Source organism: Elgaria multicarinata, chromosome 3 (assembly GCF_023053635.1).
Source record: "Elgaria multicarinata webbii isolate HBS135686 ecotype San Diego chromosome 3, rElgMul1.1.pri, whole genome shotgun sequence".
Classification (NCBI taxonomy): Eukaryota; Metazoa; Chordata; class Lepidosauria; order Squamata; family Anguidae; genus Elgaria; species Elgaria multicarinata.
This window is the reverse complement of record NC_086173.1, coordinates 12,509,381-12,580,612: the sequence shown is the minus strand read 5'-3', so window position 1 is coordinate 12,580,612 and position 71,232 is coordinate 12,509,381. Positions and strand designations below refer to the sequence as shown.

Below are 71,232 nucleotides of genomic sequence, written 5' to 3'. Positions count from 1 at the left end.
CCATGCTCATGGAATTGGGGTGCCTCCTCAAAGTCCACCCTGACACTATACTGAACCTCTCAATGGCTGCACAGGATACAGTGCACCCCATACGGAGTGCCACAGGGAGTGCATATCACAGGGAGCATGTAATACTGATCAGTAATAGCAGGTCAGAATCCTCAGGTTGGACTGGTAGAATCAGGGATGCAGACTTTATATTGTGTTTGCCCAAGAAGGCTTCTTTTCCTACAGTGCCATACCACTTGGACTGCACTGAACATTTGTGTAGCAGACTTGCTATGGCATCATCCACCAACTCCTCCCTAGGATAAGCTAGGTGAACCTAAACACACCTGGCATCTTTTTTGGTACCACTGCCAAAGTTGACACTTTGAGGGAGATGGTGGGCAAGGTCTCAAAAGGACCAGAAATCCTCCCCTTTTCCAGTTGTTTAGACAATTTCCCCCCCACACCATGGCCTCCACGTCAATAACAGAACAGAGGTACTTAGCCATGTGGTGTCTGTGGGCCTTGGTATGGGAACTTAAAAACAAGCCCAAACCACAAATAAAAGTAATCAGCATTTTCTTTTTTGGATTTCTCCCCAACAGACAATGCAGAGGCTCCAGGTTAATTAGACTGGGGCTCTTTTGTCAGAAGCCATCCTCCACCTCCACCTCTTATAGAGTTGTGCTGTTCCCTGGTTCCCACTTTGTTAAATTTGCCCTTCGGGCATCTGCTGAATGGGTGAGCTCTACCAGAACTGGAAGATTTGTGTTGGTATCTTCAGAGATGGCAATATCCCCATTGAGCTAAATTATCAGCAGAGCAAGTAGGATTGAACCTTTGCCCCGCCTGCTCACACAATGGGGCCACAGTTGCTGAATGGACAAATAAGTGTCTACTGTTGGCCCAGTCGCCCTCTGCAGGCCTGACATGGTGGGCTTGCTGTTTATTCCACTGCAAAACCAGGTTAATGGCTGCCCTTGTTCCAAATGCCTCATCATAACGTAACCAAGTGAGTTCCATGGAAGTGATCTCAAGGTGGCTTAAAATAAGAAGGATATAAAACTAATACATCAACGGAACATAAAACACCAATCAGAGGGGTCAACACCTTGGTTAGATTCTTTAGAGTGCTGCTGGTTCTGACTAAAACCTAGAATGGATTCACAGCCCCAAGCTAAATCAGAGCCATCAGCCTCCCCTGGGACGGGTGGTAGTAGGCAGCAGAGGTGATAGAGCGCTTCACTGAGATAAGTGCACTCCAGTTGTTTGGTTTACCTCAGCCCAGCACTGTAAAGAGAAGCACTGGGCAAGGCAACAATCTGGGCCCCATATCCAACATCTGCATCAGGGGCAAAACCCAGAGGCCTTGGAGTAAGAAAGAGGATGGCCTGGCCTACTGGTTTTTTTTTAATTTTATTTAAAGAGCTGGCCCATAAAAAGAAAATACCAATATTAAATGTGGCTGGCATTAGCCACAGTGGGCACTCTGGGGCCCAAGGGCCCTTGTATTTGCCCTATCATGTCAGAGGCTTATGCTATGCCTGTCACTCCCCCCTCCTCCAGTGCAGGACCACATCTAGTTTCATCAGAGATGGCATATCTCTAGTGTAGACAGGAACAGCCATTTCCCAATATTCAGCATTCCTTAGAGATTTTCTTTACTTTAACAAAATTAATTGGTCCCTCAAAGAGTGAGTGCTGGCATTACTCATAAAGTGATACACTGATTTTTGAGCTAATGGATTCAAGTTCCCAGTTGTGAATTCTATGTCCCTGGCAGGCAAATATTTCCACTGGTGACTTAGTTATCTAGTTGCAGGAAAGTAAATGAAAAAATAAAGTTTTTCCTGCTCCCCTCTTTTGAATTTTATGGATGTTCATTGGTAAAACAAATAATGAGTAGGAAAAAAGTGGGGGAGTCACTATGAGCCTCTCACTACTGGCAAGAGAAGCCATTTCACACATAAATCCACCAAGAATGGGCCCAATTCACCCACTGATGTGCCTGTGTGCAATTTCCAATTAATTTTACTGGTTTGAACAAAGGAATGTTCATGCCAATTTGTCCCCTTTGTTGTAATGAATAGGAAACATTTTGTGCTGAGGAGCTCCAGATTGTCTTCCAGCAAGAATGCCAGCAAGAAAAGGGGGGCTCCTTACATGTTAGAACTGATAGTATTTGAAAGAGCTTGTTTCAAGAAATGTTATAATTAGTTGGATTTTGTTCCTAAAACAGTAAACACCTTCTCAAAGTGGCTTTGCCTCTGGTTTTCTAATTTTATTCATTGTTTAACAATGAACAATGAATTTACAGCTAGATGTTATTAGCCAGGATAAGAAAGGGTTGAATATGTCCCAGGGCTCCAAGCAAATATATCCACATCTTCATGTTGTTTTAGTAAACCTATCCATGCAATGTGACCAGAACAGGTTTGACTGAACATCCTGCAGTTTTACCACATCCAAGATGTAGAATCATAGAATAGTAGAGTTGCAAGGAGCCTATAAGGCCATCGAGTCCAACCCCCTGCTCAATGCAGGAATTCACCTCAAAGCATCCCTGACAGATGGCTGTCCAGCTGCCTCTTGAATGCCTCTAGTGTGGGAGAGTCCACAACCTCCCTAGGTAAATGGTTCCATTGTCGTGCTGTTCTAACAGTCAGGAATTTTTTCCTGATTTCCAGCCTGAATCTGGCTTCCTGTAACTTGAGCCCATTATTCCATGTCCTGCGCTCTGAGATTATCGAGAAGAGATCTTGGCCCTCCTCTGTGTGACCTTTCATGTCTTTGAAGAGTCATCTAAGTCAAAGTAGAGGCAAGCAGTTTATACTCAAATAGAGCACAGCGTGCTGCTGAGGGGCCGTACAGATCAGGGGTGCACAACCTCTTTGGCACCAAGTGCCACATATAATCCTGGCTTGGGAGCTATAACACACACACACACACACACACACACACACACACACACACACACACACACAGACACCCACTGCAAAAATTGTGATACAGATTGTCCTTTCCTTGTGGTAGTGGTGCCACAAAAAGAGCAATCTGTACAAAGATCTCTGAGGGAAGGAGTGAAGATTATTAAAAGTAGGGAAATTGGCAGAAGGAATTTGGGGAGGGGGTCAGGGGCACCTTTAGGGGACACAATAAAAGCCTTGGATGGCTTCATGTATGTCCTGGGTGGCAACCCTGGTATAGGTCAGATTACACCAAGCAGGATATAAAACTTCAAAAATTATATATGGAATATTTCATGGGCCCCAACAGTTGAAAATACTGTTATAAAACAGTAGTGTAGATCCTGCCATAGATTAACCTGGGACTCATATGAAGGAGATATACCACCTATCCAAACTGCTCCTCTGGAGAACATTGTGTAGATATAATGGGGGCAGTGAACTAGTCTCTCTTTGCTGCCTTTGCTACCACAGAAAATATGGGTAGGGGGCAAACTGCCTCAAGGCCGTACAATACTGAAGGCCCCCAATGTATCTGTTCATACTGCCTACAGTTATTGGACAATCCAGTCTTTCACCTTAGACCTTCAGGGCAGTGGTTTACAGTCTCAAAGAAGCATCTCCCCAAGATTTCCTGAAGATGAGCTGAAGTGTTTCCTAGGCTGAAGGCTGTAAATTGAGACAAGGCACAGTCCTGAATGGAAAGGAGGAGGAGTAGACCCCAACAGCTGCTGTAAAACTACATAGTAAAATATATAATACATTTATTATGTCAATATTCCACATATTTAAATATATATTGACTCACGATATGGCAGGGGGTGCTGCAGGAGGAATGCCCCAATATTATATTTTGCCCTGGGTCCCAGGTTCAAAACATCTGTGGCCCTGTTAAAAAGGGTGACGAATATAACTATTTGGGGACATATTTGTATTGTCCAGGAAGAACTTCAGCTCCCTGGTTAGTGAAGGAAGAAAACCTTTTAACAAAAAGAGGATGAACCCTCTTACACCTTATGGGCATGTAAAAATACTATCCCCAAGAGTAATAGAGTATGTCAATGTCAGCCACAGGCCTGGATCCTTTCAGTCACTAAAGATCTTTCAGTTTCCTTCTCTGATTGCACCCTTCAAGCAATTGTAAAAAACTGCTGAATAGTCTTTGAGTTTGGTCTGTCGTACAGGTTCACCAATAACCAGTTCCACATGTCGTTGGACAAGCTTGTCTTTCTCCAGGGGGACCTGCCATGATGCAAACAAAGCCACAGGGAACTTAGATAATTTAGAAAGCACTATTGGTTATAGAGGGCTAGCAGCGATTTTCCAGCTACAGAAATGGGGCAAGTTTGGTTCAGATGTGGGTAGGCTAATCTCCTGAAAGGAGCCACTTAGCCAATATAAAATATATTTTTTAAAAAATTCTCTTTCCCCAGTTTTGTATATGATTATCAGTTCAGCAGTTGTGTGCCCTGTGCATTCCATAATTGTTTGACTTTGTCAGCTGCTGCCTCCTATATTGGTTTTCTAGGTATCCTCCTTATGCCATTTGGACATGTCAGCAAATCTCTGAAATGTTGTGCATTTATGTGGACATAAATTATCTATAGAGAAGGTCTTAAGCAGCCTCTCTGTGTTTCCCATTACCTTTGCAATGTCCCTGATCATTGTCATGGGTCCTAGTTATGTGACTGTGAGTAAGAGTAGGAGTAAGAGTAAAAACAGTAATAGTAGTAGTATCTCATATTTTGCCATCAGTTTATATGATGCTTTAGAGAGTTACATGTTAAAGAGAGAGAGAGAGAGAGAGTTTCAAGGGGTGGACAATCTAAGGGCGTGTCTAGATCATGCCTTATCCCAGGGATCGCCCCAGGATCATCCCTGTGCATCCAAATGACACACAGGGGATCCCGGGAGTAGGCTGGGATGATCCCTACAATTTTTCTGGGATAATCCTTAGGTGTAGAAAGGGCCCAAGTATTCCATTGCTAAGAATTCCATCAGCCACACAAACTCTTCACCAGTGGCCATTAGGAGGAAAAGACATTTCTCTGATAGCCAAATGAAAACCAGAAATAGGAAGTTATTGGGGTTTTAAGTTCTCAAAATTCTCATAATTGGTTGCTGCCAGTCAGGTTTCATTTAAAAACAAACCATAATTAAACTCAGTCTTAGCTTTTGGATCAGTAACCTCTTATATCTGGTCCTGCTCTTGTAAAGCATTAGTTGGTGATGTCTTCTTGGAATGAGGAACAAATCATGGATTTCACTTGCTTAGTTTTTTCAGTATGGCAGTAAAGTCACTTCGGTCACTTCAACCCTCAACCCTCAGTGTGTGCGTGAGTATTACTACAGAGTGGCGCTCGCTCACAGGGACCATCGCAGCCGCCTAGCATAATTTGCCGTCAGCCTGGCGCAGGCTTCCAGCGGTGCACCCTCGTCTCCTCGAGACCCCCGTCTTCAAAAGACTCCAAGCGGTAAATATGGGCTGCAAGCTATCTAGCCTCCAGCAGAAACACGCGGTAGAATTAACCCGCATAGTCAATAAGACAGGGGGGCAAGCCACATTGTCCTCATTTCAGAAGCTGGTTGGTGAGATAAGAAAATTTTGTTTATGGTATCCTAAAGGCGGTTCGCTACTTTTAAGTGATTGGGAAAAAATAAGGGAGGTTTTACATCAAGAGCCCCGGGCCCCGGTTGAGATTTTACTTTCTTGGTACCAATGTAAAGTAGCCTTGGAAAAATTTCACCATCCGCCCTCAGCTGCCTTGCCTACTGGAAGTTTAAGCTTTAATCCACCACCCCAGTACCAGGCAATCCAAATCTGTAAACCAGCACCTCTTGAGGCTCCCGCCTCGGCGCTGGCAGCTGCTCCCAAGGAAAACGCACCTCAATATGTCTCACCCCGTCAAGTTTTAGAAGCTCAGTTAAAAAGTGGGCAGGGAGATGTTGTAGAATTGTCGGAGATGCTCTCCTTGTGCCCTGTCCAAAACACTGGACAAGTAGATGCCCAAGGCACTCGCATTGTAGAATATAAACCCTTATCCTATTCCGTCTTAACAGAATTGCAGAAAGGGATCAGGGACATGGGCCTCGGAAGTACTTACGTCAGGGGTATGTTAGAAGCTTTAATGTGCAACCACCTCCTTGTCCCGGAAGACTGGAAAACCACTGTGCAAATGCTTTTAAGCCTTGCGCAGTATGTAGTCTGGGACAGTGAGTTTCGCCAGGCATGCATCTCCAGTGCAGCCCAGTCAGGCGGTGCCTACATCCCTGAGCAACTCTATGGGGCTGGAGCTTTCTCTACGCCCCAAGCGCAGATAGTTCTTCCTGCAGTCACTCTGCAAATCTCCTCAGAGGCAGCGTTCAGAGCTTTCACCCGTGTCCCAGCCTCAGGACAACCTAGTCAAGGGTTCTCAACCATCCGGCAAAAAGCCAGTGAGCCCTTTATAGATTTTGTAAATAGGCTCCAAGAAGCCCTCCGTCACCAAATTGACAACCCTGTGGCTCAGGCAGAATTATTGTTAAAACTTGCTAAAGAAAATGCCACCTCTGAATGCCGCCGTGCCATCACGGGATTAGGCATAGACCCTGAACTAGCACAAATGATTAGAGCCTGCCAAGACGTGGGCACAGCTTCTCACCATGCAAGAATTTTAGCGACAGCCTTTGCAAAAGGAGCAAACCCTAACCCTAAAGGAACCTGCTATAATTGTGGGAGAACCGGACATTTTAGAAATGACTGCCGTAGCCCTGGCAGAGGTGCCGCCAGGGGAAGACCTCCAGGTCAATCTGGGTCTGCCTCCCGTCCAAAAACCAAGTGTCCTAAGTGCCAGAAGGGTTTTCATTGGGCCAGAGATTGCCGCTCGGAAAACTCCCAGGCGGGCCTGTCCCTGGCCCCAGTACAAACAGGGGCAACCCCCCTGCAGCCGCAAGAGGTGCAGGGATAGACCTTATCTTGCAGGAGGAGGTAGAATTTAAATTTCCTGGAGAAATAAAGATAGTTCCCTCTCAATTTTTTGGTCCCTTGCCTTCCGGATGTGTAGGCTTAGTTCTTCCCCGCGTAAGCAGTGGGAAGAAAGGGATTTTTATTGTTCCAGGAGTAATTGATTCTGATTACACTGGAACCATTTTTGTGCAGATTTGGACAAATTTGCCTCAAACTCTCCTGCTCCACGACAGCCCTGCTCAGCTCTTGCTAGTTCCCTGTAATGTTTCTGCAGGGGGGGCACCAGTGGAGCGTGGAGCGCAAAGTTTTGGCTCAACGGATCCTAACCAGGAGCCAGTACTTGCTGCTCTAACCACACCAATTACTTCTTGCCGGCTACAGCTACTTTTGGAAGGTAAGCCCTTTTTGGGGTTACTTGATACCGGAGCTGATGTTTCCGTAATAGGAAGGAGATTTTGGCCATCTGAGTGGCCTATAAATGATTGCCCTAGAGTCTGGGGAGTTGGGGGGGGGTCAATTAGCTAGTCAAAGTGAACAATTTTTGACTGTTACCTGCCCTCCATCAACCCTTTCAGTTAAAATCCGCCCTTATGTCCTCGATATCCACGTCAATCTCTGGGGTCGAGACCTCCTTGGCCAGTGCCACTCCTCCCTTGCCCTGGACATCTAAGCCCCCTGCACCCATCCCCCTTACCTGGCTAACTACAACGCCTGTATGGGTAGAGCAGTGGCCGCTCCCTAAAGAGAAGCTCACTGCTCTGCATGAATTAGTTCAAAATAACTAGCCGCCCAACCTGAATTTAATTTCCCAAAGATTTTCAAATTGATTTAAAAGACAGTTTTCCACCATTCCTCTAACAAAAGCTAGTTTAAAGTCTGCTTTTACAGTTTCTGCCCTGCCCCAGGGTATGTTAAATAGCCACTGTCTGTCAGTCTTTTGTTTCCCAAACACAAGCTTATGCAGATTTCTGAGCAAAGAGAAAGAAGCCTGTGCTTCAAACCCTTCGCATAAGATCTAGCCTAGAAGGAGCCCATAAGGCCATCGAGTCCAACCCCCTGCTCAATGCAAGAATCCAACCTAAAGCATCCCTGACAAATGCTTGTCCAGCTGCTCCTTAAATGCCTCCGGTTTAAGAGAACCCACTACCTCCCTAAATAATTTGTTTCCTCTCACTAAAATGCAGATGGAATGCCTTCTGCAGATGTCTGTAGCATTGCAAATATCAGTAGATGAGTTTGGGAGATCTTTTCTTTCACTTCCCCCAAGGCTTGTTTTTCTGTGTATTGACTCATCATCTCCCCCTACGAGACCTCATGTTCCACTCCATCATGTGCCCACCTTGTATGCAGATGGGGGAAGCATAACTCACTTTAATCCCATCACCCAGCAGTGACAAACTATTTTCCCGCTGCCAATGTATCTGTTTTCACAATGGAATCCTATGTTAGACTTCCAAAATGTGTGCTTTAGTATTACAAATTTACCTAGAGCTTATGTTACCTCAAAAGTTGCTGCAAATATAATGGCTTCTTTAACATAACAATAGGTCTCCCAAGACCCTTTCTTTGTCGCTCACATGCAGAGCCATTAAAGCCCCTGATTGAAAGTTTCACTCAGCTTTAACTAGCCCTTGGCAGCCTAGCTAAGAGCATGTGCAAAGTGAAAACTTAGCCCTGTTTTAAAAGAAAAAAGCACAAATTCCTATACATAATATTGTTTGTTATTGCTCTTCATCCAGCGATGAAGATTGTCCACACCTCTCTTGTAGTTTATTTCCAATATACAGGTTTTCAGAGTTCTCCCAGCCTGGCCTAGAGATGCAAGAAGCCCTCTCAGAAAAATAATAATAAAAGATGGAACCCAGATGAGCTGCAGTACAGAGTACCAGAACCCAGATGACATCAGTTGCAGCAGTCTTCCAGCATCAAAAAACCATCAGAGTCAGAAACAGCGGCCCCAGAGATTCCATATTGGCTATTTGCTTCAGCCAGTGAGAAGACCCACAATGGACTGTAAGCAGTGATCCAGATAACTTGGTTACCGTTGAACCCAGCAAAAAGACTTGCTTTGCTCTAAAAATTTCTGTCCTATCAAGAACTGATGTCTCCGCCAAATAAAAAAGAACTTTGTGTGAAATTGTTTTACTCATGTATGAAACACTTGCCTTGAAAAACCATACAGCCACTGACTACCTACTTCTTCAGCAACACCTAGGCTGCCAAATATAAAAAGCATGTGTTGCTTTAACCTGCCGGACAATTTCCACAAAGTACAAACTTAACATGGACTTACAAACAGTTGTAGCTTCCAAACAAGATGTGCCTCAACACTAGCGAGAAGTATTGTGATCATGCTTCCCTCTCAGCTGACTAAATTCTCTCTTGAAGTAAAGTATTGTATGTATTACATTGTACTACTCTTTCCTGAAGTATTATATGTAGCATATTGCATTGATCACTGTATTAATAGTCGCCTGTTGGTTTATTCAATGTATCCCAAATGTCTTATTCCGTGTATTCCTAATCTGGTGCAAATGTTTAGCCGCTGCTGGCGGAAAAACACCCCTCTGAGACCTTATCGTCCAGAGCACATACAGATGTTATACAAGCAGCTGTCCAATCATGTCCCGGGAGTTCATCAGAACAACACCAATTCGGCATAATAAATTAATAAAGAAAGGGGAGATGAAGTGTTACAGCACAGGCCTGGAGAGTTACGTTGACAGAAGACTGCCCGGGCGAAGCAGGGCTTTGCTGTTATCTTCCTCCCAGTTAATTGACCATTGTTCAAATCCTAGACATGTCCTACTAGACTTCCAGTGACTAACACGGAATCAACAACCAAGGCAGACTAACTCAGCAAACAGAGGGGATTAAAGATGTGGATTCAGGGTACAAGCAGGGTGATCAAAGGAGTTTCAGCTGAGAGGGAGGGGGGGAGGAAGGAGCAGGGAGGATTTGCTATAAAACTCTGTGTATGCTCAATAAAGTCACTTCGGTCACTTCAACCCTCAACCCTCAGTGTGTGCATGAGTATTACTACAAGGCAGGTTGTTGTTAAAGGCAGAGCAGATCAGTCTATGAAGGTTTGAAGCCAAACTTGTCAAAACTATTGGTATTCAGCAAATGTATTTCACTCTCTTCATCAATACGTACTTATTTATTTCCTTTCTGGGTGCCGCATCCACCAACGTTTAGAAGCTTCCTGGTTGTGTTCATCATGCTTTAGTTCCCCTGAAATCAACAGGACACATTTGCCATGATTTACCTAAGACAGATTTATTTATTATATTTCTCTATCAACCAATAACCAAACCTCTCTGATGGCTTCACAACAATTAAAGCCATAAAATATGACACAAAATACAATATATAAGTTAAAAACTGCAGTATAAAATAAAAATAATAGCAAAAGTCCAGTCTAGCAGCAGTGCAAAGCATTAGATTTAAAACAGAAACTGAAAAGCTAAAATGCTGGGGAAATAAAAAGGTCTTCACCTGGCACCGAATAGAGCACAATGCAGGTGCCAGGGAAGCCTCTCTAGGGCAGGATCTACACTACTGCTTATAATGGTTTATAATGGTTATGATAACTGTTCAGGCCCAGGACACATTACAAATACAGTTTTCATACCGTTTTAAAAGTGTAATATCCTGCTTGGTTTAGATCGGCCCTAGGAAGCTCAGTCCACAACAGAATAGATCCTCTTCTTAGTAGCCACCCACCTCACTTCCTTTAGCAGGGCTCCTGGAGAAGGACAATCTTAGGGTCCGGAAAGGTTTATATGGACTTCAGTGGAACTAAAGGGTGATCCTGTTATGGGACTGAATCAGCCTTGGTTGCCCTGATAGATGTCCTTTATCGAGAGAGGGACAGGGGAAGTGCAACCCTGTTAATTCTGCTTGATCTCTCATCGGCTTTTGATACCATTCACCATGGTATCCTCTTCCTGGATCAACTCCGTGGGATGGGCATCGAAAGCACTGTGCTACAGTGGTTTCAGTCCTACCTACGGGGTTGTTTTCAGAGAGTGACATTTGGTGACCATTCTTCGGCCTCTTGGCAATTGAGCTATGGGGTGCCTGTCTCCAATGTTATTTAACATCTATATGAAGCCGTTGGAATGGTCATTAGGGGATTTGGAGCTGAATGCCATCAATACGCTGGTGACATGCAGCTCTAACTCTCTGTGACAACTGAATCCGGCAAGGCTGTGCAGGTCCTGGTCTAGTGCCTAGACTCAGTAATGGGCTGGGTTAGGGCCAGTAAACTGAAGCTGAATCCTGGCAAAACGGAAGGCCTGTGGGTGAGTGCTTCCCATGTCCGGGAGATAGGCTCATTGCCTGTTCTGGATGGGGTTGCACTCCCTCTGGAAGATCAGTTTCATAGTTTGGGGGTACTCTTAGATCCATCACTGTCACTGGAGGCTCAAGTGGCCACAGTGGCTCAGAGTGCCTTTCACCAGCTTCAGCTGATTCTCCAGCTACAATGTCTTCTGGACAGGGATAGCTTGGCCATGGTGGTACAGGCATTGGTAACCTCAAGATTAGATTACTGCAATGCACTCTATGTGTGGCTGCCCTTAAATCTGCTCTGGAAGCTGGAAGCTGGAGCTAGTGAGAATGCTGCAGCTCGGCTGTTGTCCAGGGCTGCCCTTTTCCAGCATGTAACTCCTTTGCTGAGCGAACTGCACTGGCTGCCTATTCACTACTGGGCCAAGTTTAAGGTTCTTGTACTAGTGCACAAAGCCCTAAACAACTTGGAACCAGGATACCTGAGAGAGCTCCTTCTCCTCTATCAACCTGCCTGGTCACTGAGATCATCTGAGGGCATGATCCTGGTGGTTCCATAGACCTATTGATTCATTGGAGTCCACCAGGGGAAGAGCCTTCAGTGTGGTGGCCCCCCTCTTATGGAATTCCATTCCTCTGGAGGTCAGGCAAGTTCCAACTTTGTTTTCTTTTTGGCGCCTCCTGAAAACAGCATTGCTCCAGGAAGCCTTCCCTTAACAACCAGACACAGTTTATTTTGCACTTTGTTTCTCTTAAAAAATGTACTTTTAATGAGTTTTTATTCTGTTTTTATTCCATTTTATTCTGTCCACCGCTCTGGAGAAAGCCAGGGAATTCCAGAAAAACGTCTATTTCTGTTTTTTTGACTATTCTAAAGCCTTTGACTGTGTGGATCATAACAAACTGTGGCAAGTTCTTGGTGGTATAGGATACCAAGTCATCTTGTCTGCCTCCTGAGGAATCTGTATAACAAACAAGTAGCAATGTACGATTGGGAAAGGAGAACGGCAGGGTTGTATACTCTCACCTTACCTATTCAACTCGTATGCAGAACACATCATGCGACGTGCAGGGCTGGACGAATCCAAGGCTGGAGTTAAAATCGCAGGAAGAAACATTAACAATCTCAGATATGCAGATGACACCACATTGATGGCTGAAAGCGAGGAGGAGCTGAGGAGCCTTAAGACAAAGGTGAAAGAAGAAAGTGCAAAAGCTGGGTTGCAGTTAAACCTCAAAAAAAACCAAGATTATGGCAACCAGCTTGATTGATAACTGGCAAATAGAGGGAGAAAATGTGGAGGCAGTGACAGACTTTGTATTTCTGGGTGCAAAGATTAGAATCATAGAATCATAGAATAGCAGAGTTGGAAGGGGCCTACAAGGCCATCGAGTCCAACCCCCTGCTCAATGCAGGAATCCACCCTAAAGCATCCCTGACAGATGGTTGTCCAGCTGCCTCTTGAATGCCTCTAGTGTGGGAGCGCCCACAACCTCCCTAGGTCACTGGTTCCACAACGCTGACTGCAGCCAGGAAATCAGAAGACATTTACTTCTTGGGAGGAGAGCAATGACAAATCTTGATAAAATAGCTAAGAGCAGAGACACCACACTGACAACAAAGGCCCGCATAGTTAAAGCAATGGTATTCCCCGTAGTAACCTATGGCTGCGAGAGCTGGACCATAAGGAAAGCTGAGCGAAGGAAGATAGATGCTTTTGAACTGTGGTGTTGGAGGAAAATTCTGAGAGTGCCTTGGACTGCAAGAAGATCAAACCAGTCTATACTCCAGGAAATAAAGCCAGACTGCTCACTTGGGGGAATGGTATTAAACCCCCCACTGCTGCAGGTGACTAAAACCGCAGTGTTTTGGAAGGAGAAGGCACCAACTCAACACTGTGAAGACCAGGGGCCCAGTTTGGCTATCTGCATGGGCATAATCTATCCATCAATGCATGCCCAAACACTACCATCTCACCTACCTTTTGACATTCACTACTTTCTTTGGGTTGGATTCAGATTTACTTAAAGTAGACCCACTGAAACGTACGAGACCAAATTAGACATGACTAATTGAAATGGCGTTGATTTCAGTGGATCTACTCTAACTATGACTAATTTTACCCTTTCAAAACAGTACATGCACCAAAACTCAGTTAACCCCTAAAGACCCAACTTTCAAAATCTAAAAATAATTTTCAGCTCAGCCCTAACTAAAACCCTTTTGCAAGGGTTCATGGGGAATTTCACATATTGTGAATCCTCCACTGGTTATGGGATCCTCCATGGATTAGATTCGTGATTGTAATGCTGTTCATTGGCATTACATTCACTCTGGGGTCTCACACAAGCTTTGCGTTCATGTCATAGTTTCAGCTCAATAGCTCCAACCTTCTCAGGTCCCTACTGAACAAACATTGATTTCACAGTTCATCAGTCTGTTCTACCTTGGGCCTGCCTGTCATTCTCTAGAGAGACCAACAATGATGAAGCCAAATATTTAGAAACCATAAAAGAGTTGAGCTGCAATATTTACAAGCCAGACCAGATTGTAATGTATTGGTACACATATTTCAGATACAGGGATGTAGCTGTCTCCTTCACCGCTCATTTTTAGATGGGTAGCAAAGACTTTTACAGAAGGCTGGGTATAGATATTGTAAATAAAGTAATATTACATTTTTATTTTAGTTGACTGTACACTAAAGGGGGTTTCATTCAAGAGGCAGCTGGACAACCATCTGTCAGGGATTCCTGCATTGAGCAGGGGGTTGGACTCAATGACCTTATAGGCCCCTTCCAACTCTACTATTCTAGGATTCCTGAAGGAAGCCACTTTGAATCTATTCTTTCCCCAACCCAAGTATATCTTCATAGAATTTTACTAAAGTATGAAACTGTGTGATGCCTTGGTAGATAGGAACATTATTTTTTTTATTGTGCCAAAGTTTTGATTCTAAAACAGCAAACAAATTCTGAGCATTTATCGTCTTTTGGCTCTTGGACCATTCTTGGTTTGCCCAGGTGAGTGTTGCAACTATACTGATCATACTAACCAGTTTTCTCAGTGCTCCCTAACCAAAGCTGGGAGACCATCCAGTCCTTTTTAAAGGTGCCATTACATAGAGAGGTCTATTTGTCAGGCATAAAAAGAGCTTTCCTCGGTGTATTCCCCAAACTTTGGGATGTGTTCCCTCAAGAACTATGTTTACCCTCCTCTCTTGGCCTTTATGAAGGTATGAAGATGCATCTTTAAAATTTAATCTTTTGAAATGTGTAGTTTTAATTATTTTACTGTTCTTAATATTTTGCCTTAATGGTGTGTGTGTTTTAAAATTGTTGTATGGCTTTTTAGCAGATATCTATATGGTATATATGGTACATATACCATATATATATGGTATATAAATGTTAATAATAAATAAATTCTCCCCCCACCAAAAAAATATTCCTTCTTATTTGTCAAGTAATATTCATCAGGGGTTGATCAAAATTATATTCTGTCTGTACCCTCCTTCAAGGTGACAAGAAATCCCACTGCACCACATAAAGACAAAATGTTTAATTGCGGCATAAGCTTCAGTGAAGTTTATTTGGTCACTTGAACCGGTTTCTCTAGCCCACTGATGAACTGGCTTCTCCTGCCCACTGAATTTATATTACAATAAGTTTGCAAGTCTTTTGGGTGTCACAGAAGACTCTGTGCTGTTCTTATTACACCAGGCTCAAAAAATCTGTCACTTCTAGAAGACAACCTAGATTTCTGTCACACCTTAAAGACTAATGTATTGATCATGACATGAGCATTTATAGGTTGAACTCAAACGGTTGTATTCAGTGCTGTCCGTCCATTCATAGGCCATGGCTAGACCAGGCCTATATCCCGGGATTGTCCCAGGATCATCCCTGTGCATCCAAATGACACACAGGGGATCCCGGGAGCAGGCAGGGACGACCCCTCCATTTGCCTAGGATAATCCTTAGGTCTAGCTAAGGTCATAGAAGGCTCCTTGATCCAGCAGAAGTTTCTGTGAAGAGAAGTGGGGAAGGATTTTGACTAATTCCCCTTTCCTCTTGCAGACCCCTGTTCCCCAACGATCTGCTCTGGAAGGTTGGGGTTCTCTCCAGATCAGTGAGGGAGGTAGTGCAGTGGGACTCCAAAGGGAAAGAGAGAATTGCCCCCCCCCAAAATAATCTCCTCTTCCCCCTTCCATTCACAGAAGCTTTCACTGGATCAAAGAGCCTTCCATGAATAGAAGGACAGCATTTGAAACAACCCAGAATCTATTTCATCAGAAGTATGTAGTGCAGGAATGGCCAGCCTTTCAAAATTGGGGGAGGGGGCATGCCTTTAAATGTTGCCTAGATGAGTAAAGTATAACCACTAACCGTTTAGCCCACAGAATTGGAACATGGCAAACACAACTTGCTAAAAATCAAACTGTTAAAAGTATTGGAGTTGTAATGTTGAAAGTAGGCCATCTCTGATGTGTTGGATTAGAAATTTGGTGGACATATGTAGTGGCCATGTCTCCACAAAATAAACGTTGGAATAGAATAGTAACGTGACAGTATGGAGTTTTTGGGGTGGGAAGCTATTCCTTTGTAAACCATTCAGAGAGCCTCAGCTATGGGGCAGTATAGCAATGAATAATAATAATAATAATAATAATAATAATAATAATAATAATAATAATAATAATATCATCTTCATTTTGCTTCCAGACAGAGAGCTCCTAGCATAATCAATCAAAAGGCATTGTGCAGCTATTCTGTCTTTCTCTCCCTATCTGATTTTCTGTGTGAAGGAGGGGGCAGGAAAGTTCAATGCAATTGATCCAGCTTGAATCTGGATCCAACCCTAGAGGATTCGAGTTAAACTAGGAAAGGGCCATAGCTTTAGAAAACTTGCTTCCATAATTCCCACGCAGGAAGCAAAACCACTTTCTTTACAGCAAGGCATCCTCCTTCCTACTCCAGCACAAGAATGCTCTATATCCTGCTTCCTGGGGTGAGCAGCTATTGGAGTGTCTGGAGTTGAAGGAAAGGTGGGGACGCCTCCTCAGACCAAACATCCACAGAATTTTGAGGGAAGACCTCAAAAAATGTAGCATTGTGGTTGTCGCTGGGTTCTGTCGGCCCTGAAATTCAAATTGAACTTGGGGGTTCCTCCTCGAGTGAAACATCTGAGGAATTTTGAGGAAAGCCAGGATTTGCCAAGACAGGCATTCACATGCCCTAATTTTTCCCACTCTCCCCATGCCTGATAATCATAATACAGCTTCCCCAACCTGGTGCCCTCCGTGTTGGAGAAGCTGTGTTGGGTTGCAATTCCCGTCTTCTCCAGCCCACCCATGCTGGCTGGGAATAATGGGAGTTGCAATCCAACACGGCTGGTGGGCACCACGTTGGGGACACTCTGCCATAGAAGCTTATTCCTTTGTTGTTGGTCATGGTGGTGATGATGATGATGACGATGACGACTCATTTATAAAGCCCATTCTTATTTGTTATTGTTATGTTATTCATTATTGTTATCATCCATGTACCCAGCACTTTACAGAGTAACATGACCAAATAGATGCCTACCCTGAGAAAATTGCAACCTAGATTTCAAGATGGGAGCATGAAAAGAGGGAAGACCTTTAAAACAACAACAACAACAACAGAGTAATTATTGGGAGGCGGTCTTTACTTTTGCTCTGTGTGTGATATGTGGATGAATTAGCTGTTCTGTGACATGGAGCCTTGAACTGAATATTTCAGGAGACAACTTTGAGGCCTGATTTGCACATGCAGCAGAGTGAGGTGGTAGAGTCCTGATTAGACCGCACTACTTCAATCTGCAGTTAGGAACTCCCATTTTAATGCAATTTTCTTTTTAAACTTCCAGGGAGGAGAAACCTAGCCCTTCCCCAGCCTGGGGCCCTCCATATGAGTTGGACTATATCTCCTATCATCCTCAGCCTGCAGGGCTAATGGGAATGACAGGTTTTGTAGTCCAACACAACTTAAAGGCACCAAGTTGGTGAAGACTGGACTAGAACCTTCCTTCCTGACAAACTCATCTTTTATTTGGACTGGAGGGAAAATCTCTCAAAATGTGGGGAAGCATTCAAAAATGGCATACATAAGCGGCATAGTCACTCCACTACCTCAAGACTCTACCACTGAATTGTGTTTCATAAGTAGGCGAGAGCTAAAATTCTGCACCAACATCTTAATATTTATTTCCTTTCTTCATCTGCAGAAAAAATACTGACTTTATCATGGAGGGAAACAACGACACCGTGGTGACTGAGTTCATCTTGCTTGGACTGTCTCATCATCCCAGGGCCCAGGCAATGTTGTTTGGGGTGTTCCTAGTGGTCTACCTTGTAACACTCTTAGGTAATGGCCTTATGGTTGTTTTGATCTTTGTAAGCCCCCTCCTGCACAATCCCATGTATTTCTTTCTCAGCAACCTTTCCTTCTTGGACATATTCTATACCACCTCCAGCGTCCCCCAGATGCTGGTTAACTGCTTCTCCCACCAACCTACCATTTCCTTTGAGGGGTGCATAGCTCAAATGTACGTTGGCCTTTTCCTTGGCATAGCAGAGTGTTTCTTGCTAGCTGTTATGGCCTACGACCGCTTGGCTGCTGTCTGCAGCCCCTTGCATTACACCCTCATCATGAGCAAAAGACTCTGCATTCAGTTGGCAACCATATCTTGGGCTGCCGCCTTGCTGTTGACCTTGATCGCAGTTGTGCTGCAGCCAACCCGCTTTTGTGGCCACAACGTCATCAACCATTTCTCTTGCGAGCTGCAGGCTTTTCTGAAAATAGCCTGTTCGGATACCAGCCTTAATGACCTCTTGATCATGACCAACAGCATTTTTGTCCTCATCATACCTTTCTGCTTCATCCTAGTGACTTACGGGCGCATCAGCCTGGCTGTGATGCGCATCCAGTCAGCCAAGGGGAGGAGCAAGGCCTTTTCGACTTGTGGCTCCCACATAGTTGTGGTCACAGTCTTCTATGGCTCAGCCATGTCTATGTATTTGCACCCGCAGGGCAAAATTTCCTCAGACCGTGGCAAAATGATCTCTCTGTTCTATGGGGCAGTGACCCCTATGCTCAACCCCCTGATTTACAGCCTGAGAAATAAGGATGTGAAGGGAGCCTTTTGGAGACTTCTCGGGAAGAAAGTATCTGAGTGAAAAGCTTATCTTTGTCTGTCTTGTTAATCTATGTGTGTGCCATTATTATTTAACATTAGTTCAGTGCCAACCATGCAAAAGCTTCTGAGCAAGGAGCATAGGACCCTCCCTCCCCTGTGTTGAATTTATAGGGGTTGGATCCAAATTTAGTCTTAGAGTAGACCCACTGAAATCAATGAGACTTAAGTTAGACTAACTTAAGCCCCATGGACTTCAGCAGGTCTATTCTAAGGCCGTAGCTAGACCTACCTTTTATCACGCGATGGAGGAGGGAAGATCTCGCATTGTGTTTAACGCGAGATCCCTCCTCCGTTTACACATGACACGCAATGACTTCAGGAGGAGAGGCGTCACGCCTGCCATTTTTTTAATTTATGCTCATGCGCAAAAGGTAAGTGGTTTTTAAAATTAAATTAATTTTCCCGCTTTTCCCCACCCTGCGCCCCGTGCGCGGCTCCCGGCTCCACACGAGGAATCGCACGGAGCCAGGTCAACCCACGGCAACGGGCCACACATTCTGCGGTCTCCGTGGAAAAACCGGGCTCAAAGTGTAGGGCTCTATCCCAGGGCAAGGGAGGGATGTTCCCTCCCTGATCCCGGGATCTCCTGTGCATCGTGGACAGGAGCACAGGGACGATCCCTGATTCGCCCTGGGATAAAGCCCTGTCTAGCTAAGGCCTATGTATGACTAAATCTGGACCCATCCCATGATGATTTCACATTTCCATTAATGCCTTCATATCCAATGGACAGCAGTGGAAACCCAGTGCATGAAACATGCACCAGGGAAACCCAGGTACTGATCTCTATTCAGCTATGAAGCTCGCTGGACTGTTTTGATCATTTACTTTCAATAAGGGCCAATCTACACACTGTGTTATGCACTATAAAAATTTTAAGAAACCATATTAGCCACATTAATTAACACTGGCCCTGAAATGATTGTATCTAAACTCCTGCTTGCACAAATTGTATCCAATATTCTGTTTAGAATGTGTCCATTGAGTTTTGTTCTGCATTGTCTTAGCCAAGCCCATTATATTCTAGCACATTGTAAAATATTACATAGAAGAAGTGTCTAATAAAAATGAAATAATAATTTTGGGGGTGAATCCAGGGGGCTGACATTCTGACAACTCACTGTGGCCCAGTACAATCTTCAACCTAGATCAGAGGTGCATCAAGTAGTTTATCATGTTCTCTAACAGCAAGTTCTGGGGGTTCATTCCTTTTGAAATGCTCTCTTCTTCCTCTGAGGAACTCTCTACTGTTTCCTGATTAAACTCTTTGTTCTATCTCTGATCTCTTATAAACAGGCAGACGCCATTTTGTCTTTGTAACAACAACCTCTTTACTCAGCCTTTCAGTACTTTCTTTTAGGTCCGTGCTCCACTTTGCTTTGCTATGGAGAAGTGATAGCAGAGCGGCCTGATTTGCCTCCGACGAATCGGGTCGAATCGGAGACAAATCGGGTTGGGGGGCTGCGGATCGAGGCGAAGCGGTTCGCCTCAATCTGGAGCTCCAGATGCAGGTAAGTGGGGGGAGGGGGACTCACCTGGCACTGGCACCACCGCCGCAGTCCGTGCGGTGACGGTGATGGAGCCAGGTAAGGGGGCAGGGGGAGGGGAGCTTACCTGCCTCCATCGCGGGCTTAAACTGAGGCCTGGCCCTCAGTTGAAGCCTGCGACGGAGGCAGGTAAGGGGGTGAGGGGGAGTTTTGCTTTCCTGGCTCTGCCGCCGCCGCAGTCCGTTCAGTGATGGCAGCAGAGCCAGGTAAGAGGGGAGGGAGGCTTACCTGCCTCCATCGCGGTCTGTTGTGGGCTTCAACTGTGGCCTTGGCTTGGAGCTGGAAGAGGCCGCAGTCTTCTCTTCCAGCTTCAACCAGGGCCTCAATTGAAGCCTGCGACTGACACAGGTAAGGGGGCGGGGGGGTTAGCTTACCTGGCAGTGGCGGCAGCACTGCCGTCCATGCGGCGACGGCGGTGGAGCCGGATCTCACTCTGCTCCATGGAGTGAGGGACGGGCGGATTAGCCTGAACCAGTTTGGGCCTGATCCAGAAGTTCCGGATCGGGCCACGAAGTGGTTGGGGCGGGGTCCATGCACAGCCCTACTTTCTTTACCACACTTTGTAGTGCTCTTTATTGCCTCCTCTGGTAGGCTGAGAAAATGCAACCTTGACTATTTCTATATATTACACTCTTTGAATGACTTTGATACATGATTTTTTCCTTAATGCACAAAATGCCTTATGAATTAGGGGCACAGCCTATCATTGATAGATCAGTCTGCTGAAACAGCTTTGTAAGCTGCACCAGGTGTTTTTTTGGGGGTGGGTGGGAGGGAAGGTATAAAATATTTATTTATTTATTTATCTATTTACAGAAATTTCAATCTTGCTTTTCAGTCCTCAAAAAAGGCATCCAAGATGGTTTCCAGATTACATATCTAATATATAAAAATGAGATTAAAACAAATGCAATACATTCATTAAAGAATTGGAACAGCAGCAAGAGACGGGCATAAAAAGACTGGGTCGGTTTAAAAATACACCACTACAGCAGGAAGGTTAAGCTGAATGAGGCACAGCAGAGTAAAACTCAAGAGAAAATGCATTAAAAATAAGTTTTAATTGATCTGGTGGTGAGGGCACATTTCTGTCATACAGGTTCACCAGTAACCAGTTCCATGCATCCTTGGACTTGCTTGTCTTTCTCCAGGAGGACCTGCCATGATGCAATAAAGCCACAGGGAACTGAGATAATGTAGAAACCACTATTGGTTATAGAGGACTAGCAAAGATTTTCCAGCTACAGAAATGGGGCGGGGTATTTCAGTTTGGCTCAGATGTGGGTAGGCTAATCTCCTGAAAGGAGCCACTTAGCCATATTTCTTTAGGATTCGTGTTGAAACTCCATTTTCTTTTTTGTTCAGATTTCCTCTGAGCCACTATTTTACCGCATTAGTACATTTGCTGAGAGATTCATTCATTGGATGATCTGACAGAGTTAAAATGTAGGGTTCTTTCCACCATAGCCCTGTAAGACGCCAGAGGAAAGAATGTTTGAATCTTCTACTGGACTTATTATCTACTTTGGGCTCTTGAACGTTCCTCAGTTGGCTCAGGTGCGTATTATTACAGGTTATGAAAGCCAGGACATAGTTGAATGCAAGAGATCACAATGGATTTGATAAACTGAAGGAATCCTCCCTTTGCCATCTGGACATGTCAGGAAATCTCTGAAACATTGTGCATTTGTGTAGACATGAATTATCTATACAGAAGGTCTTAAGCAGCCTCTCCGTGTTTTGCATTACCTTTGCAATGTCCCAGATCATTGTCATGGGTCCTGCTTATGTGCCTAGGAGTAGGAATAATAGTAGTAGCAGTAATAGTAGTAGTATCCCCATATTTTGCCATCAGTGTGTATGATACTGCAGTGGTTCCCAATTGGTGGTCCGCGGACCCCAGGGGGTCCACATAACCCACCTAGGGGGTCCATGGCACCATTCACATATTAGCTCTGCAAGGTCCACATTTTAATAAAAGAAAATATGCCGTCTCCCGCGCTCCTTTTGCTTCGACAGTGACGTCATGCGCGAAAGCACTTGCGTGATTTAGCGACTAGCTTCAGAGATTACTTCCCTGCACCTAAGCCTGAAAACTCAAGGAGAAGGAATCCTTTTGAATGTGGTGATGTACAACTAACAACTCCATCTGCGGAAGAGCAAGATGCACTTCTTGACAGTGACTTGTGATGGTTCATTGAAATCATTTTTCAAAGAATATAGACTGGACCAATTCTGGGTGAAGGTTTTTCCTGATTATAAGAAGTTAGGTGAAAAAGCTTTGAAACGTCTAGTTCCCTTTTGTTCCACATATCTTTGTGAACAAACATTTTCAACATTTTTTTATATGAAGAACAAGCATAGAAATCGGTTCGATGTTGATCCAGATTTGAGATTAAAAGTAGGAAATATTGAACCGGACATGGAAGGGATTGTTTGGGACAAAAAGAGGCATGATTTCTCCCATCACATTCAGGTTTAGTAGCTGCTAGACATGTCATAATTTGTTCAATTGTAAACTAGACGTTAGTAAAATTAAATTTGTCTTTATATTCCTAACTAAATCATTGTCATTTTTGCGTGGAAATATCACAAATTTTATGGTCCGTTTTTTAGTATACCTAAAATCCTTTGTTTATTAGGGGCTGCCCCTTATTTTCTCCAAAAAATTGCTTCGCACAGGTAACTACCATAGAGATAAGAAAATGTTCAAAAGTAGGGGGTCCATGGCTTGGCATTTGAAAAGCAAGGGGTCCGCAGTGCTTTGCTAATTGGGAACCACTGTGATACTGGCTTTCAGCAAATGCGTTTCACTCTCTCCATCAATACATATTTATTTATTTCCTCTCTGAGTGCGCCATCCACCAATGTTTAGAAGCTTCCTGGTTGTGTTCATCATGCTTTAGTTCCACTGAAATCAACGGGACACGTTTGTCATGATTGACTTAAGACAGATTTATTTATTACATTTCTCGATCACCCAATAGCTAAACCTCTCTGATGGGTTCACAACAATTAAGGCAATAAAATACAACACAATAAAATGCAATATAAAAGTTTAAAAACTGCAGTTTAAAATAAAAATAATAGCAAAAAGTTCAGTCTGGCAGCAGTGCAAAGATTTAAAAAACAGTACTAGATTTAAAACAGAAACTGAAAAGCTAAAATGCTGGGGAAATAAAAAGGTCTTCACCTGGCACTGAATAGAGCACAATGCAAGTACCAGGGAAGCCTCTCTAGGAAGCTCAGTCCACAACTAGGGTGTCACAACAGAACAGATCATCATCATAGTAGCCACCCACCTCATTTCCTTTGGTGGGGCTCCTGGAGCAGGGCTGGCGAAGACGATCTTAGAGACAGGACAGGTGTACAGGATATCAGTGGGACTAAAGGGTGATTTAAGAACATAAGAAGAGCATCTAGTCCAACATTCTATTCACACAGTGGTCAACCAGCTGCCAACCAGAGACCCACAAGCAGGATTCAGGTGCAACAGCACACTCCCACCCATGTTCCCCAGCAACTGATGTGCATAGCCTTACTGCCTCTGCTACTGGTGGTAGCACATAGCTATCAGGACTAGTAGCTATTGATAGCCTTCTCTCCCAGTCCAGGAATTTATCTAACCCCCTTTTAAAGCCATTCAGATTGGTGGCCATCACTACACCTTGTAATAGCGAATTCTATAGTTTAACTGTGGTGCAATCCTATGAATGTTTAGACAGAAAGAAGTCCTACTACTCCCACCATGTGCCAGCAATCCATGCTGGCTGGGAGATATTGGGAGCTGTAGGACTATTTTCTGTCTAAACACGCATAGGATTGCACCCTTAGCCTGGATGTAGCCCACTGAGAATATCCAAGATGTGTACAAGATGTGCCGTCCCCTGCAAATAATGAAAAGTTTCTTTTCTATTTGTTTCACAGGAGGAAAAAACCAGAAATATCATAATGGGAGATAAAAATAGGACCTTAGTGACCGAGTTCATTTTGCTTGGGATTTCCAATTACCCCCGGGCTCAGATGGTGATGAGTGTGATTCTCTTGGTATTTTACCTTATAACACTTCTTGGTAACAGCTTCATGATTATCTTGATCCTTGTAAGCCCCCTCCTGCACACTCCTATGTATTTCTTTCTCAGCAACCTTTCCTTCTTGGACATGTTCTATACCACCTCCAGTGTCCCCCAGATTCTGGTCAACTGCTTCTCCCACCAACCCACCATTTCCTACCTACGGTGTATGATTCAGATGTATGTCAGCCTCTTCCTTGGTATAGCGGAGTGTTTCTTGCTGGCTGTCATGGCCTACGACCGCTTTGTTGCCATCTGCAGGCCCTTGCACTACACCCTCGTCATGAGCAAGAGACTCTGCATCCAATTGGCAGCCATGTCTTGGGCCGGTGCCATGGTGATGACCCTGATCCCTTTTCTGGTGCAGCCGAGAGAATTTTGCGGCCACAATGTCATCAACCATTTCACTTGCGAGCTGCAGGCATTCCTCAAGTTGGCCTGCTCAGGCACACACCTCATTGAGACTGTGATCATGGCTGACAGCTTTGTTGTCCTCGTTGCCCCTTTCTTCTTTATCCTAGGGACATACGGGCGCATCAGCTCGGCCGTGCTGCGCATCCATTCAGCCAAGGGAAGAGGCAAAGCTTTTTCCACATGTGGTTCCCACCTGGTAGTGGTCAGTGTTTTCTATGGCTCAGCCCTGTCCATGTACCTTCGGCCACAAGGCAAATCCTCCTCCAACCATGACAAAATCATCTCCCTATTTTATGGGGTGGTTACCCCAATGCTCAACCCTTTGATATACAGTCTTAGAAATAAAGATGTGAAAGGAGCCTTTCAGAGATTTCTTGGGAAGAAAATGTCTGAATGAAAACCATGTCACCTGGGAGCTGTCTATACATGGGAAAAGCCCCACGGTAGCTACAAATCTGTGCTGTGTAAAATAAATGATGTGTCCACAGTTTCTCAGCCACCATGGGTCTTTCCTGCGAAGTGGTGCATTGGAAAATTCAGGCACTTACCCTGACTTTTTCATTGGCAGCAAGGTCAGTACAGCTCTTCCGTCATCTGACATCATTCCAGGGTCCAATTCGGGGGTGGCCCTGGTGGAAGGTGTCCGGCAATTGGTCACCTTCCACCAGAAAGAGAGGGGGCTCCAGTACCTGGATGGCTGCCAGAAACCCTGTGCTCCCTCCTCAGTGTTGGGATTACCCCCCCTTGCCATGGGTGACTAAAACCGCAGTGTTTTGGAAGGAGGAGGCGCCAACTAAGCACTGTGAAGACCAGGTCCCCAGTTTGTCTACCTGCCTGGGCATCATCTATACATGCATGCCCAAACACTACCATCTCACTTTCCTTTTAACATTCACTACCTTCTTGGGGTTGGATCCAGATTTACTTAGAGTAGACCCACTGAAACATATGAGACCAAATTAGACATGACTAATTGAAGTACCGTTGATTTCAGTCTGAATCCAGTTCCTTGGGTACAGAAATATATTTTGACAAGAGAAAAAGAAAAAGTAGCTCAATAGATCTTTCTAGGAGGGAATTTAGAGTTTGGGATCTACCCAACCAATCTGGCATCCAACCAACCAATCGGGCATTCAAGAAAAAAGAAACATTGCTTCTCCCTGTGATCCATATAGTATGCAGGACTCAGGCCAATTAGGAAAATAAACATGATAGCCAATATCTTGAATTGGTCTGAAAGCAGCCAGTGTGGATGTACCATAATGAGCATGATGCGGTCTTTGAGACACCTTCTCATTCAGAAACAAGCTTCAGAATTCTTCATCAGATGGGGCTTCTGAACTAATTTCCAGAATATTGTGCATGGCATCAACGTATGTGAACATAAAACTATTAGGAGGTTGCTAGCCTCCTTACTCTTGAATGCATTTTATTTAATTTTGTTTAAAATTATTTTTAAGTCACCCCTTAAGGTGCTGTACAAGACAACACCAAACTATGCAGAACAAATACAATAGAAAATTATTGATTAATTTTCTGCTCAATAAATAAATACTCAATAAAATGCTATTAAAAGAGATACCACTATGTGATCACTAAGGAATTGTCATTCATTACCTTAGGTCCCTCCACACAATCAGTTTTCCTATCTAGAAATACACATTTTCTCCCCTCACGTGTGCACAATCCATACCTTTTCCATTAGGTTGCACTTCCTGAAACAATGAAATCACTTTTTTTAAACACCTCAGCTTAGAAAATCTTGTATAAATAAATAGTATGTTTATTGCTTGCTGCATTGAATATGACATTATAAGTATGACTTGTGAGTATAATTTTAATGATGTATCATGAGCAGAACATCTGCTAACCATAACCTGCCAGTTAGCATAACACATTCCTCTTCCCAAAGAAGGGTCTGCCCCACTCTCGCCCCCACCCCCCAGAAGATGAGTTTTAAAGGTCTTATGGTTCTTCTTGGAAAAAGAGAAAAAATGGACAGGTAAGCAAGAAATGAAACAATTCACGATGATCACAGGTATTCACTAATTACAAAGTTTATTTCCACTTCACCCATACATGCTAACCCCAGGATATTAACAAAAATCTCTTTTTGCGATTTTCATTGGAACCCCTCTTTAGCAACATCCACAACAAAGCAATGTTTACTCCTTCATAATATGCACATCAATTTTGTGAAGATAACAATATCTTGTCACTATTCACAAAACACAATAAAATTCCCTCAACCTAGGCAGCCCATACGCACCTAACCCAGCATCTGGACTTAGCTAATGTCTAAGATGATGAGTTGCAGTCATTTAGGTAGGACAAAGATATGTGAATTCCACTCAGTACCACTCAGTTATGGGGCAAGGGAAGATAGGGAGAAGAAGGGGAAAGAGGAGAGGGAAAGAGGCCAAAGGTACGGGTGAAACAATTAGAGCTAGGTTGTTACTGTAGGCATTTGCCAAGGCCCATGCCCCAGCAGGGTCACTGCTGGACACCTGGAGGGAGAGAGGTGGTGAGTAGTGACTGGTTGCCACTGCTCAATTTCTCACCTCCACCTTTCCCCGCTGTTGTCCAGAGGAGCAGAGGGGGGAAGGAAAGTAAGCAGCTGACAGTAGTAAGGAGAAGGAGGAGCCACTACCTGCTTAGTCTCTCAGACTGTGGAAAGTGAGGGCCACTGCGGGAGGAGATCCACTGTGGGCATCACTGCAGTATGGCTTCTCCAAAACATGGGCTACCACTGTGTACATTGGCCCTGTGAGGCTGGGCCTTCCAGGGACACCCGCTTGTGGGTCACACAGCTGTGCCACCAGCCCCCTGTGTTGGAGTGTTGGAGTCTAAAGCAGCCTTTCTCAACCTGGGGCGCTCCAGATGTGTTGGACTGCATCTCCCAGAATGCTCCAGCCAGCTGCTGGGGCATTCTGGGAGTTGTAGTCCAACACATCTGGAGCGCCTCAGGTTGAGAAAGGCTGGTCTAAAGGGTCCATCCTGAAGGAGCGAGCGCCTTCTGGGGAAATCAGGGGAGACGTCTGTTGTACTGTGCCTCAGAAAAGCTTTCATCACCACGCCCAGCTCACATGAGTGTGGGGAAGTGATTGCGCGGGAGGCGAACAGGACCCATGGCGCCTTGCTATTGGCCTCATGATGGTGGTGCCACTGAGTTGGGAGGGGCAAGCACCACTATTTAAAGCTTTGCCTCCCTCCCTCCCAGTAGACAGTGTGGGTTCGCTGGTTGCCGTTAGGAGGGCCAAGTAGGAACTTTTTACTCTCAAATCCTTTAATTTTGGAGTTTTTTCACCTACTTCACACTGTAAGACAGTGAGGGTGTATTAATAGGTTAATTTGGTTCCATTTGGTCACATTTGAAGGGGCAGGCATGCGGGCATCGGGAGCAAGAATAAGGTTGGTGTGCATTCATAAAGCACCGTTGAGGTGATTGGTAACACCTGAGGCCCACACCTGGGAGTCCTGTGGCACCAGGTGATGGGATAAGGTTTACCACTTAGGCTAACCTTACTCACTCAGAGTTTTGTAACCTGAGGGGGAGTGACATCGGAAGGCCTACCTTCCCCAAAAGGGGAATCCTGACAGGTGGCGGTAAACATGTGTCACTTGTCAGGATACGAATGGATCTCCCAAACCCAATTATGGCCAAGTCGTTAGCCAAGATAGGATGCCTGCCTAGGCCTCCATCTTTCCTCGCTGAAACCTCATAAATAAATGTGGTCCTATTTAACTCCAATCTTGTTGTCTTGTCTCGTTATTTCGCCTTCCTCTCGCAATAGATTTTATTATTATTTTTCTCATAAGAATCTATGTGTCTGGACAGCAGCAAGAGATGGGCATAAAAAGACTGGATCAATTTGAAAATACACCACTACAGCAGGTAGGTTAAGCTGAACAAGGCACAGCAGAATAAACGTTTTTGCCACTCTCCTAAAGCTCAAGAGAAAATGCATTAAAAATAAGTTTAAATTGATCTGGTGGTGAGGGGACATTTTTAACCAGTGGAGATGTGAGTTAAAGGCACTATTGTTTTGGACTCTGATATGTTGTTGTAATATGGAATGAATAAAAAAAAATGAAAGATGGTCTTTCCTACCAACAGTGAGTGTTAGCTCTTGCTTATTAATTTATTTTTCACTTCCTTCACTATCAAAAAAAAGTCCTCTATAAGCAGGTATTGGCAACTTGTAAATATATTTCACTGTAATCTGTCCAATGGTTTAAAGGCATATGATTAATCAATTGCCAGTGTAATCTTGTACATGTCTACTCAGAAGTGGGTCCAATTGAGTTCAGTGGAGCTTACACTTAAGTAAGCGTGCATAGAATTGCATTCTAAAATACCAGAGTATTTGTTTAGGGTCCAGAGTAGAAGAACTCATAGAGTTTAATTAATGACCAGTTATTATTAGTTCTTTTATAGTGAAACAGCAGCTCACATTCCTGAGGGAAATACCAACTGATAACGTTAATGGTATGTAAGCCAAGAGGGAATGAGACTGTTTTATTAAGACACCTTGTTATGAAATATTGATATATGCACAATCATAGCATAGACAGAAATGGCAGACTGTAATAGGAAGTAGAAAAAGAGCCTTCTTTGGAAATATATCAGATGAAGCACCAATTTCCCCTCAGTTTCTCAATTCTCTGAGTTTTCTGAGAGATCACTTGCTTCAAAATGTCTACAGGATCTAAATAAGAGTTGGTGTCTCTCATCCCTTTTGAAGTTAATTCACTCTGATACACCTGTTTTTCAGGTGAGTGCTGTTGTTTTTAACTCTTCTTTAGTAAGAGTTTGTGTAAGACATTTAGAAAGAATTTGTAGAATTAAGCATTCAGGGACAAAACAGACATTACTTTAAATCTGTGACTGGCAGTGAAGTATTTTGTTCATTTTTATATAAGCAGAGGGAGCTCAAACCAGATCTTAAAAGCCCCCCCTACCACCCATGCTAGAGTCCGGGTCTGAATCATGGGCCCTCACCTACTCTAGAGTAAAAATGAAAATGAAGACGTAACTGCTAGACATAAATTTAAAGCTATCTTGGTTTTGGCCCTCATTCAATGGCATCTCATGGATATTTTAGTCAACGACTAATCCATGTCTCTCCAGAATAGGTTTTAGCAGAGTGTGAATGATTTTGAGGCAGGGGAATCTCAGCCAAATATTCCTATTTTGAATTTGCTTTTGAAAATCATAAATATTTTTTTAAATGAGAACTTTGAAGTGAACATGTTGTAAACCGACCAGAGAGCTTCAGCTATTCAGCAGTATAGAAATGAAATAATTATTATTATTAGCAACAACAACAACAACAACATTTCATTGAAGTTCAAGGCCTGATATTGCATTTTACATTCTGAATGCAATGGTAGTGTGTGAGAGATAGAGGGTAAGAATCATTTTTTTCTGGAAAAAAACCTAAATTTCTGTCTAAGGCTATAGTTTTTGAATATCAAAGTGTAACCCTCTTTTATTTTAAGAAAATTGAGTATTCCCGAGAAGCCCCATGCAGCAGGGTGAAGTGACTTGTTCCAGGTGGCACCATGAGGGAGGGACAGTTATGAACTGTCTCGTCTATATTGTACCTGCTATAAACCCTTATTCTTGATTAGAAATGCCCTGCATATTAATGAATTTTGGGTGTGATCCTTCAGTGAAATAAATGGAAAAGTTGCAACCAATGGAAAGGTGTGTGGTACTCTGCAGTTAAATTCCTGTATTTCACGTTTGACTGTGAAAATCAGCACCTGAAGTTGTCATTTTTAAAAGTTCACTAGATTTCACAAAATTATGCCCAAAAAAATCATATTGGCATGATGAATGTTTGGTTACTTGTTGTTCCTTAAGGGACTTCAGGCCTTTCCATGGCTTTCTCCAGAATGTGACCCTGAATAATCCAGCCTGATGTCCTGCTAATGCAAATTGTGTCTGGATTTCTATGTGGAATTAATCCATTGAGTTTTGTTCTAGGACCCAGAGCTGAAGTGCCTGAAAGTCAGGGAAGGATTCCTGTTTAGTGGTAGAACACATGTTTGCATGCAGAAGGTCTCAGCTTTCAATCCCCAGCTTTTCCAGTGAGAAGATAGAGAGAAATGCTGCTGCCCAACTGAGCAGATAACACAGGACTAGATGAAACATTGGTTGCACTCAGTATAAGGTGGCTTCTTAGGTTCATGAGGTGCATGGATCCCATAAAGTATGCTTTGTCAATAGAGACTGTGCAGTCTTGACCTGCAGAGTGAGTAGCACTTTGCACATACACCATTCTTCTAAACAATTTCATTTTAATTGCTGACCACCACCAGTGTCCCAAGAAATCTCCAAAAGGCTCCTTTCATATCTTTATTTCTAACAGCACTTGATTCATTATCTGGAATAATGTTCTACCATTGGTTTGTGATCTGAGTCCCTTTACTCTATTGAAATGTCTTAGAATAGCTCCAACAACTCTCACCTTCGTTCCTCGCAGACAAGAAGGCTATGACAGAGGAAAATAAGACAATGGTAACGGAATTTATTTTGGTAGGACTCTCGGACCATCCCAGGGCTCAGATTGTGCTCTTCTGCCTTCTTCTGGTTGTCTACTTGACCACTCTATCTGGCAATGGTTTTATGATTTTAGTCATAGTTGCTGACTCTCACCTCCACACCCCTATGTATTTCTTCCTCAGCAACCTCTCCTTGATAGACATTTTCTACACTACTACCAGTGTACCAGAAGTCCTGGCTAACTGCATAACTCACAGAACGTCTATTTCTGTCATGAACTGTTTGGTTCAGATGAATTGTGGCCTCTTTCTTGGAATGACTGAGTGTCTCCTTCTAGCTGTCATGGCATATGACTGTTTTGCTGCTGTGTGCCACCCCCTTCATTACACTTTAATGATGAACAACAGGCTCTGCGTCATTTTGGTGGCCTCATCTTGGATTACAGCTTTCCTGCTGACTGTAGTTCCTATATTTTTCATGCCAGTGGAATTCTGTGGTCCTAACATCATTAATCATTTTACGTGTGAGGCTCAGGCTGTCTATAAATTGGCCTGTTTGAACGCCCGCATCAATGAGATTTTCTCAATTGCTCGAGGCATTCCCATCCTGGTTGTGCCCTTCATCTTCATCATGGTGACATACATCCGTATTGGCCTGGCAGTGCTGAAGATCTGCTCAGCACAGGGGCAGAGCAAAGCATTCTCCACTTGTGGTTCTCACCTGATTGTGGTCAGTATATTCTATGGTTCAGCCATGTCCATTTACCTTCGGCCTCAGGGCAAATCTTCCTCTGACCAGGGCCGGATCTACACTAATCTTATAACGTTGCTAGTGTCCCTTTCTAACGTGGTTCTCTGTATCGGTTCTCTGTAGCTGTAACGTTACTGCAGGGCACATTGTTAAATCCTTTCATTGCTGGGTTTGCTCCGCCCACTGCCTGCCTCATTCCTAGCCAGCAGAGCAGGGCAAGTCATAAGCACACACAAACTCACTCCCTCCCAAAACATCTCAACACAAGTCCCAGGGAATTGCCTGAATGCACAGGAGCCAGCCACTTTGCTAAAGCTAAGCAGGGTCGGGTCTTGTCAGGGTTTGGATAGGAGACCAAATTGAAAAGTTTTAGCAGCAGCCGCATTTAAACCCCGCTGGTCATGAGTTTTGGACTTTGGACCCTTGTTAATTTTCCTACAGGGAGCTACAGCTCCTTTGCAAAGAGGGGGGAAATGTTTCTTAAAAAATCATTAAAAAATCAACCGATGACCCAATTTGATTCAAATTTTAAGGGAGGATGCATGGGAGTACTTCACAATAAAAGCAGATTCTAAGGTGGAAAACTTCTGAGTCCTTTGCATACAATTGTCAGTGATTACACAGTATAAGGCTGGTGTGATTTATCTGCTGTAGCAGATAAGATGCAGAGCAATAGTCATAAGCACACACAAACTCCCTCCCTCCCAAAACATCTTAACACAAGTCCCAGGGAACTGCATGAATGCACAGGAGCGAGCCACTTTATTGAAGCTAAGCAGGGTGGGGTCTGGTCAGGGTTTGGATGGGAGACCAAATTGAAAAGTTTTAGCAGCAGCTGCATTTAAGCCCCGCTGGTCATGAGTTTTGGACTTTGGACCCTTGTTAATTTTCCTGCAGGGAGCTACAGCTCCTTTGCAAAGAGGGGGGAAATGTTTTTTAAAAAAATCAACCGATGACCCAATTTAATTCAAATTTTAAGGCAGGATGCATGGGAGTACTTCACAATAAAAGCAGATTCTAAGGTGGAAAACTTCTGAGTCCTTTGCATACAATTGTCAGTGATTGCACAGTATAAGGCTGGTGTGATTTATCTGCTGTAGCAGATGAGATAGCAAACGGGGCGAAGGAAGGAGAACAGGAAGTGGGCGGAGCAAACTCAGCAGCTCTGGGTTGCGAAAGGAGAATTACCGGTATTATTATTATTTATTTATTTATTTATTTATATAGCGCCATCAATGTACATGGTGCTGTACAGAGTAAAACAATAAAATAGCAAAACCCTGCCGCATAGGCTTACATTCTAATAAAATCATAATAAAACAATAAGAAGGGGAAGAGAATGCACCAAACAAGCACAGGGTAGAGTAAAACTAACAGTATAAAAGTCAGAACAAAATCAAGTTTTAAAAGCTTTAGGAAGGCACATGAATCTGTAGCCATGCTGGAACTAAGAAACAGAAACTGTAAGTACGACTCATTTACAACGTTGGAGACCCAGGGTCACGTGACGCTATGCGTCACAGTAACCCATTCAAAGCGTTAGAATAACACCAGTGTAGATTCCCACCAGGACAAGCTGATTTCCCTATTCTATGGGGTGGTAACTCCTATGCTCAACCCCATGATCTACAGTTTGAGAAATAAGGACGTAAAGGGAGCTGTGTACAGAGTGATCAGGAAGAAAGCCCCTGAATGAAATAATTTTTTTGCGGGACGGTGTAAAAGCCGGAACGGAACGGAACAGGCCGGAACGGCCCCATTATATTAAAAAACCATACCAAAAACAGTGTCATGTGTTACCAACACTTGGGAACAATATTTTAGGACTAAAACCATGCCAATATTATATCGCTATTAACCCCAGAACTCCCAAGACAACGTCCGGAACAGAATGGGATGGCCAAAACGGCCACTACTGAACGAGCGATATCAACCAAACTCACCAGTCATGCATAACTCCATGGCAGGGATGCAATAAGCCACAAAACGTGCAAAGAAACTGCGTTCCAATAACCGTTCCGCGCACAGGGCATATTGCGCTAAACGGGCAGGGACAGCAGCTTCCAAGTGAAGTATGTTAATCAAACTCATCAGACACACATTACTAGGTGAGCCTGATGTAATAAGCTCCAAAAATTGCCCCAAAACCACGTTCAGATACCCGTTCCGGGCAAAAACGCGTATTGCGCAAAATGGGCCGTAACGGCAGCTTCCCAATGAGGTAAGTCAACCAAACTCATCAGACGCACATAACTAGGTGGGGCAAATATAGAAAGCTCCAAAAGTTGCCCCGAAACCACGTTCAGACACCCGTTCCGGGCAAAAACGTGTATTGCGCAAAATGGGCCGTAACGGCAGCTTCCCAATGAGGTAAGTGAACCAAACTCACCAGATACACATGACAAGGTGAGACAAATATAGAAAGCTCCAAAAGTTGCCCCGAAACCACGTTCCGATACCTGTTCCGGGCAAAAACGTGTATTGCGCAAAAGGGCCGTAACGGCAGCTTCCCAATGAGAAAAGTCAACCAAACTCACCGGATGCATATGACAAAGTGGGACAAATATAAAGCTTCAAAAGTTGCCCCGAAACCAAATTCAGATATCCGTTCCGGGCAAAAATGCGTATTGCGCAAAACGGGCCGTAACGGCAACTTCCCAATGAGGAAAGTCAACCAAACTCACCAGATGCACATGACAAGGTGGGACAAATATAGAAAGCTCCAAAAGTTGCCCCAAAACCGCGTTCAGGTACCCGTTCCGGGCAAAAACGGGTATTGTGCAAAACAAGCCGTAACGGCAGCTTCCCAATGAGGAAAGTCAACCAAACTCACCAGATGCACATGACAAGGTGGGACAAATATAGAAAGCTCCAAAAGTTGCCCCGAAACCATGTTCAGGTACCCGCTCCAGGCAAAAACGTGTATTGCGCAAAACGGGCCGTAACGGCAGCTTCCCAATGAGAAAAGTGAACCAAACTAACCAGATGCACATGACAAAGTGGGACAAATATAGAAAGCTCCAAAAGTTGCCCTGAAACCACGTTCAGATACCTGTTCCGGGCAAAAGTCCATATTGCGCAAAACGATATGTAACGGCAGCTTCCCAATGAGGTAAGTCAACCAAACTCACCAGACACACATGACTAGGTGGGACACATATAAAAAGCTCCAAATGGTGCCCCGAAACCACGTTCCAATACCCGTTCCGGGCAAAAACCCATATTGCTCAAAACGGGCCATAACGGCAGCTTCCCCATGAGGTAAGTCAACCAAACTTTTTGTATGTCTCTTTGCACATGTGCTATGCAGTGGCTCACCTGTCCCTTTCCCAGCAGACATGGTGCCTGTATGGCAGTGGATTGCAAATGAACTTCTCAAGCACAAATCATTTCTTCCACAGCCAAGTTTAATGCAGAGACAGCAGCAGAGAATAAAGAAGCAAATAAATCAGAGAGAAATTAAGCAATTCAATAATCCTGTTTCTAGAAAATCACCAAAAGGAGCATTCTCTACAATCCAGTTCTTGTCTTCAGCAATACAACAGTATTACATTTCATCTTGGTCTTTGTGCTTAATGGGTGATCAGTCCAAGAAACCCAAGGAGGACACCATGGTTCTGTGCGAGGAAGCATGTCAGGACTGGTACCATCTCTCTTGCCTTGAGATAAATCAAGCTTCTCGTGGTATATTCAAATGTCCAAAGTGTTGTGAGAAATGAATAATCTACACTGTAGGCAAAAAATTATGTTAACAGGTGCTATATGTTAGCATTTACATTTACACATACACACACACACGCACACACACACACACACACACACACACATTCTGATACCCGGAACGGGTATTAGAATGTGGTTTTGGGGCAACTTTTGCAGCTTTTTATATGTGTCCCACCTAGTAATGTGCGTCTGGTGAGTTTGGTTGACTTATCTCATTGGTAAGTTATCATCAAGGCCCATTTTGCGCAATACGCGTTTTTGCCCAGAACGGGTACCTGAACGTGGTTTCAGGGCAACTTTTGGAGCTTTCTATATTTGTCCCACCTAGTTATGTGCATCTGGAGAGTTTGGTTGACTCACCTCATTGGGAAGTTGTCGTTACGGCCCTTTAGCGCAATACGTGTTTTTGCCCGGAACGGGTACCTGAACGTGTTTTCGGGGCAACGTTTGGAGCTTTCTATATTTGCCCCCACCTTGTTATGTGCGTCTGATGAGTTTGGTTGACTTACCTCATTGGGAAGCTGCCGTTACGGCCATTTTGCGCAATACACGTAGTTTGGGGCCAATTTTGGCACTTTCTATATTTGTCCTACATAGTTATGTGCATCTGGTGAGTTTGGTTCACTTATCTCATTGGGAAGCTGCCGTTATGGCCCATTTTTGGCAATACACGTTTTTGCCCGGAACGGGTGTCTGAACGTGGTTTCGGGGCAACTTTTGGAGCTTTCTATATTTGCCCCACCTAGTTATGTGCGTCTGATGAGTATCCCTCTCTCTACACGTTGGAGACAAGCTGAAGACACAAGGGTGTCAACAATAATGAAAGAGAATAATTATTCCTGCAAGACTTACTGGAAATTTTCTTAATATCATTTAATAAGGTTAACATGGTACCTTCCTATATCAGGACTTTAAATCTTTTAATTTATTAGAAATTTCCTGACTATTAAGCATGTTTTAAGTATGACTGTTTTCTGGATATTTTGGTATTGTTGTTGTTATTACATGTTGAACTGAATGGCTTAATATATGTCCAGCTCATGATTGCTGATTTTGATTTTCTAATGATTCTGTTCTGTCTAGAGCTGCCATTTTATGTGGGGCTGCTCATAAACATTAAAATCTGAAATTGCATTTTTTCCCCATTTCTAATAATGTTGAAATTATATGAAATAAAATTAGTCTCAAAAATCACTCAATATTCCTTATAGGAAAAGCTCAGCCAACCCAATTAAGCTGTGGGCTGTAGAGGCATGAAAGACGGGGTCAGTGCATGTTGTGGCCAAAACTTTGCCCCTGCTACACAATTAGGAATTTCATTAATTAGATGCCTCAAAAAAAAAAAAAAAAACCTCGATGAAAATATGGACTTCCAAAAGCCAATACTACTCAACTCGGCCTCTTAATACAAAAATAATAAAAATTTGAAATATCTTTGAGCCTTCCCAGGTGGGGGACAAAAGTACCAAGTAATTAGTAATTCATGATTAGCTTATTATTACTCTCAACTTAGAAGAAATGAATTCCAGTTAAAAGGTGGCAGTTTTTGAACTTGAGATGTCAAGAGGTCAGTGTTATAGAAGTACCCAGTCAATACCCAATTACCAACTGTCTCTGCAGAGGCCAACAGAGAGGGAGGAAGCAGCAGCCAGGCACCTCTCCACCGTGCCTGGATCCAGCTCCAGCTCAGAGCCCCCTCCCTCCTGCTACCAACTGTCTCTGCAGAGGCCACCAGTGAGGGAGGAAGCAGCAGCCAGGCACCGCTCCACCGTGCCTGGGTCCAGCTCCAGCTGAGAGCCCCCTCCCTCCTGCTACCAACTGTCTCTGCAGAGGCCACCAGTGAGGGAGGAAGCAGCAGCCAGGCACCTCTCCACCGTGCCTGGGTCCAGCTCCAGCTGAGAGCCCCCTCCCTCCTGCTACCAACTGTCTCTGCAGAGGCCACCAGTGAGGGAGGAAGCAGCAGCCAGGCACCGCTCCACCATGCCTGGGTCCAGCTCCAGCTGAGAGCCCCCTCCCTCCTGCTACCAACTGTCTCCGGAGAGGCCACCAGTGAGGGAGGAAGCAGCAGCCAGGCACCTCTCCACCGTGCCTGGGTCCAGCTCCAGCTGAGAACCCCCTCCCTCCTGCTACCAACTGTAACTGCTGAACTTTCCAACTAAGATTGTAGTGCCTGAGTTTGCTTTCCTTTTCCCCCTCCTCCTCCTCCTTCCCAATCCCCTTTCCTTTTGTGTCATGTCTTTTAGATTGTAAGCCTGTGGGCAGGGACTGTCAAGAAATACTTTTGTAAGCCGCCATGAGAGCCTTTTTTGGCTGAATGGCGGCATAAAAATCCTTAAATAAATAAATAAATAAATAAAAACCCATATTAGGTTCACAGTGACCTAACACTCCCAGAATCATAAATACCTAGGATAATAAAGCACTTAGATTGTTCATAAAATCAAGAAAGCAACCAGATAAGGTAACAAGAAGGAAATTTTCAAATTGTAAATACAAGCGTACATGTTTTGGAGAACAAACAGACAGGATTAGAGAAATAATTCTTATGTCACAAACATGCCTGAATGTGATGGGATTCTGGAAAGTTTTTATATGTATGTTATTGTAAACATCAATGTTATCAAGAGGTTTGGGTTTTAGTAAGATTGTTTAGAAACGGTTTAGGAATATATATGTATCCTTACAAATGTATCTTAAAGGTGCAATCCTAGGCAGGTTTAGACAGAAAAAAGGCCTACAATTCCCAGCTTGTCCCAGCCAGGAAACTTGAAGAACAGAAATAAAAATAACCTAGACAGGTTTAAGGACATGTGTGTCCTATATCTGGAGTTTAGAAGTTAGTCTTTTGCTCAGAAGGTATTTTGTTGTGTGAGGGATTTGAGGATGTTGAGTTAAACACGTAGCTTAGGGTTGCCACAAAATGTGGCCATTTTTAAAAAAGCCAAAAGCCTGCTGGGTAGTGGTTTGGAAAGGGGAATGGAGTAGGGTGACCATATTTGTGAAACCAAAAAAGAGGACACCCGGGGTGGGGGCAAGAAAGTGTGCTTTCCAGGGCTTCCAGAAAGCTTGTCATTCCACCGCCATGCTAAAGGTGGCTGTCATGGTGAAGGGGAATGGTGCACTTTCCAGAGGCCCCAGAAAGCATGCTTTCGACTCCTCTGCTCCAATTAGGGCCTTAAAGGGGGAGTGGAAAGTGTGTCATTCCCACCTTACATCCCCCACTGCTCCAATTGGAGACTTTTCTATAATGTCTGGGAATGACATGTTTTCCCCTTTAAGACCCTGGTTGGAGCAGTGAGGGCTAATGACGTGCCTCTGGAAAGCACAGCATTCCCCCCGCCATGCTAATGCCAGCCTTAAAGGGGAAAGTGTGTCATTCCCAGACATTATAGAAAATTACAGAAGATCCCCCCTGACACCCAGGATAGAACGGAAAACTGGACAAATCCGGGGAAATCATGACAGTTGGTCACCCTAGAATGGAGGGCTTCAGACAAACACACAAAAACTCACATACAGCTTCCCTCCTTGCCAAACATATTGCATTTCAGCTTTTATTAGAAGTTCTGTGTCTGTTCTGTTGAATCAGAGCCAAAGAGTTTTCCTGAAGGAGTATTTTATTTGGCTTGAAGAGGTGCTTCCACTAAAGGTGTGATTACTTATTTACTCATAAATGTTCTTTATCATCTTTCCGCCATGCAGTCAAGGCATCATTGAGTCAATGTATAGCAAGTAACATCAAAAACAGTTTCAAATAATCAAAAGTCAACACATCCAGATATACAACAGCAGATTGACCCTTTAAAATCAATTTTATTTATTTATTTATTTATTTATTTATTTATTTATTTATTTATTTGTCATCAAAGAGGTGCTCCTCGTCAGTCGAAAGGCAGATCAGGGAATAGGGATTCAGGTTGTGATGGATGGGATTACACTCCCCCTGAAGACTCACGTTCGTAGCTTGTGTGTACTCCTGGATTCAGCCCTGAGCCTGGATGCCCAGGTTTTGGCAGTGGCCAGGAATGCATTTACACAGTTAAAACTAGTGCGCCAACTGTGCCCATTCCTTGAGATGTCAGACTTTGCCACGGTGACACATGCCTTAGTTACATCCCATTTGGATTACTGTAACACTCTATCTGGGGCTGTCTTTGAAGACTGTTCGGAAACTTCAAAGAGCTGCAGCCAGATGACTGGAGCTGGTTACAGAGAGCATATAACTCCCCTGTTAAAACAGCTTCACTGGCTTCCAGTCTGTTTCCGAGCACAATTCAAAGTGCTGGTTATCACCTATAAAGCCTTCTATGGCTCAGGTCCAGGTTATCTGAAAGAATGAATTCTCCCATATCAGCCGGCCGTGCTCTGAGATCTTCTGGGGAGGCCTTTCTCTCAATCCTACCAACATCCCAGGCACACCTGATTGATACATGGGAGAGGGCCTTCTCGGTGACTACTCCAAGGCTTTAGAACTCCCTTTCCAGGGAGGCTAGGGAGGCTCCCCCTGTGCTACAGTTTCAGAGGCAACAACAACAACAACTTTTTTTATCCCAGCTTTCTGTATAATTAAAAACAAATATGATACATTAGATCGGATCCAGCATTGTAGTTCTGCATCCTCTTTTCCCCCTTCTAAGAGGCATCCTGCTGCCTGTGTGTGTGGTGTGTGTGTGTGTGTGTGTGTGTGTGTGTGTGTGTGAGAGAGAGAGAGAGAGAGAGAGAGAGAGAGAGAGAGAGAGAGAGAGAGAGTTTGCATTTGTATTAAAAATGATATTCTTTTTTTAAAAAAGACTGGGGACATCATGATTAGCTGATGAAACATTGCAGCCATATTCATTTCATATATGCGATGAATTCCAAAACATTAAATGTTTGGTTCCATTGTTCAGTTGAAGGAGTATGGTGAGCACTCCCTATAACCATGGAAAAATATAATCCCCAAAGGGTTTCCAATGCCACAGTCAAAAGCTCATGTTTTTCTGAAATGAGACCCTTCTCCCCAATACCTTCTTCAATGCTCCCTTGACCTCCTTGTTTCTGAGGCTGTAGATCATAGGATATAGCATGGGGGTAACATTAGTATAGATCAGGGAGACCACCTTGTCTTGCTCTAGAGAATAGCTGGCCTTTGGCCGGATGTAGATGAAAATGGCACAGCCATAGTGGAGAACAGCCACAACCAGATGAGCAGCGCAAGTGGAGAAGGCCTTTTTCCGGCCTTGGGAACATTTGATCCTCAGGATTGAGTTGGCAATGAACACATAGGAAGTCAGGATTAACAGGAAGGGGACCAGAAGAGCCAGCAAACATGCAACAAAAACCAAAACTTCATCTGTGTGGGTGTCACTACATGCCAGGAACAACACCGGTGGGATGTCACAGAAGAAGTGGTTGATTTCATGGGAGCCACAGAAGGGCAGCCTAAATATCAGTGCAGTGAGTCCCAGTGAGAGCACAAAGCCACTGGCACAAACCACCACAAGTAGTTGAAGGCATAGTCCTCGGCTCATGATAAGGGTGTAGCGCAATGGGTTGCATATAGCCACATATCTGTCATAGGCCATCACAGCCAGCAAGAAGCACTCAGAGGTTCCCAAGGCAATGAAGAAATACATCTGCACTGCACACTCAGGCAGTGAGACCTTCCGGCTCTTGGCCAAGAAGTTGGTCAACATCTTGGGCACAATTACCAGTGTATAGCAGATCTCAATGGAGGAGAGGTTGCGCAAGAAGAAATACATTGGCGTGTGGAGGATGGGATCAGCCAAAGTCATCACCACGATAGTCAGGTGACCTGACAGTGTGACCAAATGCATGGCCAGAAACACCCCAAAGAGAAGGATCTCGTACTTTGGCAGATTAGAAAAGCCAAGCATGATGAACTCTCCCGTGGTATTGCTGTAATGCCCGTTCAGCTCCATCGGAATCCTGAAATTATAAGAGACATAGAAAAATCTTATACCCCATAACACAAGTTTACTTCCTCCATACTTACGACACCCAACCATTTGGTATGAGGCACAGAAATAAAACAATACAAGTACTTGTTGCTTATATCTGGGAAGATAAACTGGAAAGCTATCACATAATCCCTGATGAAATACCAGGAACCAGAACAGGACTTTTGGAGATTAGGATGAGCCCTTAGCTTTGCTCTTTGCCCATTCCAATGGGGAGCAGAATTCAAATAACTGGTGGTGGCTAATAACCAAATTATATAAAGCCTGGCATTAAAATAGCCTTCCCCAACATGGTGCCCTCCATATGTTTTGGACCCAACCCCCCACCAGGCTTTGCCAGTATGACCAGTGATCAGCAATGTTGGGAGTTGCTGCATTAAAAGTATCTCAGATATTAGAACTGGGAGAAACCACAGCAGTTCAGTAGCAAGAAATGTTGTGGTTAGGAAGCCTAAGGAGACAAGAGCCATGGTTAGACCAGGCCTTTATCCCGGGATCATCCCAGGATCATCCCTGTACATCTAAATGACACACAGGGGATACCAGGAGCAGGCAGGGATGACCCCTACATTTGCCAGGGATAATTCTTAGGTCTAGCTAAGGCCAAGGAAGCATTACAAAACATTCAGAAGTGAAATACAAAAACTATATTGTATGCTGATACTATTAATGCACTACTTTTTAGAAAGCCAAGTGGTAGAATCTTACCTGTATACTTTTCCTCATATTTTTACCAGGTGTGTGTGGATTTCGCTAAATCCATTCCATCTGAGTTTCACAGATGGTCTGCCATCTTTCCTGCCATTATCTGCTCATTGACACCATTGGATTTTCTGAAATTAGAATTTTGCTGTACTTGTGCTAACTCTCATTTGCGCTAATTCACCTTGGCACTAATGGAAAGACCTGTGTCCAAACCTTCATTCAACTGTGAAGTACACTAGGGGGCCAGTCACAATCTCTCACCCTAACCTCCTTGGTTTATTCCATGGATAGCATGGTACAGATCCATGTTGGGCACCCTGGTTTCCTCTGAAGAAGGGCCTGGTTGAATCAATAATACATTCAGCTGCTCGCAGCACAATTTGAATTCATTCCAGTAGGAGGGGTCTAGAGCATAGGTAGGCAACGTGGTGCCCTCCAGATGTTTTGGACTGCTACTCCCATCATCCTGAACCAAACATGGAATACGGATTTTGTGCTTTAAAACATTTGGAAAGCATCAGTCATATGGTGTCATTTTGCCCCACTGTTGTTCATAGAGATTGGGAAGTTGCAGAACTCCAGTACAACATTCCATTGATACGAAAATGCCAACTAATTGAGATTCCTCTCCACCCTAATTCTAAATCAGTTACTGGTCTGCATTTGTAACATACAACATGGAGACTGGAAGAGGGCTGTCGAAGAAATCCACAATGGAGCCAAATGAATTCGGATTTCTCTGAACCCAACCTGCAGATTCTGCAGTGGACCAACTCTTATTCCACGGACTTGCAGACTGGTTTTTTGCTTCTTTTTTTACTCTTGGGTAGGATGTGTGCGCATTTGTACTTGCACTCATGCTCATTTGTGCTAATGTATACTTGCAGATGTAGAACAATATTCTCATGGATCCCTAAAAAATATTTGATTCCGTCAATGCGCATACAATGGAACAAAAGACACCTGGCAATTCACGAAACACAGACGGAATGGGTTTAACAAAATCTGTACATCTACAGCTGGAAGGCTCTAGTGCAATGGAAGACCAGAAGCTTTGCATGCAAAAAGCCTCAGATTCAAACCTGGGATCTGCATTTAGGATGGGAAAAACTCCTGGCTGAAAACCTGGAGATCCACTGCCTATCAGTATTGACAATACTGACCTAGATGGACCAATGATTTGACTTGATATTAGGCAGCCTTCTGGGTTCCTAAACTGCAATCCTGTCTGCTGTTTGGCAGCAGCCCCACAGAACATTAAGTTCTGGCCTTATCTATGCCAAAATCTGATATCCCCCCAACCCACCTGCTCCAGAACTGAAAAATTATCAATTTAAAATGCAATTATCAAATGCTGATGTTCATTTGTAGAATTTTAGAATTTTTAATCTGGTTTATGAAACAAGGGATTTTGTCATTCAACGTGTCAGGAGTGGTAGTGCTGAGGACTAAGAAAATTACTTTGAATACCAATCATGACAAGGCTGAGTTTTCATCATTTCTCGTTCGGAAGAAAAACATGAAAGCCCAAGAGCTAGATGTCAAAGGTTCAGAGATAAGAAACAGTCAGGGTTTCCATTCTCCTCACAGAATACCCTCCCCTGTATTTCTCAATTCCTATAATCCTGCCTCTAAGGGACATATCATCATCAACAACAACAGACTATATGGACAGACACAAAAATAATTCACCAACGGCTCTCAAATTCAACCTCATCAAACAAGCTACACCATACTATACATACTCACCAGAAACAATCTTGGAAAATGCAGGTCATAAAATATACTGGGACAGAACAATCCATACAGACAAGACAAAACCTTGCAAGTGACCAGACATAACAGTTATAGGGGGGGAAAAACCATACCTCATTGACATAGCAATACCTATTGACAAAAATGTTGTAGAAAAGGAAGAGGAAAAGAGAAAAGGATACACCACAGGCCATGGAAGTTAAAGAGCTATGGCAACAGCAAAAGGTCACAATTATTCCGTTAGTCACATCAGTCACTGGCATCACATCAAAAAAAACTATATGGAAAACATTCAGAAACTGGGCCTACCAAAATATATCAATACCAACATCCAGAAAGCAGTAATACTTAAAACATAGTCAATTGTCAGGAAATTCCTGAACCAGTAAAAGTCAGCATGACCTGACAAAGCCTGTCATATCTGTCTAGAAAAACCACCTCGAGCAAGAAAAGTGATAATGATGATGATGACAATGATGATGACCATGATAATAATAATAATAATAATAATAATAATAATAATAATAATAATAATAATAATGAGGAGGAGGAGGAGGAGGAGGAGAGGAGACTGTTTCGGAACCTTAATAATCAGAATGGTTTGAAACTGGTTTTAGTGTACAATGTAGACATCTTTGAAGGGATGCCTTGATCAGAGTTCCTATTTTCCATATCTTTTTGTTTTATTTTTGTTCTGAACTTAAGGCTGCAATTCTAAACACATTTCTGTGTAAACGTGTATAGGATTGCACTGTTGCTCTCTCACTGCATTTCTTACCTAAAATGATCTCATGAGGTCAGTGCAGAAATGTGATCTGAACCAGAATGTTCCTGATTTTAATAGGTCAACCTACAGCCACTCAGCTACACCACCTCTCTGGCCCACCATCTACAACTAGTTATGGATTGCATCTACTGTGCCCCGAACATCCAACATTGGGGGAAATTACCAGTGCAGAACCACACTAAAGGTTTACATTTTGTTCTCTAAAGATATATTCTGTGGGGCTGGGGTTGGAATTTAAATTAACTCTTTAGAGTATATTATACAAATAAAAATATGACAAGCTGATATTTTTTACACAATTGGTTCACCTTTGCATGACTTGAATAAATCAAACCTATACTTCATTTTTATACAGAAGAGGCAAATAAGCAATATAAGTTGCAGGTTGTTAAATCTGAATTCAATATTGGGGGGGATTCTAATTAAGCAGTGAAACACGGTCCCAATAAATGTGATATGTTCATCGCTAAGAGTGACTCAAATACATTTTGCACAGGGCAGAAGAGCTCTGGTTATACCTATTTGTCTTTAGAGCTACACAACAATTGAACTTCTATTCCAAGTGGATGAAATGAACCATATCTTACCTCTGTGTTGTTTGGATGAAGAGTGGATATCAGCTCCTGTACAATATTTGCACACAAAATTTGGACACCATGCTGAAACTAATGCCACATCCACATCACGGCAGACCTGCATGGCCGAGTAGCATGCCAGGCGAAAGTAAAGGGTCTTCCCCCATGCAAGCAGAGATGGCTCATTGGAACCAACCTGGTTTGAAATCGCCACATTTTATGGGTTTTTCTCCCTTGTTCATTTCAATCAGAAGTAACATCCTATGGTATACTAATACAGTTCCAATCTAATGGGTGAATGCCTTATGTATCAAGAGGCACTTTCCCTCAAGGGAAAGGAGATAGTGACAAGTTTGAAATTCATCACAGCTGAAGAGGGTAATAACGGGTGGTGTCAAGAAAGTGTAGCATAGACTTAATGGCCCTAATGATATCCCGACCACCTTATTTAGATGGCCATGTGTCTTATTTTACTCACTTCAAAATGTGGTAAGCCAGCCCTATTGCATTTAGCAGTCCGCCTGCTTATTCTGTTGAGTGGGGCTTCAGCCCCACAGTCTGGTCGTAAGAGCACCACTGGGAATAATTAAAACTTTCCTCAATAATAACCCCTACATGTATATGCAAGGTGCCCAGGCTTATGAACTGGCCATGAAATAAGCCCACTCACCACCCTTTCGGCAACATCCCTTCTTTTTGCTGCATTAATGCAAAGAGATTTGCATTGAGAATAGCTCTTGTTAAGGGGGAAAGATGGAATAGCTGCACAATGTCTTTTAATTCGTGGTGCCATCTGGAAGCACCCTAAGATCTCCCACAGATGAATGTAGATGTCCTCCCTTCCCTGGCCATGGTGCCTCCCAATGAAGCCCATGATTCATGCTCAGCCATGCTTTTACTTACATCTGGAAATGCACCAGGTCAGAAACACCAGCAAATCTGCATTTCTCAAGTCTACTATAATGGCTGCCTAGTGACTGCTTAAGGTCACGTGAATAGCGGCAGCACCAGCAGGTTGGCACTGAGTAAGGTTGGCACTGTAAGGTTGGCCCTTTAATGACTATGGGCTTGTCTACACCAGCCCTATATCCTGGGATAATCCCAGGATCATTCCTGTGCATCCAAATGCCACACAGGGGATCCCAGGAGCAGGCAGGGACAATCCCTCCATGTTCCTGGGATAACCCTTAGGTGTAGAAAGGGCCTATGACACCTCAGATCCTGCTTGCAGGGATTAAAACAATATTGAAAAGATGCAGAAGTACCTTTGGCAACTATGCTCCCGAAGTCTAATATTGCCTGGTATTGCATTTTGAAGTGGGACGTCCATGGCATTGCCAGGCGATTTTTAAACCCAAATAAAATGCAGCTCTTTGTTGATCCCTTCTTCAAGTATAAGAAGTTCACATCTTCCCTAAAGTTGTGCTTTGATAACAAGAAAAAGCATTTTCCTGATCTTCTACCAGCCCCCCCCCCACATAGTGCTTCTGTTCCATTTGTTATAAACCACCCAGAGCGCTAATAATAATAATAATAATAATAATAATAATAATAATAGCAATACTGAGTGCTGCGTGAACTGTGGGTGTACAAGTCTGTGGGTAGTAATTAGAGAGCACCTGTTGACATTATTCTTAGGAACAAGCAAAGGAGATAATGGATGCCCCATCTATTGAGCAGTTGGGCTAGTTTAGAGACCCCTTCAAGGTATTCAGGGGGGTGTCGACGCCGCTGGAACCTCAAGCTCAAATACTGATGCCAAGAAGGGAACACAGGGTTCCTGGGTGACCAACCAGGGGCTGGAGCCACCCTGCCTTCTTCCTGGTGGAAGGCAAACCATCACAGATCACCTTCCACCAGGCACCGCCCGGCCACTGCAACTCCAGAAGGAGGCAAGAGGCTGTCTTGAGGTTTTCTTGCACATCCTCACCTCACTCTGGAGAAAAAGTCAGGGTCAGTTCCTGACTGTTTTTCTCCACAGCTTCAGCAGAAAGCCCCAGGCTGGATGCGCGATTGCAGCGGCATCGTATAATCAACACCATGCCATCATGTACCCACCTCAGGGGTTTGTTTGTTTTTGAGCTTTTAGACATCCCCCAAGGAAAAGCTTACTTTTCTCTCTTTGGAGGCAACATCTCAAAAATTGGTTCTCCAAGCTTACAGCAAAAGCCAGCTCTGGATGGTACTGACTGGTTTGCAACCATGACATCATCATTCACCTACCACCACCACCACCCCCGTCCCCAGATCAGTATTTAAATTAGTTTTTAATTCCTCCCTTTTTAAAAAAAAAGGGGGGGGAAATTGAATTTATAAATTAATATATGCATGTGTAGCATTTTTTAAAAGCTTAGGTTAGGCAGTCTATTTGCAGCATTGGGGCTAGTGAGGTAGACAGAGAGGACCCAGCATTTTTTGTTCCTTGGGGGGAGATTATGATCAGCATATAGTGAACCTACAATCTTAGCTCCTCCCCTCTGTCAGTTTAAACAAATTGCAGAGAACAAAACCATGTCTATCCTAGAGTATGATACAGAATCATTAGGGGGGGGGGGATGCACATTGTTGCTACTTGATGTAATGTACCTGCAGTGTTTCCCAAAACCTCCCACCTTATTGGAAGACAATGAAGAGCTCTGCCATGTAAACCACAAAGCTTTATTCAGGCAATAAACATCTCTTCCCACCTGAAGAGAGTCTAACCTCTAGGATCTTTCCCCTAGGTAAAACTGTGCAAACTAAGCAAGGCAATTGTCCTTTCAGGAAAAAGGGAAAGCCTTTTCACAGAATGCTTTAACTTGAAGGAGGCTGGTTTTGAAGAAGCCTTTGGTGAGAAGTTAGCCGGGCCGAACTTCTCTCACCTTTCTTTAGCTCTGCCCCTTTGAGTCTGCAGCAGACTCTAGGATCACCTAGCCCCCAAGTGCCCTCCCCCTCAGAAGAATACTGATTTCCCACAGACTTGTGTATTGTTAATGTTTTCAGTGATAAGGTCTGGCAAAGGTTCATTCCCAACTGGCGAAGAGCCCGTGAGAGTCACCTCCCCTACTTTCCTTGTGAGCTAGTACGTTTCCGGTGCTGTCTCTTCTGCTCAGAATCTGATTCCAACTGATCACCTGAAACTCCTTTCCCCAATCTAAGAGGAACAGGCCTAGTCACAGTATCTCTGTCATGCAAAGTGTAAACCTGGGAAGAACCTGGGCTCACAATGAACCCACTGACATCTCTTCCAATATTGGCTACTTTCAGATGTCATCATATCATAGGGCCTTGCTAGACCAGGTGTTAGCGCGGTGTGAGGCCCGGTTTCCCTCCAGATGACGCACAGGGGAATCTGGGGTCAGGCCGCGCTGAAGCCTGCCTTAAGCCGGCATAAGTGAATTCGCTTATGGCCTGGCTTTTCCGCAGCTCCGGCCTCAGGCCGGACGTCTAGCAGGGTCCGTGGCTTTTTGTAGCTTACTCACGAGTAGCCGGGAAAAGCCACGGACTGGGCACAGCACTCATACGAGCGCTGTGCCCATCGGGCTGGGGGGGGAGAGAGGGGCAGGGGGAAGGCCGGACCCACCAGGAGGGGGGGGGGAAGCCGGACATCGGCGATGGCAAGGGGGGGGAAGATGGGGATCGGCGATGGCAAGGGGGGGAAAGACGGGGATCGGGCCTGGCAAGGGGGGGGAAGAAGATCGGGGACGGGATCGGGGATGGCGGATGGGGGGAGGACGAGCGAGCAGGCAGGGGGGAATCAGGGGCAGGGAGAGCGGGGGGGCTTTATTTTTGTAAAAAAAACACTTACCTTCTCCGGTGGGGCTCCTGCGCACATGGCTCCTTTAACAAAAAAAAATGGCCGACGCTACGGGGCTTCCCGTTGCCCCGTCACGTCGTGAGTGTAAAAGCCGGCGACGGCGCGCGCTACGTCTAGCGCGCCGTTGCCCCTCCTCCCTGCCGGCTTATCCGGCAGGTCTAGCAAGGCCCTCAGTTTAATAAGCTGAGATACAAATGAGCCTGTTGCCCAGGCATACAGCCCCTTCCTTCCTCCCTTCTTGGCAAGCTGCAATAAGCCAGGAAGTCTTCAATTAACCATAGTTTCCTGTCTCACCAAAATCAGAAAACTATGGTTACCACCATCAGAAGAAACCTGGATCTTAAACCAACATAAAGCCATGGTTTAAGATCCTGGTTTCTTCCAAATCTGGTAAGCACAATTTCCCAGTTTGGGTGAAATGGAAAACTATAGTTGATCGGAGACACCCAGCATTAATTGTGGAACTTCAAGAAAGTAGGAAGGAGAGCTGCATGCATCCATGGGTGCAAGGTTCATTCATACTTGTAAACCGCCCAGAGAGCTTCGGCTGGGGGGGGCGGTATATAAATGTAATAAAATAAAAAAATAAAAAAATAAATACTTTGATTTATTAAGCTGAAATGTGATCAACTGAACGTGGCCACAGTGGGTTGTATCCAATGTTAGTCCTATGTAGAGTCAACACATTAAAATGAATAAGACTTAAATTAAACTAACATTGGCTTCAATCTGTTAGATACAGCCCTATATCTGTCTTTACATAACACAACACTTTCCTATATCTCTCATGCACCCCATTGTATGTAGCTTTTCAGCTTAGGGGTTTGTAAAGGATTTAGCTCCTAAGTGATATTCAAAGTTTGTGTTCTTAAGTTCCACTTCAATCTACAGAACTTTCCTCCAAGCAATGTGTTTAAAATTGGGGTGTCAATATAACAATAATCTCACCAAATTGGTAATCTACATAGATGTAAGTAACCCTTATGGAAATGAGGGTTCAGAAAAGCAAGAAAATTAAGGGTACTCAAATTGTTGAAACTTCTTTATTTTAAATATATATATATCAAATACCTAATATGTTGTTGGGAGAGATGAGTAATAAGTAAACATTCAATTAATCTCACCTCTCTCGTGAAAATCCTGTTTTCCTTTTATTTCAAAGTATACCCATGTTATAACAATTTCAAAAATTTCCTACAGTATTGTAAATCAATTAGAATGCCATCCTATGCATTTTTAGACAGAAAATGGTTCTACAACTTGCTGGCTGAGGAATGCTGAGAGCTGAAGGATGTTTTTCTTTCTGAAAGGTGCATAGGATTACACCTTTAAACAATAAAAGCCTGATTAAACAAAAAGGGTTTTAGCCTGGCCCCAAGACTCAGCAAAGAGCACAGGTGTGAAGGAACAAAGAGCAAAGTATGAGGGCCACCACAGGAAAGGCTCTTTCCACAGTCATCTCCTGTCCAGCCTGTATTGGTTGGAGATAACTAGAGAAGTGTCTCAGGGGTTAATGATTGTAATAGACAATCAGGTTTATGTGGGAGCAGGAGGTCCTTTAGGTACATGTGCTGTTTCTAAGACTTTGTTCAAATAAGCAAAGATCCAATGCACAACAACGAGCCTTATTTCCATAGTGTTAACATGTGTTTGAAGGAACATGTGGTGATATTCCATGGTTGTTCTTGATTCTGCTTCCTGGAGAACAAGTCATGTCCTCTGCAGTTACTACAAGTACCACAAATTTAACCATGATCCTTCACAATGACCCTGTTTCCATGACATGATTCCCAAGAGTTGTTTACCATGGGTTAGTTATGACCAGGTGGGAGCAAGTGAGCCTGTTGTTCCTGACCGCTTGCCTGTTTCCAATTTGCAAAATTATGCAGGAACATCCCATTCCTAGGTTAATTGTAGTGACATCCAACCCAGAACTCTGGGTTGTTGAGGGAGAAACAACCCAGAGTTTTAACCCAACAACAAACCATGGTTAAAACTCTGGGTTGTTTCTTCCTCAACAACACAGAGTGCCAGGTGTAATATCATGGTGAATAACCCAGGAATGGGGTATTCCTGGATTGTTTCCAAAAGCAGAAGTGGACAAAAGGACAAGAACCAACATATACAGTATGTTCACTTCCACGGGGTCACAGTCACTCATGCTTTAAACCAGCAAAGAGTAGTCATTATGTGCAAAATGGGGCAGTGTATAGCTTTTGGAATTTATTTTATGTTTGGAAATTTGGATGTCAGGGGCAGGATCTACACTACAGCTTATAACGGTTTATGGTTATGACAACTGTTCAGGCCCAGGACACATTACATATACCGTTTTCATACCGTTTTTAAAGTGTTATATCTTGCTTGGTGTAGATTGGCCCAGTATCAGTGTGTTGTAAAATGTTCACCTAAAGCAAAACATTTTAGGTAGCCTTTACACTTGTTGTTTGATCCTGATGCTACCAAAAACCTTGAACTTCGGTTTGATATTTTTGGAATAATTTTCTAAATTTTAATTCTAAACATTCTAGATTTTGAAAAGTCCCCTATTTAGAAGTCTGTTAAAAAGGCTTATATTTGAAAACCCTCATCCAAATGATGCAAGTGAAAATGGGATTTTCACTGACATTTCATAGAGGTCGATGGGTTGCAAAATATTGGGTAAACTCTTAATTTCAGGAAACATCTCCAACCAATTTTCCATCAGGCATCTCAGCAGACAGAACACCTGGGACAAAGATAAATAAATTAACCTTCCTTCAAAAAACACAAAGATCTATATCACATTTAGTGTAAAGTTGTAATCTCTTAAAAACCAATGTTCTGGTACCCAGGGGTAAAGCCCACTAGTAAGCAGAGCCCAACAGTTTTGATGGGTTTAGGAATGGAGTCCAGTGATTTGTCATGGGTCTTTCTAGAAATCCTACTGCAAACATTGCCTATTCAACTTTTTTAAAGGGCTGAGATGTGTGGGAAGGTGGAAAAGACCCATGCTACTTTTTTTTGGCAACTAGCCAAAAAAGGGAGGGCAGGGTCAATTGGAAACCCAGTCATATTTAAAACACTAGGCTTTGGCTATAATACAGCTATGTTTCCATAGAAACAAATTTCCTTTCCCATACTCTCCTGAGTGCTCCCTTGACTTCCTTGTTCCTGAGGCTGTAAATTATGGGGTAAAGCATGGGCGTGATGTTGGTGTAGATCAAAGAGACCACCTTGTCCTGATCCAGGGAGTAGCTGGCCTTCGGACGGATGTAGATGAAGATGGCGCAGCCATAGTGGAGCATGGCCACGACCAGGTGAGCAACGCAGGTTGAGAAGGCCTTTTTCCGGCCTTCAAAGCTCTTGATCCTGAAGATGGAATTGGCAATGAATACATAGGAAACCAGAATGAGCAGGAGTGGCACAAGCAAGATCATGGCGCAGACAAGGAACACAGCCACCTCATTGGTATGTGTGTCGCTACACGCCAGGAAGAGTACAGGTGGGATATCACAGAAGAAGTGGTTGATGTTGTGGGAACCACAGAAGGGAAGACTGAAAATCAAAGATGTGAGTCCCAGTGAGATTGTGAACGCACTGACGTAGGCTACTGCCAAAAATTGCATACAGAGGTTCCTGCTCATGATGAGAGTGTAGCGCAATGGGTTGCAGATGGCCACATACCTGTCATAGGCCATCACAGCTAACAGAAAGCACTCATCACCTCCAACGGCAATGAAGAAATACATCTGTGTGGCGCATGCAGTCAAGGAGACTCTTCTGCTCTTGGCCAAGAAGTTGACCAGCATTTGGCGCACAATGACCAGAGTATAGCAGACTTCAATGAAAGACAGGTTGCATAGAAAGAAATACATGGGGATGTGGAGGGCAGGGTCAACTAATGTGATGAACACAATGGCCAAGTGTCCCAATAGGGTGATGAGGTGCATGAGAAGGAAAAAGGCAAAACATATAATCTGCAAAATTTCATTGGTGTGGAATCCCAGGATAACAAAATCAGCATCCATGCTTTTGTTCTGTCTATGGCCACAGCTAGACCTAAGGTTTATCCTGGGATCATCCGGGGTTCGCCCCTGCTTGAGCACTGGATCCCCTGTGTGTCACCTAGATGAACAGGTTTGACCCCTGGACGAGCCAGGGATAAACCTTAGGTCTAGCTATGGCCTATGTGTCTCCATTCTACATCCCACAGTCCACCAGTGTTGCTAATGTATGCATCAATCTGCATAAGAAGGATAAGAGGGATATAAAATAAAGAATAGCCTACCTTTCTACCCAAAATGACACTCAAGGCATCTTACGATCACTAACAAAACTTGAGAGGGGGAAATTAAACAAATACGTTCAACACAATTAAAACACAACAATAACAGAGAGAAAAAAAAGCCTCCAGCTGCTTACACAGCAACAAACCCACTCAACATGGCAACAGACCCACTTACACAGCAATAAAGTCTTGGCCTTTCGGCAAAAGGGTAACAAAGAGGAAGCAAACCTAGCCTTCCTAGGCAGGGAGCGCCATAGTCAGGGAGCAGCCAACAAGAAGGCCCTCTTTCATGTTGTCACCAAACACATGTCTGAAGGTGATGGTCTCAAAAGAAGAACCTCTCCAGAAAATCTTAAGAACCGGATATAGGCTCATATGGGAGAAGGCGATCTTTCCGGTAGCCTGGTTCTAAACCACATAGGGGTTTATATAGTTCATAACCAGCAGATTGTCCTTCTAGAAAAGCTGACGCAAAAAATGAGGAAAGTCCGAGGATAACAAAATGAAGATAAATTTGAGGGGGTATGGAGGAAATTCATTGACTATGTGAATATAGGAGAACACCACCATCGGCATATATAGAACTATGGAAAACATAGGTGGATGGGTGTTGAGATTTAGTTCCGGAGAGCCCTAAATTCAATTCAATTCAATTCAAATCAACATCACCACTAACAAAAAGCACTCAACACCCCCAAAGGCAATAAAGGCAATACAATAAAGGCAATAAATACAATAAAGGCAATAAATACAATAAAGGCAATAAATACAATAAAGGCAATAAATACAATAAATACAATAAAGGCAAAAGCACTCAACACCCCCAAAGGCAATAAATTCATCTCACACTATTGCCCCGCTCGTGCTCTTCGCTCCTCTGATGCCATGTTTCTCGCCTGCCCAAGGGTCTCTACTTCCCTTGCTCGGCTTCGTCCATTTTCGTCTGCTGCCCCTTACGCCTGGAACGCTCTTCCAGAACATTTGAGAACTACAAGTTCAATCGCAGCTTTTAAAGTTCAGCTAAAAACTTTTCTTTTTCCTAAAGCTTTTAAAACTTGATGTTGTGCAGACTTTCTACTGTTAGTTTTACCCTACCCTGTGCCTGCTTACCCTACCCTGTACCTGTTTGCATTCTCTTCCCCTCCTTATTGTTTTACTATGATTTTATTAGATTGTAAGCCTATACGGCAGGGTCTTGCTATTTACTGTTTTACTCTGTACAGCACCATGTACATTGATGGTGCTATATAAATAAATTATTAATAATAATAATAATAATAATAATAATAATAATAATGAGAGTGTAGCAGATCTCAAAGAAAGACAGGTTGCATAGGGGTGTGGAGGGCGGCATCAGCTAAGGTTACGAACACAATGGCCAAGTGTCCTGATAGGGTGATCAGAAGAATTAGAAGGAATACAGAAAAAAAAATATCTGTGAAGTTCCATTGGTGCTGAATCCCAGGAAAACAAAAACAATTTCGATACTCTTGTTCTGTCCTTGTCCTGTCTCCATTCTGCTTTTCGCAGTCAGATAGTACTGCTTGTTTCTGTGTGTGTTTAAATCTGTATGGGGAAAATAATAAGGATAAAATAGACAGGACAAATGATCACAGAATGCAGCAAGCAAAGGAAAGGAATGAAAAAAAAAACACTTCTGGTGCCTTTATGAAAATCTATGGTGCAACCCTACTTGTAATACTGTGAACAGTACTTCAAAATGGATATGGTAGAGCTGGAAGAGGTGACGAAAAGGGCAGCCAAAATGATGAAGGGTCTGGAGCAATTCCCCTTATGAGGAAAATTTGTTACAGTTGGGGCTTTTTAGCTTAGGAAATAGATGAGCAAAGGGGGCAGATGATAGAGTAGGGGTTGACAAGGAAATCGTCTTTCCTAGGTCTCTGTCTCTCATGCAAAAGTACACAAGCACCCCCAGACTCCCTACTGTCCCTACTGTCCCTACTTCCCTGGATCCATGAAATCTGGGAAGCCAGACACTGGCAATCCAAAATTCTGCCCTAGACCTTCACCCACACACTGACTCCTAGCCCCCTCCCAGCAACTTGTCCATATCAGGAAACCTTGTATTTTTGACCTAGCTGCATGTCAGCAGTACAGGAAGAACACATCCTTCCTTTGTTTAAACCCCTTAGGACCCCTGACTAGGCAATTTGGGAATAATCAGAGCAGGCTCTGGGACTTTCCACGGCTATTGTGCTTGGAGGCGCTTATCAAGAACAAAAAGTAATATTTGCACTTGTTATAGCTACAATAATATGGGCATCTTTTATGTAGAAATAGTTTTGTTTTGGAACATTGATGGGGCTTGTAATCAATCAGGGGAGGGAGGGAGGGGGAAAATATGAGTTCATCCAAAACAACTGATGAATGTATAAAGGTTTGCTGTGAAGTCAGAGAGTCTGTCCTTCAGCTTGCTGGAGGCAACGTGTCTCCTACACGTGTAGTCTGAATAAAAGCCTTCGTATTGGGACTTGCCTGGACTTCACTTCCTTCCTACTGGACTGGAGAACTTCCCTGACAGTGTGGGGAACCTCAACCACAGATGGCCATGTCCCTTTCCTGGCCCCACCCACCTCTTCCCCAACCACCAATCATTCAGTGGTTTCCTGTCTTTTGTGCAGCTTTTCCCCCATTCAAAAGGCTGAAATGCCTCAATTAAAGGCTTAGCAGTAAGAGCTTTAAGCTTCAATATGCTGGCATTATTTATATTTCTGGTTTCCCCCCCCCCCCGCCTTTTGCTTCCCCCTTCCTTTGCTTTCAGCTCCATCTTCCAGCGCCTAAGAGTTTCTCTGAAATTTTATTCAGCTCTTGGGCTGAAAGACGTTCAACACCCCTGTGATAGAAGTATATAAAAGGTGTAGAGAAAGTGGATAGGAAAAAAGATTTTCTTCCTCTTTCGTAATACTTGACCCTGAAGCCATCCAATGGGGCTGTATAGTGTGTAGGAGGAATTCTGGTGTTCTTTTTAATTTTAAGAGGTACGGACAAAGCAGCTTGGAAGTGTAAGTTCCTGCAATACCTTGCAACAGTACTCCTCAAATTCTTCACTATAGTAGGTGTAAAGAAGATGCGGAGATAGGCATCCAGAATGATTGACTTTACTCAGACAATGAAACTGTTATAACTTTAAAACATGTATTAAAACAAGTTTAAAAGGTTAAAGTCAAACACACAAACCTCCATTCAGCAAAGCAAATTAAAAGAACATACTGACAAGTCTAGCAGGTTTTAGGAGAACAAGACAAACATAGACAAACACAGACTCTGTGAAGGAGCTTCTTTTCACACTCTTGTCTCTCCCAGGCAAGACCAAACCTTGCCTGAGGGAAAGGGAAGACATCTTTGTCTTGTGTATCCAAACTTAAATACCCTTCTCAAAGACAAAGACCTCCTTCCTAATACATATTAATTTATTCTGAAATGGCTAAATCTTTTGGTCCATGTCATTCATTTAGATCATCCTCTTCCCAGAATCCTTTCTGAGGTCAAAGATGAACCTTACCGCTGCTTTTCATGTGGTCAGCTTCTCTACTTTACTTCTCTGTTCTTATGTACGGGGGGATTTTTCCAACCACAACCTCACCTGTTCTTAACCCTGGACCCTTCACCTAGTTCCCTTAAAAGGAATACATACAGTTGGTATAAGTCAAAAGTTCATATGACTTTAAAAATCAGTTGGGCTTACTGGGTGGGTTTTTTGTTGCACTAAGAAGGCTAGAAGGGACGGGAGGTGCAGGGGAGGCAGATGACATCATGAGAGGAACCCAAGAAAATTTGTGAGTGCTCAGGAACGAGTGTACAATGAAATGCTCATCTGATGGAACTCATAGTCTGAGCTCAGTCTGCCTCAAAGCTTCAGGCTGCTTGCTTTGTTCTCTCTGTTTACACAGAACTCTGCATTAACCCATTGGGCAGCTGGAAGAAGGAAGGGGGAATCACTGCTATGTTTGGTTCACCCTCAGGTATGTCTCCAGACAAGACCTGGTCAAGCCTGTTTTTCTCTTAAGGGCACAATCCTATTCACATTTAGAGAACCCAGATGGAACAGCACCATGGTTCTCAAGAAGGCTGTAGTCACTGCTTGTGTCATGAGGGGGGGGAATGTTTCAGGCCCCAGTGCCTGCAGTGTCACGTTCCTTTCCCCCTAGATCAGCTGCCAGAAAAGACTCAGCTGCCCACCATTTCCATGGACAGCACCATTCTGCCCTCCCCTCCCCATACATTACTATTTTAAATTCCTTGCCAGAGCACACGCTTTGTATGAAAAAGGGCCCAAGTTTAATCCCTGCCATGTCCAGGGAGGGCTGGGGGAAAAACCCTGTATGAAATACTGTAGAGTGGGTGCCATGTTGCAGACGATAGTGAGCTGGAAGGGGCCAGTCATCCCTGTCGATGTTATTAATAAGAGATTAATAACTGAGAAGGTCTGAGCAGCACAGAAGGTCTGAGCACATAAACCCTATTCCGGCCCACTTGCATTGGCTGCCTGTATGCTTTCAAGCTGAATTCAAGGTGCTGTTTTTTACCTATAAAGACTTATATGGCTCGGGACCGCAATACTGGAAGGAACACCTCTCCCGACTTGAACATACCTGGACACCGTGATCAACATCTGGGGGGACTCCAAGGGAGGCTCGGAGGGGGGCAACAAGAGAGAGAGCCTTCTCAGTGGTGCCCCCCCCCCCCCGATTATGGAATGAGCCTGCTTGGCACCAACACTGTCATATTTTCAGCACTAGGTTAAGACTGCCCACTCCTCCCAGGCGTTTAATGGCATGTGAGAGGGCATTTATGCCAGTCATCTCTAAACAGGTCTAGTGTTTTATTGAAAATGTTTTTTACTGCCTAAATTGTTTTAAATTTTGTATCTGTAAATTTTCACGCTGTATTTTTATATTGTATTTAATTATTTTATGAATTGTTGTAAATCGCCCAGAGAGCTTCAGCTATTGGGTGGCATAAAAATGATGATGATGATGATGATGGAAAAACAACTCATCTAGATCTTCAGCAATAACTGAGCAATAAGCACATTTATTTGAGAAAGGATGTTTGGAACGGCTGCGTAATACCTGCACATTTTGTGTGTCGGGGGACATTAAACTAAAAGCGATTGTCTGGTTTTTGCAGGTGGTATACAAACAGATTTTTGCACCTCTGGAAGTATATATATTATTTATCACTAGTGATGGGGGGAATTATAGGTGTCACTCTCTTTCCACCACTGGTATTTGGCTATGTACATAAAGCCTTAGTTATCTCGCAAGGCACATCACCGATTTGGCTGATAGTAGATCTTGCTTCGATCAGATCTGCCGTGCAAATGTAAAACCTTACATTTGCACTCCAGACACCTCTCCTCTGTGTTCCCTTCCAAAATAGACAATGATCAGAGATTAATATGAGAGAGGCTCAGGAGGAACTGAGCCCTATTGTGTAAAAATGTTCACAGCCTGCAAAGTACAACATCTCAACTCCTGCAGGAGAAAAAGAAATATTTTCTTCTGCTCTGGAAATATTATTAAAAACTGAAAACGCTGTAATTTCTTACCTGCTAGGAGTCTGATTTACTTTCTCACTATTTTTTTCTGATATATCAAGAATCAGACACTACAAATCTCTCTTATCAAGATCAACATGGTTCTAGAAGAAGATGTAAGTCTGGAGGTAATAACAGGAGGAAAGATTGTCCCTTTCCTAAAATCTGGACACTCATAAATAGAAGGAGGTGTTGATGATTCCAGCAGAGATGGCACACACTGATCTGTGAGTTATTTAAAGGGGGGGTTGGTTGGTCCACATGGAGAAGATCTCAAAGCTGCTTTTATTTTTCCCTTCCAGAAGTCCCAAAGGAACTTTAGCATACTGCTGAAAAAAGAATGAGTCATGCAGGAAGAAAAATGTCTTGCTTTGTAAAGGGTTGGTAGAGGTGTGTTGAAATAGCAGGTTGAAATCCCCTCTCAGACATTAAGTTCATTGGGTGATCTTGGGCCTCTCTCTCTCTCTCTCTCTCTCTCTCTCTCTCTCTCTCTCTCTCTCTCTCTCTCTCTCTCTCAGCTTTTCTACATGGGGCTTTTGACCCACCACTTTACCAAGTCTTCTTTGCGGGATTAAGATTGGCTCATTTACATGTATTCCCCCCAGGTGTTTCTTTCTTTCCTTTTCTATATGTTCCATTGCACAACCATTGTGTAGCTGCACTATTCTACTATACTACAGTGCCACCTAGAGGATATGTAGCAGACAAGCAAGAAAGGAAACACTCTTTGTGTAGTGCTCAGATCTCAGTTCTGTGACAAAACTGAAAGATGTGGCAGATTAACAGTCAATTAACAGCCTTGTATAGAGAAGAGGATAAAACGGAGGTGGAAGAGTAGAATCGCGTATGGCGTCTTCGCCTCCTTGGAGGACAGGTGGGATATAAATGTAACAAATAAATAAGCAGTTGAACAGACAGCCTCTTAAGGTGGTGGACTGCTTTATTTGAGTTTTTAAGCAGTGACTGGGTGGCCACCTATCAGATATGCTGTAGCAGTGGATTTTCTGTGTTGGCCAGATGATCTTTGAGGTCCTTTCCATCTTTATGATTCTATGAATCATGGTGACTCTGGATATTATTGGCTAATCACACACACACACACACACACCACTTAGCTGTGATTATGGAGAGGGTCCTCCTGTGGAAGCTGGTGGCTCCAATTTCAATGTGGCTGTGAATCCATTCTGGCTTTCAATCAGAACCAGCCAGAACTCTAACGGTGTTGTCCTAGGTGCTGAACCTTAACCCCCAACTAGCCTCATCACCTTGGATAGCTCCTTTAGAATTCTGGCTGGTTCTGACTGAACGCCAGAATGGATTCATAGTCCTACCAGAATCACAAACTCTCAGTGGATGTGCAGCCACTCCCTGCTTCAAAGTTACTTCCCACAATGATCCGGATCAGTCCCATGCCAGGAAAATCCATGATCACCACACCCCAGCGCACTGCTGGCCTGGCCTGAGCCTTCAAATATTGATAACAGCGCTGGTTGATGTCTTTGGCCAGTTCTTCCGGGTTGGTGAAGAGCCCGTTACCAGAGCAAAAGGTGAGGTGCAAGATAGCTGGGTCCCCGGTGTTTGCCGTGCCAAGGTGCTCCTTAACCTGGTCCCATTTGTACTCTGGACAGAGAACATGCCAAGCATCGCCGACGCTCAGCTCCTCGTATGGCACTCCCAGCACCTCATTCTCTAATTCCTCCAAGATGACAACCTTCCCCCGGGCCTGGCCTAAAGTGGGAATGGCCTCTTTTGCCCAAACCTGGCCCTGGCCTTCTTCATCCAGATAACGTCTCAAACGGGGCGCAAAATCTGCCTTGGGAATGATTGGGAGCTCTTCTATGACCCTCATGAGCACTGTCTCCCGTGGGTGCTCCTTGAGGAAGCTCAAGGTATCTTTCAGGACATCTGAAAAAGTGGCCTCCTGGAAAGTATTGACATGGTAGATCAGGAAATGGCCACCTTCTAGCTTACAGCGGATATCCAGGAAGCGAATGCCAGCAGTGAGCTGAGCCTTAAGCGGCCAGCTCTGGCAGAGGATCTTGGAGCCCCCAAACAGGCTCATGGAGTCATGGGTGCCAGGGATGGAGATCCTGGAAATAGAAAGGTGGTCTGATAAGTCGGACATCCAGTCAGGGAGGGAAGTAGCAGGCCAAGGGGTGTTGTCAAACGCCCCTGTTTGCTCCCGATTTTCAGCCTCCATGGTGCCAATGGACTCGCCTGCAAGGAATAGGGAACAACATAACATTCGCTTGGAGCACAACGCATACTTCCTGCATTAAGGGCAGCGGAGAACTTGAGACACAAGTGCTTTCCAATTACTCATACCTGTGTTTGCAACGATTGCCAGGCTGCAACCCAGAGAATACTGTGTTACCTTTTAATCTCATAAGGCACTGCAGGAGAAGCACCCAAAGTTTTTCCCACCCTTCCAGCTTTGGTTCTCACTGGTTCTTGCCAAAGCAGCTGATGGAAAGAGGGTGGATGGAAGCTTTGTCTGTCACCACATTAGGGGGGATTTAAAAGGATGTGCATGTTATATGGGTGGCAGTTTGTCATCCTTCCTGTTCACAGTCAGACCAGCACCACAACTGACTATACGCCCTCTACACCCTGTCATGGCTGCGCAGTGGCACTGCATTGTTGATGGCTGCATGAAGTGCACTGATAACTGTTGGGGCACATATCCACATTCCATATACCACTTTCATAGTGCTATATCCCGCTTTTTAGTCCACATTCATAATGATTTGACACAAGGGGTAGATCTGGCTGATGTGACGCAGTTGCCAATTTGCTTTACCCCACCCCACCCCGCAAAAAAACCTGGGTTTTGTCGCAGTGTTGTTTTACCATGACTTTTTCAGTTGCTCCATGGTCACCGCATTGTTCTTTCATTTGTCAGTGGTGGGTTTGGTTTGGGTTAAGTAAGTGGGCATTGCTAGGGGCAGATCCAAGTGAAAGGTATGCATGGGAAAGCAGGGCAGGGGACGGTCTTCACAAACTGAATCGCCGCTGGCACTGCCAGCACCAAGTTGTCACAACCTTCCTCTCAAACCCTGAGCTTTCCTTCCACCAAGGTGGTGTCGGGTAATCCCGATGCTGAGGAGCAAGGGCGGCCATCTGGGGACCGGAGCCGTCCCCACCCTCTTCAGGGTGGAAGGCAACCAATTGCAGGTTGCCTTCCACCAGGCACCAGTTTCTGGGTGGCCATCTGGGGACCGGAGCCGTCCCCACCCTCTTCAGGGTGGAAGGCGACCAATTGCAGGTTGCCTTCCACCAGGCACTGCTGGCCACACCTCCGCTGCAACTCCGGAGTGAGGTGAAAGACTGTCTTGATGCCGTCTTGTGCCCCCTCGCCTCACTCCAGAGAAAAAAGTTGGGGCAAGTCCCCGACTATTTTTCTGCGCAGCTTCTGTGGAAAGCCTTGGGGTGGGTGCATGATTGTAGAGGTGGCGTATAATCAATGCCGCACCACCGCACACCCACTCTTGGGTTTTCTGATCATTTAGACAGGTCCTTGATGGTCTTACCCTCTTCCCTCTTTAGACGGCCATGTTGTAGTATTTCAGGTTGGGAAACACACAGCCCAAATTTCTCTTCTCCCCCTACCCCTGCCATGCCATCATTTGTTTCTCCATTCCTGATACCTAAGAACAAACAATTAAACGAACAAACAAACCTGACTGCCAATGTTCATTTAAAGGAGGGGGAGAAGTGTAAGAGCTTTATCACACCAGCATTATCCTGTGCAATCACTGCGAATAGCGTGCAAAGGGCGCCAAAGTTTTCCATCTTATAATCTGCTTTGACTGTGAAGTACTCTGAAGTTTTCCGGTTTATAATCTGCTTTGACTGCTCACATGCATCCTGCTTTAATTGTGCTATAAAGCCAAAAGACCCGTCCTATTTTGGTGCTAGTTTTGGAGCGAATCATTTGTCGTTTTCCGAGCAGCCACTAGGGGCGCAGGAGCAGGATTTGATACATTTAGGCATTCAAATTAAACAAATGCTTACATCTGCGTAAGTTTTTAAGATAAAGACATCAAAATTGGTACAGTAATAGATATTAAGCATAACAAATTTGAATCAGATTGGGTCATCCATTGATTTTTTATGATTTTTTAAAATCCCCCACCCCTTAGACCCTTTTCCTGGTATGCAAAGGATCTTAGGAGAGCCGCCACCGAGGGTGTGATTTAGCTAGCAACAACAATGCCAACAGTTTAGAGCTGTAGGGAATAATTCAAGGGAAACAGGTACGTGGGATGAAGCTAAATGAGGGTTTGTTACCTTTCTAGGGGACCTACTCCACTGTGTCTATTATTTTCAGCAGATCTGAACACATACGACATTCTATAGACATCCAAGATCAAGGTATTATTAATACCTTCAGTATTCAGATTTAATCAACCCTTTTGTCCCGAGCCTATTTACTCACTTGGAAATCACGTTCCTCTCCTGTCTGTCTCGCTTCCAACAAGCATCGGAGTTTGGATTTCATTGCAAAGGTGTTGAAAAATAAAATAATTAGCATTTCACCAGCATCTGGGTGTTCTGGTTGCTCAGTGAGCTGGAATGACTTGTTCGGCTGCTTGCTTAAGCCAAAGGATATTCCTGATGTTTCATCTTTGCAATACCTATCAGGGCTTTATTAAGCAATCTGGAATTGCATACCAAATCCGTCTCTCCTTTAGCTCCGGGCTTAGCCAAGTTCCTCTCACTCTATATGGACAGGATTGGAATTTAATTGAGCTGGGATGCTGGTTCATTTGAGTCTCTCTTATACTGTTGTGCATTTGTGGAAGACAAAAAGGCAGTTTTAGATGGGCTCTTCAGGGCCAGCTCCAGGGTTTTGAGAGCACATGGACAAGACACCCTCAATGGGCTCCCTTCATGAGCCTACTTTCTCACTATCATCAGCAGCTTTTGCTCCTCCTTCTCTTCCTCCTTACTCCCATGATTCCTATTATTTGCTTGCTTGTCAGGCAGTGAGCCAGTGAGCAAGTAGCCAGGGGCATCTTCTGTTCCTCCTTCTCACCACCACCATTATCTGGGCCAGAGCAAGAGGCAGGTGAACAAGCAGGTTGCAATAGTGATAGAGGAGGTGCAACTCCAAGGGGATCTTCTCAGTGCCCTCCTGTTGAGATATGAGCTCTCTCATTTTTAAAAGTAATCGATGGGCATGCAAGAAGTGGGACTTATGATCACATTTCAACCCTGCCCCATCATTTCTGCCATCTGTGATGGAGATATAAATGCTGACGGTGTCTGAGCTGGATGTGATTGACCAGGAAAGGGAGCTTGGGATTGCGGCAGATAGCTCGATGGAAACATTGATTCAGTGTGCAGCTGCTGTGAAAAAGGCAAATTCTATGTTGGGTCAACACGTTGAGGAAGGGAATCCAAATCAAAATTGCTACCTTCAGTATCAGAGGCAGTAAGCCTATGTACACCAGTTGCTGGGGAACATGGTGGGAGGGTGCTGTTGCACTCATGTCCTGCTTATGGGTTCCTGCTCGATAGGCGGTTGGCCACTTGTGAGAACAGAATGCTGGGGTACATCTTGATGGGGGTTTGTCCCGGGGTGGATCTGGAGTGGCGGCAGGTCATCTATATGATACAGCCGCCATCCCAAATCCATCCAGGGGCAAACCACAAACCCCGTCTTTTTATTATTATTATTTTGCTGTGGAGGAGTGTCACAGCTGATGGTGACCCCTGATTGTCCATCAACTGGACAGGTTATGGGGCAGACCTCCAGAAGCTCCAAGCCAGGAATAACTGAATTTCCACTCTTTTTCATTGGGTTATTTTTTAGGAGATGTAAAATTTGAAAATGAAATCTCTATGTTGGTGTTCATAATTGTCCCGTAGGCTGGAAGATGTAATGAGGAACTGAGCATTTTGTTGGGGTGGATGATGCAAATACCCTATTTCTTCGATTCTAAGACACACTTTTTTTCCCATATAAACATCTCTAAAAATGGGGTGCGTCTTAGAGTCTTAGGTTTTTTTCTTTCTGTTGGTGGTACTGAAATTAGTGTGCGTCTTACAATCGATGGAGTCTTACAATTGAAGAAATACGGTATTGAGAACCAAAGTGAGCAGATTAAAAAAAAAAGTCAAATGGTCTTCAGGCTAACAGAGCAATAGTTTGTGTAAACCTATGAACTTGGTTAAATTGCATTTTGAGTTGATTGGTCTTATTGTACATTATCAGGAACATTTCATTTGTTTCTGAAGTAATTAATGCTGGCGGTGTGATTTCAAAAGCTTTAAATGTATGTCATTGCCATTTATATATTTAATAAATATTGTGTTTCAATGGAACATTGTTTATGGTATATGAATTACATGTTAAAATGCTATGACTATAGCTTGAAGCTATTCTGTGGAATGTTGTATTGGTTCTAGACTGTGGGCGTTACTAGACGAGGCTCTAGCGCGCGTTACCTTCCGCAGTCACGTCGAGGCTTCCAGATGACGTTCACGAGGATCCGCCGTTATCCTGCGGCGAAGCCTCTTTCTCCCGACTTTAAAAAAGTGAGTTCTAGTGCGCCTTTTCCTGCCGTCCCGCGGTAATTTGGAGTACGTGTGGGAGGATGTGAGGTCACTGCGGTCCGCACTGGGCAGGAAAAGGCGTGCTAAGGGGGAGTGGTCAGCGGCTTCGGTCAAGCCGCCTCCGCCATTTGCGCGCAGTCTGCCAGCTGGGGCAGCGCGGCGGAGCGGCTTTTTTTTTTTACTCACCCACTGATAGTTTGCACAGGAACGGAGGAACGGAAAAGTGGCTAGTGTGCTGCTGGGGTGTGTGGGGGATGGGTGGGGGATGTGCACCTGTTCTAGTGTTTTTTTTTTATTTCCCCAGTGACAGTTTGCGCAGGACCGGAGGACCGGAAAAGTGGCTGGTGACTCCTTGCGGTGGGCAGCTACCGTGGCCGCATAATGGCGGTGCTGTACGCTGCCTGTTAGTGTGGGTACCAGGCTGGCAGAGGGCAGAGCTGTTTGTGGGCTGCTGCCATGGCTACGGCCAGATGTGGGTTGGCTCCTTGGGATGGGGCAGAGGGCACAGAGGCGATCATCGCCGCCGACACCTCAGAGGCATGATGGGAGATGTAGGCACAGAGTGCCCATGCAGACGATTGACCTCGGGTCATATTACACCCGCCACGACCCCCATCAGGAAGTGAGCGCATCAATGTTGACCCTCAACAGCACCAGCAGCACTTCAGCTGGCACTGGCACTGCCGCCGCCGCCGCCGCTGCCGCCGGGGCCGGCGGCGGCATCGCTGACGGCTGCGCAAGTTTGCGGTCTTTCGGACGTGCGCAAACCGTGCAGCGAGCGGAAAAAAAAGCCGCGGCAATCAGGCCGGTGTGGCTGCGCAACCGTGCTCGCGGCGGCAGCAGCACAACCGGCGCAAACTTCCGCCACAAATCGAAGGCAGGTGTGGAGCATGAGGCGTCACGGCTGAACGGGAAAAGCCGCTTTCACCGCTCCTCAACGACGGAACACCCGGTAGGTCTAGCAACGCCCTTAGTCATACTTAGAATAGACCTATTAAAATCCCTGGGACCCAAGTCTGCATCAAACCCAACATTTATTTTAATATGCTCTTTCTTCCTTTTTCCATGGTGTGTCCCAGCCAGCTTCAAATACCAATTATGAAAACAACATACAAGCCAGCATTTAAAAGCAGTAACAAAATTCAAATGAAAAAATTTTAGGGCTGTAAACTGTAATTAGATTAATCAACTACTGCTTTAGTTAATTGTTATATTGTAAACCACGGTGAATATTTTCTAGAGTATTTCTGTATATGCCTGGAGGTGGGATAAATTTATTTAAATTTCATCTGATTTTAACAGATTAAAATAGGGCACACTCCAATTAATGTCTAGACAGAAACAGTCCTACAGCTCCCAGCATTCTCCAGCCAGAATTTCTGTGGGGCTGTGATTCCATTCTGGGTTTCAAACAGAACTCTAAAGGAGCTATCCAAGGTGGTGCAGTCATTTTGAAGAAAGGGTTCAGCATCTTAGATATCTCCATTAGAGTTCTTGCTGGATCTGACTAAAACACAGAATGAAGTCATAGCCCCACCACAATCGGAGCCACCAACATCCACTGCTATGGGTTGTATCCAATCAGTGTTAGTCTCCGTTAACTCCCATCCATTTCAACGGGTCTAATCTAAGTAGGATCAACACTGGAGACAACCCACAGCTTACACTGCTCCAGTAAAACGCAGAAATGAAATCAAATGAAGAACCTAAAACAATAAAAGGCTCATCAACGTAAAAACATTATGAGCTTAAAAAGGAAAGCTGAGTTGTATAAAATAGTCCCAGAGCACTAAAAGTCTCAGGGAGTGGGGGGAAGGGGCCTGTTCAGACAGCACGCTAAGCCATGTTTAGGCCCCTATCCCTTTTGCAGCGAATGGTTAGTGAGTGTTTAAACCGTGGTTATTTAGCCACCATGGTTACAAATGGTTCACACAGCACACTTAGGCCTCAGCTAGACCTACCTATTTTTATTGCAAGATCTCCCCCTCTGTTTACATGCGGCGCTACGACCTCGGAGGGAGAACAGGATGTCGTGCCCGCCATTTTGTTTTTTCCTTAAAAGAGCAGAGCACACGAACGCTCTTGTGCAAAAGGTAAGGGTTTTTTTTATTTTGAATAATTTTCCCCACTCCATCCCACCCCACCCCCAATGGGAGCAGTGCATCCTGGGTCCTTGTGAGGAACCGGGACAAACCACGATGCCCACACACACGTTCCGCCGTCTTGGGATCATCCCGAGACTGTGGAAAAAGCGGGGTTAAAGGCGAGGGCGAGGTCCCGGGGCAAGGGAGGGATCATGCCTAGTCCCTCCCTTGGGGGTTTGCCTGGTCTGCAGAACCATCCAACTGCCTCCTAGCTAGGGTGACCATATTTTGGAAACCAAAAAGGAGGACAACATGGCCGCCCCATGGGGGGTGCCCACCAATATGTCCAGCCCCCAAGGGGGCATGCCCACCAACATGTCCAGCCCCCAAGGGGGCATGCTCACCAACATGCCCAGCTCCCAAGGGGGCAAGCCCACCCAAACATGGCCTTGGTCACAGGTCTGATTTCACAGCACACAATTAAGACAAGCCTGTCCTACCTAACATCTTAATGTTGAAATCACTGGAATAAAGTATAAGTGAGACATTCAATGTATCTGAAATTAACTTCACTCATTCCTACTTCTGTAGCTTTTGCTGTACGTTGAAGCTTTTGCTATACTGTGTGCTCAGCTACACCAAGCAGGGTATTCCACTATGAAAGCGGTATATAAAAGGCAGGAGCCACACTATTACTTTATAGAGGTATTCAACTGCACTGCAGGAGCTACACTACTGCTTTATAGTGGTACTGAAGTGCACTGACAACTGTTGGGGCCCATGACACATCTAAACCAAGCAGGATATAACACTATGAAAGTGGTATGAAAGTGGTATATGGTAGGTGTCATGGGCCCCAACAGTTGTCAGTACACTCCAATACTGCTATAAAGCAGTAGTGTGGCTCCTGGATTTTCTCTGACGCTTTCAAAGTGGAATATCCTGCTTGGTGTAGATGAGCCCTGTGTGTGATACAGTCTTCCCTTCCCTCAAATATCTTTTCTGACTGCAAATCCTTCACTGGATGACCATAGTCTAACCTTTCCTAACATTTAACACTGTTTCCCCATCACCTTACTGCATACTGCTACCACTGAACAAATGAAGCAGTTGACAAGTATATAAGGTGACCATATTTGGGAAACCAAAAAAGAGGACGCCTAGTGTGTGTGTGGGGAAGCAGCTTTCTGAGTCCTGCAGAAAGTACGTTATTCCCCCACCACCTTAAAGAACCTGATTGGAGTGGAGGAGGGGAAAGGATTTCATTCTACACGACCACCATCCACTCTAATTGGGGCCTTTTCTATAATGTCCACGAATGACCCACTTTCCCCTTTAAGACCTCAAGTGGAGCTCGGGGTGGGGGAATGATGTGCCTCAAGAAAGCATGTCATTCCCTCCTGCCATGCTAATGGCAGCCTTAAAGGGGAAGGTGTGTCATTCCAGGACATTATTGAAAATTATAGAAAACCCCCCCTGACACCATGGAAAGAACAAAAACCAGGACAAATCTGGGGAAATCCTGACAGTTGGTCACCCTACTCCTAGCAGACTCAGGCTCCCAGCACAGAACCATCTCACCCCCAGCTACAACATCTTTTTGGGACTGGGAGCTTAAGAGGCAGGCTTCTTTGGGGGTGGGTCCGCCACCAGCGCGGGCGACACCAAGACAAGGGCCTATCCCCTTGTTTGTTTTGTTTTCTTCCCCTACTGATTTATAATTTTGTTGTGTATTTTATTTTAATTAATTTATTTATTTAACATTTATTTTCCTATGTTTTAAAATGTATGTTTTAAACTTTGTAATGCCGCCTGGAGGCCCAGTATTGGGCAAAAGGCGGGATACAAATAATAATAATAATAATAATAATAATAATAATAATAATAATAATAATAATAATATCATCATCCCTCCCTGATCCTGGGATTCCCCTGCCGTCATGTGGACACACAGGGACAATCCCGGGGATCGCCCCGGGATTTTGCCCCATCTAGCTATGGCCTTAGTCCTCATGTTTAGCTCAAAATGCTTATGTGCTATGGTTTAGTGCAGTGGTTCCCAAAGTCGGCGGTACTGCCCCCTTGGGGGTGGTGGGATTGCATAGGGGGGCGTTAAGAGGCAAGGGGGCAGCAGGGGAGGCGCTCGAGGTGGTCTTTTCCGAGAAGCGCCTCTCCAGAAGGTCTTAAAACTCAGGGACATTTTTATGGGAGAAGGTAGTTTGGTCCCAAGCCATATAGGGGAAGAATCCACACATGTATTAATACTGTTTAAGAAGAGGCCTTTTAACGATGAATTGAAATGTTTCAAAAGCACCAAAACGCTAATGAAGAGACATGCCCTGCTTGGTGTGCCCTGCCACGCTGGCTGCAAAACAGAGGCGTTTGCTCTCTTTTCCCTCCCTCCCTTGGCAAGCCTATGGCCGGTACTTCAGATTTTGAATAAATATTCAATTCATTGTTACTGTTTTGAGTTTTATTGTTATTATCTTCCTTAGTGGGTCGTTGAAAACTGCTATTCTGAATAATGATTTTTTATAGTGTAGGGTAGGGGGCACTGCGCATGAGTTTGTGGAACTAAGGGGGCGGCTACCTGAAAAAGTTTGGGAACCACTGGTTTAGTGTGTTGCGTGAACAGGGTTAATGAGAAAGAGGGAGGGAGAGAGCGACAGAAAGCAGTTATCCCGGGCTGGTCTCCCACACAGCATGCATGCTGCAAGCTGAGCCTACGGCTGCCCTCGTAAATTCTCCTCCTCCGCCCATTGAACGGCGCGGCACCGAGTCTGTCAGCGGGCGCGGCCCTCTCCACAAGAGCAGGAAGAGCGAGCGCGTAAAGCTGCGCATGCGTTAGGTGAAGGGCGCAACGGGGAAGGCTTGCTGGGGATTCCTGTGGGTCTGCAGAAGGTGAGTGTGCGGGCGGCGAGGCGTTCGCTTCCTCCCCCCTACCCCCCCCCCCCGCGCTCCGCTGGCTGCCGCCGCTTCTCCTGCGCTCTTTGCCATCTCGATTAAGGCTCCTTCCCCGGGGGAATTCTGCCACAGGCTGGGCGCAAACAGGCAACTCCCGGGGATCGGCAGGGGGCGGCTGGTGCCTTTCTATGGGGCTGGCCTCGATCCCCGTTCGGGATGGTCGCTGGGCAACCTTGCCGCGTTCGCAGCGGCAACATGTATGCTGCTGAGACGTCCTATTTCTGGGAGGATCGCCTCTAGATCCAGAAAGGTTCAGGAAACATAGTGGAAATGAGGAACAGCCAGTTCTGGATTTCAGTTGGGGTTCTTTCCCCCTCTTCCCTGGGAGTAAGCCCCATTGAACTGGTGAGAGCCAGTGTGGTGCAGTGGTTAGAGTGATTTTCGACTCTCAGCCCAGCCTACCTCACAGGGCTGATGTTGTGAGGATAAAATGGAGGGGAGGAGGATAATGTCAAAAGCCTTCAAGTTCCTTGAAGAGGGTAGAACTGCAATAAATAAATGGATATAAATAAATAAATAATGCAATAAATAAGCTTTGACTAGACATGTCCAGGGTTGCAACCTGTATTGTTAACCTAACAGTGCAACTTCATTTATCTCTACTCAGAAGAAAGCCCCACTGAGTTCAATGAGACATACTCCCAGGGAGGTGTGTATAGGGTTGCAACCTTCATGGGGTTTACTCAATCTCAGGGCCATAGATCCTGCGTGTAGTATAATCAAGATACCGCAATAGCTGCAGCTCGTGCAAAATGCAGGGGCCAGATTGATTTCGGGAACCA

The 71,232-nt window shown here is 44.4% G+C and overlaps 6 protein-coding genes across 6 annotated transcripts; 3 read left to right on the top strand and 3 right to left on the bottom strand.

Moving 5' to 3' along the window:
* The first annotated feature begins 17,462 nt into the window (after nucleotides 1-17,462).
* Nucleotides 17,463-18,395, top strand: LOC134393916 (olfactory receptor 13H1-like). Its single transcript, XM_063118944.1, has one exon. It carries the CDS (start codon nucleotides 17,463-17,465, stop codon nucleotides 18,393-18,395), a length of 933 nt encoding a protein of 310 aa, XP_062975014.1.
* A 5,518-nt stretch (nucleotides 18,396-23,913) lies between these two features.
* LOC134396544 (olfactory receptor 13H1-like) lies at nucleotides 23,914-24,846 on the top strand. The gene has a single exon (XM_063123059.1). The coding sequence runs from the start codon at nucleotides 23,914-23,916 to the stop codon at nucleotides 24,844-24,846; it is 933 nt and encodes a 310-aa protein (XP_062979129.1).
* Nucleotides 24,847-30,951: 6,105 nt separating this feature from the next.
* LOC134393915 (olfactory receptor 13H1-like) lies at nucleotides 30,952-33,406 on the top strand. The gene is made up of 2 exons (XM_063118943.1): nucleotides 30,952-31,738; nucleotides 33,270-33,406. Exons 1-2 carry the CDS (start codon nucleotides 30,952-30,954, stop codon nucleotides 33,404-33,406), a joined length of 924 nt encoding a protein of 307 aa, XP_062975013.1.
* A 6,988-nt stretch (nucleotides 33,407-40,394) lies between these two features.
* On the bottom strand, nucleotides 40,395-41,354 carry LOC134393914 (olfactory receptor 10K2-like). The gene has a single exon (XM_063118942.1). The coding sequence runs from the start codon at nucleotides 41,352-41,354 to the stop codon at nucleotides 40,395-40,397; it is 960 nt and encodes a 319-aa protein (XP_062975012.1).
* A 10,743-nt stretch (nucleotides 41,355-52,097) lies between these two features.
* Nucleotides 52,098-57,914, bottom strand: LOC134393913 (olfactory receptor 10Q1-like). The gene is made up of 2 exons (XM_063118940.1): nucleotides 57,895-57,914; nucleotides 52,098-53,034 (listed from the first exon to the last, which is right to left on the bottom strand). Exons 1-2 carry the CDS (start codon nucleotides 57,912-57,914, stop codon nucleotides 52,098-52,100), a joined length of 957 nt encoding a protein of 318 aa, XP_062975010.1.
* A 2,020-nt stretch (nucleotides 57,915-59,934) lies between these two features.
* On the bottom strand, nucleotides 59,935-63,596 carry LOC134396543 (1-phosphatidylinositol phosphodiesterase-like). The gene is made up of 2 exons (XM_063123058.1): nucleotides 63,280-63,596; nucleotides 59,935-60,931 (listed from the first exon to the last, which is right to left on the bottom strand). The coding sequence occupies exon 2, from the start codon at nucleotides 60,901-60,903 to the stop codon at nucleotides 60,178-60,180; it is 726 nt and encodes a 241-aa protein (XP_062979128.1). The 5' UTR covers nucleotides 60,904-60,931; nucleotides 63,280-63,596; the 3' UTR covers nucleotides 59,935-60,177.
* Between the last annotated feature and the right edge of the window lie 7,636 nt (nucleotides 63,597-71,232).

Coding starts and splice junctions, on each gene's coding strand:
- LOC134393916 (XM_063118944.1), top strand. CDS start 17,463: ATGGAGGGAAACAACGACACCGTGGTGACTGAGTTCATCTTGCTTGGA.
- LOC134396543 (XM_063123058.1), bottom strand. CDS start 60,903: ATGAGCCTGTTTGGGGGCTCCAAGATCCTCTGCCAGAGCTGGCCGCTT.
- LOC134393914 (XM_063118942.1), bottom strand. CDS start 41,354: ATGGAGCTGAACGGGCATTACAGCAATACCACGGGAGAGTTCATCATG.
- LOC134396544 (XM_063123059.1), top strand. CDS start 23,914: ATGGGAGATAAAAATAGGACCTTAGTGACCGAGTTCATTTTGCTTGGG.
- LOC134393915 (XM_063118943.1), top strand. CDS start 30,952: ATGACAGAGGAAAATAAGACAATGGTAACGGAATTTATTTTGGTAGGA. Junction 31,739..33,269: donor CATTTACCTTCGGCCTCAGG/GCAAATCTTCCT, acceptor ACACCAGTGTAG/ATTCCCACCAGGACAAGCTG.
- LOC134393913 (XM_063118940.1), bottom strand. CDS start 57,914: ATGTTGATCACGGTGTCCAG. Junction 53,035..57,894: donor ATGTTGATCACGGTGTCCAG/GTATGTTCAAGT, acceptor CTGTGGCCATAG/ACAGAACAAAAGCATGGATG.